Source organism: Eumetopias jubatus, unplaced genomic scaffold (assembly GCF_037043125.1).
Source record: "Eumetopias jubatus isolate StellerSeaLion01/CBP00866 unplaced genomic scaffold, mEumJub1_p1.0 scaffold_14, whole genome shotgun sequence".
NCBI lineage: Eukaryota > Metazoa > Chordata > Mammalia > Carnivora > Otariidae > Eumetopias > Eumetopias jubatus.
Window position 1 is genome coordinate 20154393 of NW_028274820.1, and position 72089 is coordinate 20226481.

The window sequence follows — 72089 nt, forward strand, 5'->3', positions numbered from 1 at the left end:
TGAATTCTATAAATAGTATGGGTTTAATATTCCCGGTGGGGAGGGTGGAACGTTCTCAGGCCCAGCACAGGCCAATGCAACTGAGCAGGGAAGGACAGCGAAGAGAACAAAATTCAGCCGAGGTGAAGATGGGAGGTGACACTGTCTCTTACTTAGAGCAGAGCAAGAAGAGGAAGAACGATGGGCACCTGCTCCCCTCCCAGGGTGTAAGACAGGGCCCAAGGTTTGGTCTATTTTGTACGCAATTTATTATTTTTAAATAAAGAATAGTCGACAAGCAATATCATATTAGTTTCAGGTGTACAACATAGTAATTTGAGAATTACATACTTACAGAATGCTCACCACAATAAGTGTGGTTACCATCTGGCACCAGACAATATTACAGTATTATTGACTATACTCTGCTGTATTTTTCACCTCTGTATTTGTATTTTTTACTGAAGTATGGCTGACACACAATGTTACATTAGTTACAGTTGTACAACATAGTGTGTCTAAACTATGCTCTGCTCACTGCAAGTGTAACCACCATCTGTGCCAATATAACACCACTAAAATAGCACTCACTATATTGCCTATGCCGTGCCTTTATCCCCATGACTTATTCATTCCAGAACTGAAAGCCTGTATTTCCCACTTCAGCCATTTTGCCCACCTCACCAACCCCTTCCCTCAGTTTATTCTCTGTATTTATGGGTCTTTTTCTGTTTTTTTGTTTCTTTGTTTTGTTTTTTAAATTCCACATATAAGTAAAATCATGAAATTTTCGTCTTTCTCTGACTTATTTCACTTAGCATAATACCCAATAGGTATTATTACATGATGTCGCAAATGGAAAGATCTCATTCTTTTTTACTGCTGAGTAATATCCTACTCTGTGTGTGTGTGTGTGTGTGTGTGTGTGTGTGTGTGTGTGTGTACACCACTTCTTTATCCATTCATCTAGCAAAGGACACGTGTTGCTTTCATATTTTGGCTATTGTAAATAATGCTGCAATAAAAATAGGGATGCATATATCTTTTTGCATTAGTGTTTTTCCATAATTTTGGCAAATATCCAATAGTGGAATTACTGGATCATATGGTATTTCTATTTTTAATTTTTGTGAAGAACTCCATACCATCTTCCACAGTGGCTGCACAATTTTATATTTCTACCAACAGTGCACAAGAGTGGTTTTTCTCCACATGCTGGCCAACACTAATTTCCTGTCTTTTTGATACTAGCCGTTCTGACAGGTTAAGGCAATATTTCATTGTGGTTTTGATTTGCATTTCCCTCAAGATGAGTGATGTTGAGCATCTTTTTATGTATCTGTTGACCATCTAAATGTCTTCTTTGGGAAAATGTCTTTTCAGGTCCTCTCCTCACTTTTTAATCAGATTGTTTGTTTTATGGTGTTGAGTTGTATGACTCCTTTATATATTTTGGATACTAACCCCTTATCAGATATATCACTTGCAAATATCTTATCCCATTCAGTGGGCTGCCCTTTTTATTTTGTTTATAGTTTCCATCACTGTGCAAAAGCTTTTTATTTTGGTATATACCCAGTAGTTTATTTTTGGTTTTGTTTTCCTTGCCTAAGGAGGCAAATCTGGAAAAATATTGCTACGGCTGATGTCCAAGACATGACTGCCTATGTTTTCTTCTAGGAGTTTAATGGTTTCAGGTCTCACACGTAGGTCTTTAATCCATTTTGAGTTTCTTTTTGTGCATGGTGTAAGAATGTGGTCCAGTTTCATTCTTTTACATGTAGCTGCCCAGTTTCCCCAACACCATTTATTGAAGAGATTGTCTTTTTCCCATTGCATATTCTTGCCTCCATTGTCATAGATTAATTGGCCATATAAGTACTGGTTTAGTTTTGGGCTCTCTGTTTTGTTTTTATGTCTGTGTCCATGTGCCAATGTGTCTGCTTTTGTGCCAATACTGTACTGTTTTGATTATAATAGCTTGATAGTATAGCTTGAAATCTGGGATTGTGATGCCTTAGGCTTTGTTCTTTCTCAAGATTACTTTGGTTACTCATGTCTTTTGTGACTCCATACAAATTTTAGGCTGATTTGTTTTAGTTCTGTGAAAAATTCTGTTGGTATTTTACATTTTTTTAAAGATTTTATTTATTTATTTGACAGCACAAGCAGGGCGAGCTGCAGACAGAGGCAGAGGGAGAAGCAGGCTTCCCTTGAGCAAGGAGCCAGATGTCAGCTGGATCCCAGGACCCTGGGATCATGACCTGGGCCAAAGGCAACCACTTAACCGACTGAGCCACCCAGGCGCCCCCTCTGGGTATTTTGATAGGGATTACATTGAATATGTATTTATTTTGGGTAGTATGGACATTTTAACAATATTAACTCTTCTAATTCATGACTATGGAATATTTTTTCATTCATGTATGTCCTTTTCAGTTTCTTTATAATCAATGTGTTATTGTTTCCAGAGTACAGGTCTTTCGCCTCTTTGGTAAGTTTATTCCTAGGCATTTTATTCTTTTTGGTACCATTGTAAATGGGATTGTTTTCTTGACTTTTCTTTCTGCTAGTTTGTTATCAGTATCTAGAAATGCAATGGATCTGTATATTGATTTTGTATCCTACAACTTTACTGAATTCTTTTATTACTTCTAATAGTTTTTGTTGTTGTTGGACTTCTTAGGATGATCTGTATATAATATCACATCATCTGCAAATAGTGACAGTTTTGCTTCTTCCTTAGCAGTTTGGGTGTCTTTTATTTCTTTTTCTTGTCTGATTTCCTGACTAGGACTTCTAGTACTATGTTGAATAAAAGTGGTGAGAATGGACATCCTTGTCTTGTTCCTGATCTTAGGGGAAAAAATTTCAGCTTTTCACAATTGAATTTGATGTTGGGGCGCCTGGGTGGCTCAGATGGTTGAGCGTCTGCCTTCAGCTCAGGTCATGATCCCAGGGTCCTAGGATCGAGCCCCACATCGGGCTCCTGGCTCAGCAGGGAGCCTGCTTCTCCCTCTCTCCCTGCTCATGCTCTCTCTCTCTCTCTGTATCTCTGTGTCTCAAATGAATAAATAAAATCTTTAAAAAAATTGAATTTGATGTTGTCTGTGAGTTTGTCATATATGGCCTTATAAGGTGAGGTATGTTCCCTCTATACCAAGTTTACTGAAGTTTTTATCATGAATGATTGTTGAATTTTGTCACATGCTTTTTCTGCATCAATGAGATGATGATATGATTTTCATCATTCATGTTGTTCTTTTGGTATATCACATTGATTGATTTGGAGATATTGATGCATCCTTGTATCCCTGGAATAAATCCCCCTTGATGTTAGTGCATGATTCTTCCAATATATTGTTGAATTTGGTTTTCCAATATCTTAAATATTGAGTAGTTTTGCATTTATGTTTATCAAGGATATTGGCCTCTCCTTTTGGACTGTCTGGGCAACAGGGTTGATGTTGGCCTCATAGAATACATTTGAAAGCATCCTTTCCTCTTCAGATTTTTGGAATAGTTTGAGAAGGATAAGTACTAACTCTTCTTTAAATGTTTGGTAGAGTTTACCTATGAAGCCATGTGGTATTGGACTTTTGTTTGTTGCTAGTATTTTGATTACCAATTCAATTTCTTGTTAGTTATCCATCTGCTCAGATTTTCTATTTTCCTGATTCAATCTTGGAAGATTGTTATCTTTCTAGGACTTTATCCATTCTTCTAGGTTGTCCAATTTGTTGGCATATAATTTTTAATAGTAGCCTCTTAATCCTTTGTATTTTTATGGTGTGAATTGTACCTTCTTTTTCTGATTTTATTTAAGTTCTTTCTCTTTTTTTTTTTTTTGATGAATCTGACTAAAGGTCTATCAATTTTGTTTACCTTTCCAAAGAATCATCTCTTAGTTTCATTGACTTTTTTTTTCTGAGTCTCTATTTCATTTATTTCCACTCTGATCTTTAGTATTTCTTTCCTTCTACTAACTTTGGGCTTGTTTATTCTTTTTTTTTCTGTTTTCTTTCAGTATAAAGTAGACTGTTTATTTGAGATTTTTCTTGTTTCTTGAGGAAGGCCTGTGTCACTATAAACTTTCCTCTTAAAAATTGCTTCTGCTGTATCCCAAAGATTTTGGAACATTTGTGTTTTCGTTTTCATTTGTCTTCAGGTATTATTTTATTTCATTTTTGATTTCTTCATTGATCCACTTGTCATTTAGCCTTCTGTGTTTGTGAGCTTTTTTAGTTTTTTTCTTGTAATTGATTTCCAGTTTTGTATCCTTGTGATCAGAAAAGATGCTTGATCAGATTTTAGTCTTTTTAAATTTATTGAGACTTGTTTTGTGGTTTAATATGTCACCTATAATGGAGAATGTCCCATGTGTACTTGTAAGGAATATATTCTGCTGTTTTTGGATGAAACGTTCTATATATATGTTAAGTCCATCTGGTCTAATGTGTTGTTCAAAGCCACTGTTGCCCTACTGATTTTCTGTAATAGTTGTTTAATTAAAAAAATTAACAAATAATGCATAGATGATCAATAAGTTATATTGATCAAATTTATTCCATAATTTTCCAGTTCACTACTCATATCTTTGTCAGCCCAGCATTTGTCATGTGATCAAAAATAATACAAACTTCTAAATGTGTAAAAATAATTGGAATGAGTAAATATAATCTGTATAAATGTACTTCCTCTTTGATTTTTAACACATATCCGTATACCAATTAGAATTTGGGACCCATGGAGTATTTTTGCCTATTTATGCCCTCCCAAATTATGTAAGTCCTCGCATTTCAGCAGATTCATACACATCAATAATTAGTTTGTATAATTTCATTGTGAAGAATCCTGTGAATTTTTAGTAAATGTAATCTGGCACAGAGCTTTAAAGTCATTCTTAAAACTTGAATATTGTTGGCACATGAAGGACTACACAAGAATATCCAGAATATGAGGATAGGGTAAGGAAAAAAAATCATCTGAAAGTGAAAATAGAAAGCAATGTAATCATAACACCAAAAGCTGAAGAAATGGTTTGCAAATGTGTTGCCTGATTTGGAAAATGGTTGATTCCTGTGTCAAGAAGACATGGTTCATATGTCACTGATGTAAAATGAAACTGATCCCCCTCTCCAATTGCATTGTAGCTTGCTGGCACACTGAAATGGTACCTGTGGGATTTGCACTGTTTTCTGATACTATCCAGAAGGCGCTTTGATCCTAGAAGACCAAGAGCCCTAACCTTGACCAGATTATTGCCAGAATAAAGAAAGATTATTTTCCAGACTTAAATGGCCTAATGAAGATATCTTTTGAGAGCATCTAACACTCTGTTAGATCTGCCAACCAAATTACTAATATGTAAACTCGTTTTCAGAGGGAAACTGCTATACAGATAACAGAATCCCATTGTCAAGTCAGGTTTGTTTCACATTGCAATTTATTAAATTTTCCCATAAAGTGACCAAACTTGAAGCTGCTTGTGAGCTTAGCTGGTGTTTCACAGTCTCTCTAGTTTTATTTTTTTAAAGATTTTATTTATTTATTTGACAGAGAGAGACACAGAGAGAGGGAACACAAGCAGGGGGAGTGGGAGAGGGAGAAGCAGGCTCCCACGGAGCAGGGAGCCCGATGCGGGGCTCGATACGGAGCTCGATCCCAGGAGTGGGATCGTGACCTGAGCTGAAGGCAGATGCCTAACGACTGAGCCACCCAGGCGCCCCTCACAGTCTCTATAGTTTAGTCAGCCTTGAGCAAGCAATTGATAGAACTATTTCTAGGCCAGCTCTAGGACCAAGTAGATACCCTTAAGATATTTTTTATATGAAGAACATAATGGCTTCTCTGGTGCTTCTCTCTTCATTTGCAATAGATATTTACTCTCTAAAATAAGAAAATATCAATAATAAATATCCAACTTATATTTATTTAGTATTTGGCCATTTTTAAAAAATATATTTATTTGTTTGTTTACGCCCACGTAATGGACAAAAGGAGACAATTACACAAGACAAAAATTTCCAAGATCTTGTGTCATTCAAAAAAATGATTTTTCTATTCTCAGCAGCTTCATCTGTGTAGACGTGATTTGCGTAGTCCCAAGGTATTTTGTGACTACAGAAACACAGGGTCAGCCCTTACTCTGGGGACAGAAAACCAGTACCAGGCAGAATGGAGCTTGGAAAAGTGAGAACAACAAAGACTAGTCTGAAAACAAATAGCCAGAAACGTCCAGGAAAAAAAACTAAGGAATGGATAGGGGCACAAATTTATTCCTCTTTATGGAAGCCTTTGGGACCAGGTATCCATTTAGCCATCAGGACATAGGAAGGAGAAATCCAAGTAGTCAAAAACTCAGTAAGCAAGCAGGTAATCCTATAATTACCTAATAGAAATCTCAAGCTTAAAGCCCAAATTGAGCTTTTAATTTGATCCCCTAAATCTCTCTCTGAAGTTGTCCACAACTCATTTAATAAACCACGCTGCAGTTAAAGCCAAAACCTAAGAAAAATCATTGTTGATTCCATTCTTCTCCATATAGTTCTCATGAATCTCCTCCTACTCTCCCACACACATCTTATGTCTCAGCAAGTCCTGTTAGCTCTATTTCCAAATATCTCAGATCTGCCCTTTTTTCTCTCTCTCTTTCCCCTGCTGCCATCTTAGGCCAAGCCACTATTATCTCTCATGTGGACTGCAGTGGTCACTTAGCTGGTTTCCACACTTACTCCCTTATCCCTTATAGTCTCTTCTGCATACAGCAGCTGTGTTGATGCCATGTTGATGATCAGAGTTGGAACAGTTGTAGACCACAGGATCGAAGCCCTGCATTGAAGATAGCAAAGCAGGAGGGCAGAGAAAGAGCATGAATGCCCAAAGCATTATACCATTTCCGCATTGCTTATTCTCAGAGAAAGAAGTAAAATTAAATCTTATTTAGGGCCCTGTTTTGGGGGGTTTGTTTTGGTTTGGTTTGGTTTTGGTTTCTGGTACAACCAACTAAGTGTAACTGCATCCAAATACAGACTCTGGATGGAATAATATGCTCTAACAAGGGACATGCTTTAAAAGAAGTAAAGCCTATCCCCTGTTTCTCTGCCTTCCATGGTGGCCCTTTCAGACAGGGCCCCACCTCATGGAAGAAGGCTGCAGTGTGTGCATCCTGAGCTCTAGGAGCGGCAAGTGAACAGTGGTTTAAGGTGGGATGTCAGCAGAGCTAAAGTACACCATTTCTGAGGGGACATGAAGGAGGGAAAACTTGATTCTTGGGTTTCCCCATAAGATTGTTTGCCCCTAGGAGGCAGAGTTTCTATCATATAAATCCCTGTAGGTCCAACAAGATCTTGAGCATAGTAGCTGCTCATGAAACAATGGAATTCAATAAAGGCCTTTCCAAGAGGCAACCATCTCTTTGAGCCCAGCCTGAGCTTGGCCTCTTTCTTTGTCAGTGAAAATTATGAATTTTTAACTCAATCAATTACTTTCCTATATTTAGTATTAAAGTTCTGTGTAGGGGCACCTGGTGGCTCAGTCAGTTAAGTGTCTGCCTTCAGTTCAGGTCATGATCCCAGGGTCCTGGGATTGAACCCTGTGTCAGGGTCCCTGCTCAGCCGGGAGCCTACTTCTCCCTCACCTTCTGCTGTCCCCCCTGCTTGTGCTCTCTAGCTCTCTTTCCCTGTCAAATAAATCAATAAAATCTTTTTAAAAAACCTCTGTGTAAAATGTGTTGCATTGTTTTGTTTATATACCAGCTAGAATAGTACTACATGGAATTCAGTGCTTATTAACTGCTTTGGGATGGTAGTGATAACAACTTATTGAACAGAAGCTCACATTAATTTTTAAAGGTCTAAGCATTAATACATGAAAAAGTATCTAGATGGTACTTAAAAACTACTGTTGACAATATGAGAGCCAATACTGAGTTAGATTTAGTGTAATGATACATGGGCACATGATGTAAGTTGAATAAATGTCTATGAGAGTAAGTTATTATTTTGTGCTTACTCCTCAGAGATTTTAATGATCACACTAGAAAAAAGTGTAAACATTTTTGCTAGCCCACACACATTTTTCTGAGCCTGCCCAAGGAGTAAACATGGCCTTCTGTTGCTTTACTGTAGTAAAACCACAGGCAGGGGGCAGGGCAGGATGGGAAGTTAAGGGGCAGAGGTAGGATTCATCTAGAAAAAAGTGTAAACATTTTTGCTAGCCCACACACATTTTTCTGAGCCTGCCCAAGGAGTAAACATGGCCTTCTGTTGCTTTACTGTAGTAAAACCACAGGCAGGGGGCAGGGCAGGATGGGAAGTTAAGGGGCAGAGGTAGGATTCTTTCTACACATTCTACTCAGGTTGATTTTGGAGTCCCAAAATGCCACTAGGAGTTATATTCGCACTAAGACTGCCTTGGGAATGGTCAGATTATTACCTCATAACAAGGAGACAGAAGAGGCCAAGTGTAGGAGCAGATTCTTTCATGTAGGCAGAGAATTAATTCACCCTGAGACAGAAGACCTCTGAGGCATCTGGGCTCCTAGCTGGTAGTGATATGGTGATTACTGTTGTTACCCATGCAACAGACAATACTTTTTAAAAAATATTTTACTTATTCATTTGAGAGAGAGAGTACATAAGCAGGAGGGAGAAGTAGAGGGAGAGGGAGAAGCAGACTCCCCATTGAACAGGGAGCCTGACGTTGGGCTCGATCCCAGGACCCTGAGATCATAACCTGAGTGGAAGGCAGACGCTCAACCATCTGAGCCACCCAGGTGCCTCATAACAGATATTCGTAACCTCCTTCTTTCTTGCAGGTGGAGCTTTCCTCCCATTCTACCAACTGAATATGCCTACATTCTTCCTTTTTCATCCTCCCTTACAGCTAGGACATGGACATACATCCAGCTCTGGCCATTAGGGCCCAAGGGAAGTCTGTGGGGGCCTCTTGGGAAAGGTTTTCACATCTAATAAGGAGAAACATGTGTTCCAAACAAAACTCCACTTTCTTTTCTTGCTTCTGTGTGTTCTTGTGTGAGGTCGTGATAGTTAGAGCCGTGGCAGATATCTTGTGACTTGTGTGACAAAGACACATCTTCAGTACATTGAGGGTAACAGAGTAGAGAAAATGGAGAAGAGCCAGGAATCTTGATGTTCTTGAATTACTGAGCCCACCCTAGAAAAACCTACCTTAAGACTTCCTGCTGTGGATGAAATTAAACCCCTATTCCTTAAGCCACTTTTCATAGTAGTTGTGTTAGCTGGAACCAAAAGCATCCTCTCTGAGAAAAGTGAGGGAGACTTTCTTAAGACAGAATGGTACCATGCAAATATCCTCTAGGTAAGTAAGCCCTTGAAAAGTTGTCCTACATATCTGAGATCAGAAAACTACAGAAGCCAGAATTCTTTTTAAGGGTGTATTCTGAGCTACAATCACTGGTAGTCCAAGAGCCTTACCCAGCACCACAATTCACAGAAGTCCAAAGCCACCAAATGGGCACGAGTTCAGGACATGAGCTGCAGAAGGATGACAGATAGAACAGAAGAGCCCACCAGAGCATCAGCCAGAGCAAAGAGCAGAGACAGTGACCCCCAAGTCCAAGAGTGATCAGTGCCCTGAAGTGAGTGTCTTTGAAACATTTTCAGGGAGAATCTGGGACCATTTGGAAGAGAAGAGAAGACATAAGTCCTAAACCATGTGGTTTGTTTCATAAGTTCTTGATTATCCCACAAGGTTGGTGGGACGTCCAGAAACAAAAGAAAATTTAGAACAGTTTATTGTGTGAGCGTCTATGGTATCATAGGTGTGGTTCAGCAGAAGAGAACACTTAAAAAGCCTTGGCAAGCACCATGAGCCTTCATTTAATTGGATTATTTTAATTGAATAATATATACAGACACATTGCTCAGTTTTCAGGGTGGTGCCCATGTTCATTCTTACTGAGTCTAGATGAATTTGAAGAGAGGATTAATAACCTTATATGCAGCTTATAGCATGAAGTATCTGTGGGAATTCCAGTCCATGTGCCCAACTCAGAATTCTGAATTTCAGAGAAGGCCACAGGGATTCTATTATGCACGAGGAGCTCCTTGGCCTCCTCTGAAAAATAGGGAAAGGCTCTTTGGGACTGAAGTTGGCCCCAGGTTGGTATGACTAACACCCCTGGCTAAAGATGGGATCCAAAATATTCCTTAGCTTCTAATTAACAGAAGCTATAGGTGAACAGAAAATTCACCACTGGGAAAGAAAGAGGCACCTGGTCCAGGTCCAGGTAAATTTTTGGGTAGATAAGAGATGGTTTCCTCTGGGAAATACAGTCAAGTTCCACGCCAAAAGGAACTGTGGAATGATAGGTTCAGACTTCCTTTGCAGAAAATGCTGTCACCCTGGTGTCAGAGGGAAATACAAGAAGGATAATTGTTAAAGGAAAGAAAGAAAGGTTTTTTTTTTTTCCTTTTACTGAGGTTACTAGCCAATATCTGTGAAATATAACCATTGGGTCTGCCAGCCTGTCTGGCCAAAGGGTCAGTGCCACACAGACTGAGGTAGGTGAGATGAGGAAAGAAAGCAGAGACAGGAGGCAGAGAGCTCTTTTTCTGGAAAAAGAGATGATATTGTGATAACTGGAAAAGGAAGTTTGGCTCTTTCGGTTTTTTTCTTTAAGAGGAGAGAAATCCAAATATGTCTGTGTGCCAAGAAGAAGTCAACAGGAAGGGGGTGTTTAAAGGTTCAGAACAGAGAGGGGTGATGTCTAATTGAGCAGGACAGGGGGAGACGGAGTAGGGGTGGGCAGGGCGGGATGCGCCCAGAGCACCGATGAAAGAGATTCACCTGAGGCAGGAGGGACTGCTCTTTCCCTGAGCCTGGAGAAAAACGAAAACATAGTGCATGGAGGCCTGTATCTGTCAGGATAAACCCGGTTATGCTTGTGGTAGCAACCTCTAAAATCTCCACGGCTCACAACAAGAAAGGTTTATTTCTTACACTACATGGCTGGCACCAGTTGGCCCTGATTTGGTTCTGGGTTGTCTGCATTTCAGGATTTAGGCACATGGACCAGCCCCTATGTGGAACACTGTAGTCTCTGGGGCAGAAGGAAAAGAGAGAATGACAAACCACACCTGAGCTCCTAGAGCTTCTGCTCGCAGTGATGCTCATCCCCACGGTGCACATTTCATGGCTAAAGCAACTCCCATTATCATGCCTGAGCTCAACACAACAGGGACAGAGAAAAAAAGACGGTGATTTTAGGCGAACAAGACAAGCTGATAGAAGTTGCTCCTTCGTTCATTCAGTAACTATTTGCTAAGCCCCTACTACATGCCTGGTGCTACACTTGGCTCTCTGAATAAGAGACATGCTATCGTAGCTAGGACCATTTAGGGAGGTCCCGCTGGTGGCCTTGCTTTGCCTGACTGACACAGGGGACTCCCCCATCTGCTGAGAGGGAGGGAGTTGTTTCAAGGTAATAGGTTTGAGGAGAGAGGTAAACATTTCAAATAACCTCTGAGGAAAATGGGAAAGACAGCCGAATGGAGGGAATGGAATGGAAGAGCAGCCCTACACGTCCTGCTGTGGATGCAAACTCAGGGCTGTGTGATGTTTCCTATGAATGCTCAGTAGCCTGGATACTCTCGGAGCAGAAAAGGTAAGGATTTGCAACCAGCTGGGAGATGATGGAGCCAGGGATGGTGTGGGTAATACGAAGGAATGGGGTCTAGACTAGGTCTCGATAAGGAGAAAAGGAAATTCATCCAGGCAGGTGCTGGGTCTTGAGAGCTAAGTTTAGGAGGACAGTGAGTGAACTAGAAAGGCAGGTGTACTGATCCAGAATGCAAGCCTGCAATTGAAGGTCTCACAGGTAGAGCCTTTCTTGGTACAGAAACACTCCAGGGCCTGGGCATGCGCGGCGCTGGTAGATTTTTATTCAGGCCTTCCTCTGCACTAGTCCCTGCAGTTCAGGGTGATGTTCACAGGCAACTTGCTATTGATCCCACAATCCCATGCTGAGTTTGCTGGGGATAACGAAGTAACTACCAATATTTTTTTGTCTCCCTTCACACCAGATCCCAGTGATTTCATAGCTGCTTTGGAAAAGACTGAGGATAAATATGGCATTTCTTCTTGAAGTCCTCCAGTGCTGCTTTGGACGTGTGTATACATTCCTATTAAATCGAATCACACTGGGATTAATTTTTTTCCTGCTTCCCACTCAATAGCAGGAAACTCCTTTTGATATCAGCGTTCTATACATGTTCACCAGCTTCAACACTATCCTCTCTCTGAGGAGGGTAAAATGGTGCTCATCTTCAAATCATGTAAAGTAAGATGGAAACAATAAAATGTGTAGATGGAAACATAAGAAAACAGAACAGGAAAATATTTAAAATGGTTTCAAGAAAACCGGTCTTTTTTAAAATTCAGTTTTATGGAGATTCAATTTAGATTTGATGAAATTCACCAACTTTAAGTATAGAACTTAATGAATTTTGACAAATGTATACAATTGTATAATCACTACCCCATTTATCATTTCCATCACCCCAAAAAGTTTCCTCACATTTGCCCCTTTACAGTCAATCTGCCTCCCTTAACAATCACGTTTCTGCTTTCACTATAGTTTTGCCTTTCTAGAATTTCATATAAATGAAATCATAGAGCACGTAGCCTTTCATGCTTAGTTTTCTTCGAGAAAACCAGTCTTATAACGAGGATATGAAAATCCTCGGTTATAAGCTAGGAAAGGCAAGGAAAATAGTAAGTTTCACCAGCTGTGTCCACCTAATTTGGCTTCATCCTCAGCATTAATTCCCAAGAAAAATCGAGTCTTACATGCTAGTTATATTTTTCTCAATTCCATTAGAAATAAATACATCATTATTGAAATGAGAAATGTTTATCTGAGTACCACTGACACACATCTCATGTACCATGAGTGATCAGCAAACCACACTCCAGAAAACACTTCAATAAAAAATCTTGACAGTTTTTATAGTTCTAGCAGTCTCATTCTCTCAGTCATTGATTTTGGCTGTCGAGTCTTAAGGTGACCGTCAGAAAAATGCATAAGTAATATGACATCCAAATCCTAACACATAGCATCTAAACTTGTGCACATCTGTCCTACTTTTAAAAATGAACTCAAACCTTTTGTTCTTTTTGCTCTCTACCATGACTTCCCACTTTATATGGTTGAAATTAGAAAAATTTATGTTTGGATACAAAGGGAAACAAACAACTAATAAAGAGGAGGAAACTGATGCAGCATACATAGACTAGGGAGACTTCCTGCAGGATATGAGATTTGAAGAGTGTTTAACATCAGATGGATGATGAACCCGGCACTGTCCAGGTATATAATGGGTGTAGCAGTCAGACCACAAGGACATTTGCCGGGCAATGACGGTGAACAATCCAAGTCGATGTGCTAATCCTTCCTGTTTATGGGTTACACTTAACGCTATCACTTCACTTTCAGAAGACTCAAGAGTTTTCTGTGTGTTTCTGTGCGACTGCAGAGGACCCAGCAGACTGAGTCATTAAAGAGTGCGTCAAGGGTGGGCAGCGCTGACAATCAGATCCATGAAGACCCACATCTTTCCGTAGATGAGTCCTTTTCCTTGGGAAATTACAACTCTAAGAGGTCCCCAAAGCGCCATGGAAGTTTGCATTTAAAAAGGCATAAGTTTAACTAAAAAATTCTTTTACATTTGTCTTTCTGACAGTTGTTGCTGCTTGGTAAAACTAAAAGGAGTTATAAAGGGCAACGGACAGGACCATTGTCAGGAGTTGCAGATGGGTGAATCCCATGCCTATTTCTCTAGGGGTTTTTTCCCGTTTTTATTTTTTATTATTTTTTTTTTTAACCTGTGTTTCTTACTGAAGTGAAGCCAGGTCAGATTGGAATATCTGAGGCCACTTTGAAATACAAACGTGCACCAAGCTCTATCTGGAAGAGTGTGTGGAAAACAGGAGTGGTGCAGTAACACCCACTTTGCCTGATCAAATGTATGAGTGGCAAGCTTTCATAGCACTCTGCAGGATATAAATCAGGAGCTGGATGCCCTGTTTGGCCATTTGGTAGGAATGGTAGTTTAACCCACGGTTTTGAATAAAGTGAGGGATCCAATTGAGTCTTTGTATTGACATTGTCATGTGTGGGTACCCATGAGAAACAGTTTCTCAGAAACTTTACATGCTACTAAACATACTAAATGCTAGCTGTTAAGCTGTCTCTCAAGGGAGGCCATCTTAAAAATGAGATTTAATTTTGTATAGTACTGAAGCCCAATTAATTCAAAAGTGGTCCGGTGTTTAACATGTAGGTAGTTACATACAGTGTGTGCCTGATTCTTAGGCAAACGGTGGTTTTCTAATGTATCTCTTCTGGAGACGGCTATGAGGGTTTAAGTCACTAATATGTGTGCAGGCCTTGTGACTTTCCTACATTTAACAAACAATGTCAATGCAATATTAACATTTTTGCTTGTATTGGTATTAAACTTTTTCACCTCAAAGACAGCAAAATCAAATTTTATTTTGCTTTAAAGAAAATGCTACCATAAACAAAGCCCATTTCATAATCAGAACGCAATTTTTTTTTTCCTGGATAAGGTAGCATAGAACAATGGTCAGTTATACATACATGGATTCCAGGAAGCCAAGCCAAAAGAATTTGTCATTTAAGTAAGGTAGGTTATGGAAATTTTAAATCAAGAAAAAAGCACCAAGAGAGGCATAAAGGATCATCTTCCTTCTTTGAATCACACTGCACGACTTGATAAAATTTGCCAAAATAAAAAAAATTTAAATGATTTACCTGTTTTAAAAAAATAATTTTCCCCAGTAAACACAGGGTCAACGAAAAAAAAAGCCTCTTTGTTTTCAACTTTTTTGCTGAAAATTATTCTTATTCTATTATTCTAAATGTATTATTATTTACTACCTCGGTGAGTGTACTATTACTACCTTAGTATCTCACCACTTCCGTGATCTTTGCCTGTATGGACTTTATAGATGGAGGCGACTCTCCAGAATCTGTACTTATTCCTAGACCACACTCTGGACCCAAGTTGCTTTTAATTGAAGAGGTCTCCGTTTTGTTGTGATGACTCTCTCAATTCACCCCACCCCCCAGATAAAATGAGATTTTCACTAACTTTAAAAATAGTCTATAAATTCCTGTGCCAGTTGTCGTTGAACCGCTTTCTTTCCGGCTACTTGTATCTTGTAAAACCTAAATCTTGGAATTAAAAAAAAAAAAAAGCAGCAGCAGCTACGCTGACCATGTGGACGAAGGAAATCTTAGTTTTACGCAAAAATGCAATCACGTATGAGAATTGCGTAAGTGGATGGTCGGCACTTAGGTGAAGTCATTCGACGTCGTTTCCATTACTTCTTTTCTGGAGGTTACCAAACCATTTCCCAAGATGTAACGATTAGAACAATGATGAAATCAGTTTTGCACCGTGTCAAAACTTGGCCCGTTGCCATTTACTCCTCGGCACTACTAGATTCAATTAGGCCTCGTACTTTCATTATCTGTGAGGACTGAATTCAACCCCTGCCTTCACGTGCAATTTTCTCCGGGAAAGTCAAATCATCATTCTAAGGATCGAAAGAGCTCAGCCACACAGCGGAGGAAAGCAGTCGATGCGGCAGAGCAAAGGGGACCCTCAGACCTTCTTCCTCACCGCAGCTCTTCGGATTTTAAATAGAGCCTTAGGAGGACCAGGAGGGACAAGAGGGATGCAGGCAAAAGGTTCGATCCTCAATCCCAGCCGGAGACAAAGGTAACTGCGCGAGGGGGATGGGGAGACCGGCAGAGGAAGGCTCCTCGGCCCCCAGCCGGGCGGCATGACTTGAGGGGACTCAGAAAACGAGCCAGGACAGGGTAGGACAGGAAGGTATCAGCCGGGAGGGCGAACCGGCTAATCGCAGGAGGGCCGAGGCTGGGAATTCCCCCCCGCCCACCTCCGCTCCGCCGTGCTGGGAAATGAAATCGAGGCAGGGACACGGGTCCCGGGCCGCGACTAACGGGAAGGCTCCGGTTTCCCCCCCCACCCCCCCCTCCGCTCCGCCGTGCCGGGAAATGAAATCGAGGCAGGGACACGGGTCCCGGGCCGAGACTAACGGGAAGGCTCCAGTTTCCCCCCCCACGCCCCCCCCTCCGCTCCGCCGTGCCGGGAAATGAAATCGAGGCAGGGACGCAGGTCCCTGGCCGAGACTGCCCGGAAGCCTCGGGTTTCCCGGAGCGGGCGTTCGGGAGAAAGAGCGCGTGCCTCACGTCCTCTCCGCCCAGCCCCGCCCCCCCGCGCGCTGCGCACGCGCGGCCGCGCCCCGCCCCTCGCGTCCCCTCCGGGGTGATGGGGCGGGGGCGGGGAGCCGAGGTGAGGAGTCGGTCGGAGTCCCTCGGCTGAGAGCTCGAGAGCTACCGGCGCCACCACCCCCCGCCGCGTCACGGCTCCCGGGCCCGCCCTCCAGTGGCCCCTCCTCCCCACTCCGCTTCCCCCTCCTCTCCCCCGCCCCTCCGACCGAGCGGTGACTTAAGCAACGGAGCGCGGTGAAGCCCATTTTTCTCCTTCCTCGCCGCCGCGCCGGGCAGCTCGCGGCGCGTGGCCCGCACACTCCCGCCCGAGATGAATGCTGCGGCAGATGCCGAGTTCAACATCCTCCTAGCCACCGACTCCTACAAGGTAGAGGTTCGGGGCGGGGGCAGGTGAAGAAGGAGGAGAGGGCGCGTCCGGGATGAGCGCGGAGCTGTGGGGCGGGGGGCGCCGCTCTGGGGTCGTGGCGCTGCACGATCCCGCGGGAAGGAGCGGGCGGGCGGCGGCGGCGGCGGCGGCGGCGGCGGCGGCGGGCTGAGGCAGGTGAAGCCGGCGCCGCAGTGGGGAGGAGGTGGATGGAGGAGGGATGGAGGGATGGACGGCAGGAGGCGGGGCTTTAGGGTGCGTGGTGGGGGGGGCGGCGAGGGGCTGAGGCGGGCCTGAGCCAGCGCCGCCCGCCCGCCCGTCCGCCGCGGGGCGCGGGGCTCCGGGCTCGTGAGGCCGTGGCGGGGTCGGGACCAGGGAGGCTTGGGCGTCCCCGGCCGAGCACACGCCTTCCCCAGGAGCGCGGCCCTTGGCCTTGGGCCGGGTCGGGCTGGGCCGGCCTGGGCGAAAGGTCGCCGGAGGAGTGGGTCGGTTAGGTAACGGCCCCTGGGGCTCGGCTGCGGAGAAAGGGAATGGGGTTTGAGAAGTGGGTTTTCCCCCGCCAAGCTGAATCGAGTGCGCTCCCCCCTCGCTGGGCAGGTACGTCCCTTCCCGAGGAAGAGGTGGGCGAGGACGTAGTAGGGCTGCCGCAGCAGCCAGCCACGTTCTTCTGCCTGTGGCCGGGGTGTGGAGGACACTTAGCCGCCCTCGGTAGACGTGCTGGATTCCCTCGACCCACTCCACTGGGCTCCGTTTCAAACTCCTTGGCTCCTGGTGATCACTCATACTCCTCATCCCTTGTTGTAAAGGCCGATAGGCTGCCCTTATTCCATTAGAGCCACTACAGGATTTCTGTGAAAAGGAAAGTGAAAACACGAGTTTTAACCCTGGAGAACTCCCAGAGACAAATGACACATTTGTGTTAATATGCCTATTGGACATTTGAATGTATTGCTGCCCCATCAGTTTTGTTTGAAACTCATACAAATAAGTAAAGGAAAGAATGATTAGAGGAAAATCTGGCAAATGTTCTTGCCCCAGGTTCCAAACTACATGAAGTAAACTGAACTATACTTTGCTAAGCTTTGTTGGCCAACGCACTTAAAAGATGAAATGTCAGCCCAGACACCCCACTTGAACAAAGTAAATTTTAGTATTTACTTGACAACATGGTGGTTTGAAATATGAAGGAAAGCATAATGCTCTCATATTGTTGGTTTTTGTTGTGATTTTTTTGCCTTTTGTTTCTTTCCTTCAATATTTGGAGAATCCCGTTTTACTTACGTTCTGTTTTGTTCATTTCTTCCCAGTCACCTTAACACTCTACTTAAGATAATTTAGGCCGCTACTTAAAGTAGAGCCAAGTTTTGGATGGTGTCATTGGGCTCCACCTCCAGGGTGATGGTCTTGCCGGTCAGGGTCTTCACGAAGATCTGCATGCCACCCCTGAGACGGAGAACCAGGTGGAGAGTTGACTCTTTCTGGATGTTGTAATCAGAAAGAGTGCGGCCATCTTCCAGCTGCTTGCCAGCAAAGATAAGCCTCTGCTGGTCAGGGGGGAATGCCCTCTTTATCTTGGATCTTCGCCTTCACGTTTTAAAGATCCAAGATAAAGAGGGCATCCCCCCTGACCATCCCCCCTGACCAGCTTATCTTTGCTGGCAAGCAGCTGGAAGATGGCCGCACTCTTTCTGATTACAACATCCAGAAAGAGTCAACTCTCCACCTGGTTCTCCGTCTCAGGGGTGGCTGTTAATTCTTCAGTCTTGAATTCATAGTGCCCAGTGATGGCATTGCTCTGCACTATAGCCATTTGCCCCAATTTAAGTTTAGAAATTACCAGTTTCAGTAATAGCTGAATCACTGGTTTTCTCAATAGCTGTTCAAAATGTTAATAAAAGTTTTGTTGCATCGTAAAAAAAAAAAAGTAGAGCCAAGTTTCATTAACAAGTGGTCCCTTAAATGGAATTTTACAGTGGAAATCTACACCATTGCAAGGAGATCAAAGTATTATCAAGTATGGTTTACTTGGCCTTAAAACTTTCTCTTGTCTTGGTTCTAGTGTTTTGAGTATCTACGGTAGTGATTTTAGAATGGTCTCATTCATAGTTTTTTCTTAACTAGATTTCTTTTGCTAATTTTTTTTCCTAACTAAATCTTTAAAATGATTTCCAAAAGTTTTCTTAATGTAGCAATTAATGATTTGGTTGGAAATGGGATATGTAAACAGGTTGATGGGTCTAACTTATAAAAACAAAAGGAGTACAAATTCCTTTAGTTTGTAGTTCCTCTGGCAGTTATACATAAGGAATGTAAAATTGCCTTAACATCAGTTTTCTGGGCTGCTCTTAATTAGAAGAGTGAATTACCTTAAAGTTTTCTAATCTCCTAGCAGGACATACTTCATGCACTGTTAAAGTTTGCGTCTATTTAATAAAGTTTATTCCTGCCCATTTTCAAATCAGACCAATATATTTTATTTTTCTCATATGAAACCTTTTTATTTTCTTACAAGGTTTTAAGTTTTTGTTTCAATTCTCGTTAGGTAACATACAGTGTAGTATTTGTTTCAGGTGTACGATAATAGTGACTCAGCACTTGCATTATCATCACCCAGTGCTCATCAGGACAAGTGCACTCCATAATCCCCACTGCCTATTTAACCCATCCCCTCACCCACCTCCCCTCTGGTAACTATCTTTATTCTCCATAATTAAAAGTCTGTTTCTTGGTTTGTCTCTCTCATTTTTTCCCTTCGCTTGTTTGTTTTGTTATTTAAATTCCACCTATGAGTGAAATCATACAGTATTTGTCTTTCTCTAACTGATGTATTTCGCTTAGCATGATACTCTCTAGCTCCATCCATGTCCTTGCAAATGGCAAGATTTCATTCTTTTTTATGGTTCAGTAATGCATTGTGTATATATATATGTATACACACACACACACACACACACACACACACACACACACACACACACATATACCACCCCTCTTTATTCATTGATCACGGACACTTGGGCTGCTTCCATTTCTTGGCTATTATAAATAATGCTGCTATAAACATAGGGGTGCATGTATCCCTTTGAATTAGAGTTCTTGTATTTTGAGGGTAAGTATCCAGTAGTAAAAATTACTGGATTGTAGGATAGTTGTATGTTTAACTGTTTGAGGAATCTCCATATTGTTTTCCAGATTGGCTGCACCAGTTTGCATTCCCACCAACAGTGCAAGAGGGTTCCTTTTTCTCCACATCCTCGCCAACACCTGTTGTTTCTTGTGTTGTTGATTTTAGCCAATTTGAGAGGTGTGAGGTAATATCTCATTATAGTTTTGATTTGCATTGCCCTGAGGGTAAGTGATGTTGAGGATCTTTTCATGTGTCTTTTGGCCATCTGTATGTCTTCATTGGAGAACTGTCTGTTCATGTCTTCTACCCATTTTTCAAATTGGATGATTTGTATTGTGGGTGTTGAGTTGTGTAAGTTCTTAATATAATTTGGATACTAACCCTTTATAGGACATGTCATTTGCAAATGACATTCTCCCATTCAGTAGGCTGCCTTCTAGTTTTGTTGATTGTTTGCTGTGCAGAAGCTTTTTATCTAGATGTAGTCCCAATAGTTTATTTTTGCTTTTGTTTCCATTGCCTCAGGAAACATACCTAGAAAAAAAGTTGCATCGGCTGATGTCAAGAAGTTACTGCCCATGTTCTTTTCTAGGATTTTTATGCTTTTAGGTCTCACATTTAGGTCTTTAATCCATTTTGAATTTATTTTTTTGTATGGTATAACAAAGTGGTCCAGTTTCATTTTTCGCATGTAGCTGTCCAGTTTTCCCAACACCATTTGTTGAAGAGACTGTCTTTTTCCCATTGGATATTTTTTCCTGCTTTGTCGAAGATTAATTGACCATGTAGTTATGGGTTTATTTCTGGGCTTTCTATTCTATTCCATTGATCTGTGTATCTGGTTTTGTGCTAGTACAATACTGTTTTGATTACTACAGTTTTGTAATACATCTTGAACTCCAGAATTGTGGTATCCCCAGCTTTGCTTTTCTGTTTTGAGATTGCTTTGGCTACTCAGGGTCTTTTATGGTTCCATACAAATTTTGAGATTGATTGTTCTGCTTCTATGAAAAATGCTGTTGGGATTTTGATGGAGATTGCATTAAATGTGTGAATTGCATTGGGTAGTATAGACATTTTAACAATATTTGTTCTAGTCTATGAGCATGGAATGTCTTTCCCTTTCTTTGTGTCATCTTCAGTTTCTTTCATCAGTGTTTCATAGTTTTCAGAGTATAGGTCTTTCACCTCTTTGGTTAGATTTATTCCTAGGTTCTTACTATTTTTGGTGCAAATGTAAATGGGATTGTTTTCTTAATTTCTCCTGCTGTTGCTTCAGTATTGGTGTATAGAAATGCAAGATTTCCATACATTGATTTTGTATTCTGCAACTTCACTGAATTCATTTATCAGTTATAGTAGTTTTTTGGTGGAGTCTTTTGGGTTTTCTATTTATGGTGTTATGTATCTGGAAATAGTGTTTGACTTCTTTACCAATTTGGATGCCTTTTATTCCTTTTTCTTTTCTCACTGCTGTGGTGTGGATTTCCAGTAATATGCTGAATAAAAGTAGTGAGAGTGGATATCCTTGTCTTGTTCTAGACCTTAGGGGAAAAGCTCTCAGTTTTTCCCCACTGAGGATGATGTTCGCTGTGGGTTTTTCAGATATGGCCTTTACTATGTTGAGGTATGTTCCCTCTAAACCTACTTTGTTGAGGGGTTTTGTATCATGAGTTGTACTTTGTCAAAATGCTTTTTCTGCATCTATTGAAATGATCATATGGTTATCCTTTTATTGATAAGATGAATCACGCTGATTGATTTGCAGATATTCAGCCACCCTTGCAACCCAGGAATAAATACCCACTTGATCGTGGTGAATAATTTTTTTAATGTATTGTTGGATTCGGTTTGCTAGTATTTTGTTGAGGATTTTTGTATCTATGTTCAACAGAGATACTGGCCTGTAGTCCTTTTTTTTAGTTGTGCGTTTATCTGGTTTTGGTATCAAGGTGATGCTGGCCTCATAGAATGAATTTGGAAGTTTTCCTTCCTTTATCTATTTTTTTTGGAATAGCTTGAGAAGAATAATATTAACTCTTCTTTAACTATTTGGTAGAATTTGCCTGTAAACCCATCTGGTCCTGGACTTTGTTTTTTAGGAGTTTTTTGATTACTGACTCAATTTCTTTGCTAATAATCACTCTTTTCTAATTTTCTGTTTCTTCCTGTTTTGGTTTTGTAGTTTATATATTTCTAGGAATTTAGCCATTTCTTCTAGGTTATCCAGTTTGCTGACATACAGTTTTTCATGATATTCTTATAATTGTTTGTATTTCTGTGGTATCAGTTGTTATTTCTTCTCTCTCATTTGTGGTTTTATTTATTTGAGTCCTTTCTCTTTTTTTTCTTGATGAGTCTTGATAGAGGTTCATCAGTTTTGTTGTTTTTCAAAGAATCAGCTCCTGGTTTCATTGCTCTATTCCATTGTTTTTTTAGTTTCTGTATCATTTATTTCTGCTGTAATCTTTATTATTTCCTTCCTGCTACTCTTTCCAGGGTTTGTTTGTTGTTTTTCTTTTTCCTAGCTCCCTTAGGTGTAAGATTAGGATGTTTATTTGAGATTTTTCTTGCTTTTTGAGATAGTCTTGTATTGCTACAAACTTGCCTCTTAGAATTGTTTTTGTTGCATCCCAAAGGTTTTGGGCCACTGTGTTTTCATTTTGTTTCCATGTACTTTTTATTTTTTGATTTCCTGGTTGACCTATCATTGTTGAGTAGCATGTTATTTAACTTCCATGTATTTGTCATCTTGCCAGACTTTTTCTTGTGGTTGACTTCTAGTTTCATAGTGTTGCTGTCAGAAAAGATGGCATGGTGTGACTTCGATCTTCTTGAATTTGTTGAGGCTTGTTTTATGGCCTAATATGTAATCTATTCTGGAGAATGTTCTGTGTGCACTTAAAAGAATGTGTATTCTGCTGTCTTAAGATGGAATGTTATGGATTTATCTGTTAAATCCATCTGTTCATTCAAAGCATTGTTTCCTTATTGCTTTTCTGTTTAGGTGATCAGTACATTGATGTACACGGGCTGTTAAGTTCCCCATTATTATTGTATTATTTTCCATTAGTTCCTTGTTGTTATTAACTTTTATGTATTTGGTGTTTCTGTGTTGGGTGCATAAATATTTATGGGTGTTATATCTTCTTGTTGGATGGTCCCCTTTATTATTATATAGTGTCTTTCTTTGTCTCGTTACAATCTTTGTTTTAAAGTCTAATTTGTTCAATAAAAGTATTGCTACTCTGGCTTTCTTTTGACCTCCATTTGCATGATAGACGTTTCTCCATCCCCTCACTTTCAATCTGCAGGTGTCTTTAGGTCTAAAAGGAGTCTCTTATAGGCAGGATGTAATCTAGTTTTTTTTATTCCTTTTGTCACCTCATGCCTTTTGATTGGAGTGTTTAGTTCATTTATATTCAAAATAATTATTGATAGATATGTATTGTCATTTTATTCATTTTTGGGGGGCATGGTTGTTTCTTTCTCCCATCTGTTCTTGTCTTTCTTTTATGGTTGGCTGGTTTTCTTTGGTGATATATTTGGATTTCTTTGTCTTTAGTCTTTGCATATTTATTAGTGGTTTTATGTTTGTGCTTACCATTAGGTTTGTATGTAATGTCTTTGGCATTTAGCAGTCTATATTAAGTTGATGGTCATTTAAGTTTGAACCCATTCTTTACTCCTCTCCTCCCCACATTTTAAGTATATGTTGTCATATTTCCCATCCTTTTATTTTGTGAGTTTCTTGACTGATTTTTTTACAGAACTGTTTTTACTGCTTTTGTATTTCCTACCTTTATACTGTCAGTTTTGGTCTCTATGTTCCACTCAGAGATTCCCCTTTAGTATTTCTTGCAGGGCTGGTTTAGTGATCATGAGCTCCTTTAATCTTTGTCTGGGAAACTCTTTATCTTTCCGTCTATTCTGAATGATAGCCTTGCTGGATAGAGTTTTCTTGGCTGCAGATTTTTCCCATTCAGGCACTTTGAATATATCATGCTCTTCTGGCTTAGTAAGTTGCTGCTGCATGATCTGCGGATAGCCTTATGAAGGCTTCCCTTGTATGTGACCATATTCTTTCGTCTTGCTGCTTTTAAAATGTTTTATCACTATATTTTGCCAATTTAATTCCTGTATGTCTTCCTGTGGATCTGCTTTTACTGATTTTGGGGGGTGGGTATGGTGTCTCTGTCTCCTGGATCTGAATGTCTCTTTCCTTCCCCAGTTTGAGGGAAGTTTTCAGCTATTATTTCTTCAAATAAATTTTCTTCCCCCTTTTCTCCCTCTGCTTCTGGGACTCCTAGAATGTGCAAGTTAATATGTTTGATGGAGTTACTGAGTTCCTTATGTCTGTTCTCGTTTTCCATAATTATTTTTTCTCTCTTTTGTTCTTGATTACTTTCCATTATTCTGTCTTCTAGGTTAATAATTTGTTCCTCTGCTTCTTCCAGCCTGCTGTTCATTGCATTAAGCATGTTTCTTATTTTATTGAGCCCTTTATCTCTGCTATGTTATTCCTTATCTCTCTGTTAATGGTCTCACTGATACCTTCCACTCTTTTCTCAAGTCCAGTGAGTATTTTTATGATCATTACTTTAAATTGTCTATCTGGCATGTTACATAATCTGTTTCACTTAGATCTCTGCCCATGGCCTTGTCTTGTTCTTTCATTTGGGACAAGTTTGTCTTTCTTCTCATTTTGTCTTAGTCTCTGTGCCTGCTTCTGTGTATTAGGAAAATCAGCTACATCTCTTGTTCTTGAGGCTAATGAAGAGGAGGTCCTGTAGTGCTGTGCCATGTAATGTCCCTTGTTCCCCAGGGCCTGGCACTTCTGGGAGCATCTCCAATGTGTGCTGCATGTGCTCAGCTGTTATGTCCTGGCTGTTTTAACCTTCAGGCCAGTCATCCGCAGAGGCTCTCTTTGCTTGTTTTGGGCAATGTTTGGTCCCGGCCTGAATGTAGCACGTTTTAACTAGGTGTGCTCTGTTCTGTTTGTGACATGAGGCCTGTCGCCACTGCCACTGGAACCAAAGCCCTGCAAATCTCCCATCTCTGGAGGCACTGTGTGAGCATGGGTTTGGGCTGGTCTGGGTGACGGGGCCCACAGTGCTAGGACTGAGGCAAACGTGACTGGGAGGGGCAGTTCCACCCAAGCACAGTGGAACTGTGGGGCTTGGTGTAAGCAAGTTAGGTAGGGAGTGTGGATGCTATGCTGGTTCTCATAGGCAGTCCTATTCTTATGCTGAGGGGCAGGGAGAGGGAAATGGCTCCTGCCTGTTCCTTTGTTCCTAGAGGGGTCTCTCCATTGATGCTGCCCCTCTGGGACATGCTGCAAGATGAGCAGATAACCTCCCCACAGTGTGCCCCAGGCTCTCTTCAGGTCACTGTTTCCACGCTCTGTTCATGGGCTGTGTGACCTGCCTTCCCTCTAAGAGCAGTGCAATGCCCTCTGGGCTCTAACCCAGCCAAGCCTGCTCACCTTTAAAACTCGGGGCTTTAAGCCCTGCTAGTTGCAAGAACTCACGAAATTTGGCTCCTCTTGCTTTCCAGGCTCCTTTTTGTGTTAGTCTGTCTCTAGCCCTTCTCTCTTCCACTGCAGCAGCAATGATCCGTTTCTCCCAAACCTCATCTCCGTACTTCCTACCTTCTTCGATGTGTGTGTTCTCTACTTTTAATTGTAGAGTTTGTTCTGCCAGTCTTCAGGTCAATTTCTAGGGTATTTAGGGTGATTAGATAGTTATCTAGTTGTTGGATGAGGCAAGCCTTGTATCCTCCTACTCTGCCACCATCTTCCAAGTTTGTCTAATATGAAACCTTTTAAGAAGATTTTCATCTTGGTGCGTCTGAGTGGCTCAGTCAGTTAAGCATCTGCCTTCGGCTCAGGTCATGATCTGTGTCCTGGAATCAAGCCTCATGTTGGGCTCCCTGCTCAGCGGGGAGCCCGCTTCTCCCTCTCCTTCTGCCCCTCCCCACTCCCTAAAATAAATAAAATCGTTAAACAAATTTTTTTTAAAAAAATATTTTTATCTTAGTAAGATTTCTCATTTTTCCTCCCCAAAAGTCCCTCAGGAGGATTCAGTCAGGTTCATATGTTTTATACCAATGGTCTACAACAGTACACTAAAATAGATGGTGTATTCCACACTGACATTTTTCAGTTTCATTTATCTTACATATTTTGTGCTCTTTATAATCTGTATTCCATTTTTACCTTTTTATCTTCTTAGATGAAGAAGAGACAGAAATGATAATCCTGAGTTTCAAAGTAATGAAATTTTTATTTGGTAATTACATGAGACTATTACATATTCTATTTACTACTGGCCAGTTAAAGTAGGTAGGGAACGTAGTGATTTTAGACGCGTTGATGGAAGAGAGGAGACTGGTCAGATTTTTGTTTTGGGTTTTTTTTTTCTCCGCCTATCCCTAGGGTAGCCATTGAATTAGTTTACAAATAACTGACTCATTAAAAGGTGCACTTCTGTTCCTTGTTTCTTTCCTTTGCTTCTATGTAGATAATATTAGTAACAAATTATAGCAGAGAATAGTTTCATTATTTCTGAAAATTTTACCTATTAGCAGATTAAAATGGAAGGTGGTGTCAGTTGAGTTGAAAAATATATATATTGTACAATAGTAATCTCTAAACAATTTACACATCATCCATTGTTATGAATTGTGCTATCCAGTGTGGGTTGCTGCTCAAAAGGTCATTTGTATAAACTGGTTAATTGGAACTCAGCCCATTTTCATTAATTCATTTAATAAATATTGGAGATCTCCTAGGTATTGTAAAAGACAAAAGATGTCTCTTAAAATCCAGGATGGGTGAAAGTTGGTTTTAGAGAAGTTACAGGAGATTGTATAATTTATGTATGGTGATTAGGCACCCAAGGTAGCTTTTTTTTTAAAGATTTTGCTGCCTCACTAATGGCAGATTAACAGACTTTAAAGGTTTGGGCTTTTTGGAAAAAGAGTTGGGGACAGATCTTACTGGCAAGTTAGTCCTGGCTGGAACTTTAGTTACCCAGTGTCTGAGCTGTTCCTATTTTTCATAGTTGCTTCTTTCTCATTACTTCTGAACACTTAAGTTATGTCACAGTGACTCTCTCATGGCAGCCTGAGCCTTGTGAGGAGTGCAGTACTGTTGCAGTTTGTATGTCAGAGATTACCTGTACATTTGTATGATGCAATTTTCCAGTGAGTTTTATATTATAAATTATAGGAAAAGTTCAGACAACAAACAAAATACTATATGTAAATCATGAATACACTTCATAGGAAGATTAATTTAGGTCAGTAGTAATTATATAATATTTTGCAAAACAAAGATACCAGAAGCTGGTGTCCTCTTTGTCAGTTGACTGCATTTTTCTCAAAGGTGTGGCCAAAAAAAGTACAAATTATCAGGAACTCTGTGCTAGGAGGTTTAGGGGAAGGGCAGTATGATTATAGCTGATTTGACAATTTTCTCTCTTTCCCAAAGTATAATCCAAAAATCTTTTAGCCATACTTTTGAAGTTATTATTGCTTCAAAAGCCAAATAGCAAAAAATTATTTTCTATGGCAATAGAAGTATTTCTAAGGCTTGAGAAATCTTAAATAATGTTGAAAAGAAGAAAGAATCAGTTAATTTTTTTTTCTATTTCTAGCACATTAGCATTGACGAGGCAGAAGGTCTTAGCCATTGTAAGGCTGAGTGGATCCTCTTCTGAGTGCCCTTATAAATTATATAGATAATATAACTGATTTGTGACATTATATATATTTTCCCATGTGTTCTTATATACACATGGTATTGTTAAAATGTTGGCTTATGATCATTTCTTAGCTGTTAAAAATATAACTGATAAAGTAGGTTAGTAGTGGTTGCCTTTGTCTTGTGATCCCATTGTGAAAGGAAAGCTCTTGAAAAAACATCAACTTTATGGGAAATCTGGAGAGGCTCAGGAAAGACTTAGAGTTTGCTCTCACAGAAAGATTCTTTGCAACTTAAGTACTTCTTATATTTCTCTTCATTTTTTAATTATTTGTAGGGGGGAGGAGGAGCAGAGGGAAAGGGAAAGAGAGAGAGACTCTTAAGCAGGCCTGATGCCCAGCACCGAGCCTGACGCAGGGCCCAGTCTCACGACCCTGAGATTACGACCTGAGCTGAAATCAAGAGTTGGATGCTTAACCGACTGAGCCACCCAGGCATCCCTGATATTTCTCTTTAAATGTCATACTTGGGACAAGGATATTTAGTAGCCTAGGGATTGATTATAATTTTTAGCTTTTCATGAAGTAAATCAATCACATGACTGTGAAAATGACTTCTATTAAAAGCTAATTTTTCTGGTGTGCCAGTGTTCTTTACCATACACGTATATGTGTACTGCTAGTGCTCTATTAGCTGTAGGAAAAATCATGCTAGTTGAGGAAACATTTTTAGAGGTAAGGTTTGCTGAGGATATTATGAGAAGTTAGTTATTTTCATTTTATAAATAATGTTAAATTTATTATAGAACCATTTTCTGTATTGATAGAAGTCAAAAGTAGTGCTAAAAAAACCCAACATGATTTAATAGCTCCCTTTTTGTAGTTCAGTTTAATTTTGAATACTGTGAAACTTTGTATTAGTTGACATACTTAAAACTGAGCTCTTGAGGAGGAAGGAATCCATTCCTTCCACATCCTTCCCCATCTCAGTAAATGGCACCATTATTCACCCAGTTGCTCAAGCCAGTAATGTAGGCAACACTTTTGTTTCCTCCCCTTTTTTATCCCCCAAATATAACCTATTAGCCTAATTCTCCTTTACCTCCAAATGAGCCACTTCTATCACCTAAGCTAGTCTTCAGCGTCTTACCTGATGGTCCTGCTTCCTCTTTGGTCACCCTGTAATCCATCCTTGACCTCACTGTCAAGCTGATCCTTGTAAAATATGAATCAGATCATATTCATTCCAGCTTAAAACATACTAATGGCTTCCTCTTGCACTTGATGTAATATTCAAGCTCCATGTGGTAACATACAAGCCTTTACACGATCTTATCCCTGCATCTCTCTGTGACCTTAGCATGTACTCCTTCCTCCTCCCCACTCTCCAAGCACCAACCACACTGGCACTGTGTTCTGTCCCTTAAGTCAATGTATTTCCTACCTCCTTGTAGTTTAGGTCCTGTCACATATCACCATCTCAGAGAAGCCTTCCTGGCCCCCTCTTTACAGCAGTCTATCAGGCCCCCCCAGCCCTTCATTTTCTTTTAAATTTTCAAACCTACATCTAGATCTGAAATTATTTTGTTGATTTATATGTTATTCTCTGACCTTCCAACCCTCATTAGCCCTTTTAGAATAAAAACCACCGTAGTATTTCCCCATCCTCAGTACCTGAAACAGTGCCTGATACATAGTGGACACACAGTATATATTTGTGAATAAACTATTTTCAAAATAACAATTTATTAATTTGATTTTTGCTGTATCATCTCATTTTCTAGTGAAGGTTCCAAGTGGTTCAGCAGAAAGCAAAATGAAGAGGGTAGTAAACCTAGCAAAACTGGAACCATTACAAATCTTCTATTGGCTGTATTCTTAGAATAGTACTTACTAAAAAGCTCTGTTTTTTTTTTAAAGATTTTATTTATTTATTCGAGAGAGAGAGAGAATGAGAGATAGCACGAGAGGGAAGAGGGTCAGAGGGAGAAGCAGACTCCCTGCTGAGCAGGGAGCCTGATGTGGGACTCGATCCCTGGACTCCAGGATCATGACCTGAGCCGAAGGCAGTCACTTAACCAACTGAGCCACCCAGGCGCCCTAAAAAGCTCTGTTTAAAAAAATTTTTTTCCCATTAAAACAGTGGTATAAGCCAATATAAAATAGATCCAAACATACTATTTGATTCTTTAAATATATTGGGTGTTTATTGGTAGGTGGTTAATTGCCTGAGAATAAGCTTCTTCAGCTAAATTCTAGAACAGTTCTTGAAAGTTCTCCAAAGAAGATTTTAGAAGTCACACTTCATTTCTAACTAAGCAGCCTAGACAATTTTGTGTTTTTAATAACATTTATTTTCAGAGGAGGCATTCTGAATATTTATGCAAAGGTTTTACGTATATAATTAAAGAATACAGCAGAAGTAAAGCTTTAAAATTATAAATATATTCAGTCATTGTCCAGAACTGGAACCGTATTTGTATGATCGAGAAGTTTTAGTATACTTTTAGACCAAAGTGGAGTTAAATAGTTTAGGAACATTTCCATTCAGCATTTGACTGCTTGGTCTACTCAGAAGATGAAAATAATTGATTTGTCTTCTCATACTTTTAAATTTGACATAGAAAAAGTAAATTTATAAAGATGCACCCTTAAGTATCTGAACTGCAAAAAGGTCAAACTACTGAGAGTCACAGCTATGAATCTGACTTCTGTAAACTTGCATAATGTGATCCCGACCTTTGATTTTACTTCATCATAGTTGACTTTTCTTCTCCCTCACTACTTATTCCCACTAACGGAGTTGGAGTTATTTAGATTGTAAACTGGACATTTTCATTTTTATATACATCTTGGATATGTTTTTAGGCAGTGTTACCTTTTTCTAATCATTTCTTAAGTAGCTGAAATAGTGATTTATTACTGGGGTATCATTCATATACATATTTATGTTGTCTTTGCATTTTGGTGAATTGGTTCATAGATTTAACTGCTCTGGGTTTTAACTGTTTTACTGAGCTACTACTTCAGCTTACAGCAGCATCAGTCCCTAGGTTCTAACCTAAAAAACAAAAAATCCAAACCAACCCCTGGTGTCTACCTCCAGGTTTCAGATTCTTCTCGCAGGTTGCCTTCAAGCAGCATAAGGGTGCTGTTTTCATAGAGTTGCAAGTTGCTTCTTGTGGAGAAGAAAGATTTATTAAACATTTGTGATTTTTTTTTTTTTGCTCTCTATATATATTTATCTTAGAATTTTTGTGCTAAGCTACAAAGATTTTTTTAGGTTAAAGCCAAATTTTACTTTGATTAAGATTGTGCATCCAAACAAGAAAAAGCATTGGTTTCTCTAAACTTAGGATCCGAGCTAAATAGGAAGAATGGTTCATGTTCACAGGGGTCATCCATGGAACTTGTTCTGCAGCGATCATTCCACCATCACCTGCTTGACTGCCCTCTACCTTAAGCTTTAAGGCATTTTCATTCCTACTGTTTCAACAGAGCGCATACATATTATACTTCCACTTACTTTCTATTGGTAAAATGTTTTAACCACATTAAAATATAAGAAAATTCAAATTAAAATGAACTCACTTTTTTCTTAAAACAAAGACGTATTAACTTTCAACAGTAACTCTAATCCAAATTCATGGAAGAGAAATAATACTTCTTCATGTTTTTAAACTCCTAAGGATTTGATGTTGCATTGGACAGGCATTTATTTCCAATTCAGAGGAAATTTGAGAAAAAGTAATATAAAACAGGATTTTTTTTTTATTTTTATTTTTTTTTTTTTTACTGCTCCTGCTGCATTCATCCAGGTTTTCATAGTGTTAACTATGAAGACTGGAAGGAGTCATTCTCACTACCTCACTATATAGATGCAGTAGAGTCATGGGAAGTCGTTGACTATTGACTATTGACAAACATAGCACATTTGGGTAGTAACAGTACCAAATTCTGCTTCCAGTTCATTTTTTATATCATGGGGTATGCCCCCCCGCCCCCAGGCAGCTACATCTCTCTTTCCCTGAAGGAAGACCATTCCCCAAGACCAAATGAAATACCTTTCTTCGAACTTTGATTTCAAGTGTCTGTCCATCCCCTTAGAGGCTTCATACTTCCTTAAGTTCAGTTTATTTGTTTATAAAATTTAATACTCTCATGTGGTTTTGAAATTAAAAGACTGAACTATTAAAAAAGTATCCTAAGTATGATGCTTATTTTTGTATTCTTTACAGCTAGGAAAAGAAGCTGATCAGTAGCAAATAAGTGTAGTTTCTCTGGTTTTAGATAATTTCAAGCCTTTTCTGTCATGATTTATATTCTATTCTAATGTTCTCTAACTCAAGTATTTCTCTTTCCTTTAGGTTACTCACTATAAACAGTACCCACCCAATACAAGCAAAGTTTATTCCTACTTTGAATGCCGTGAAAAGAAGACAGAAAACTCCAAGATAAAGAAGGTGAAATACGAGGAAACAGTATTTTATGGGTTGCAGTACATTCTTAATAAGTACTTAAAAGGTATTATTTTTCCTAGTACGTTTAAAACGCTGCTTTTATGTAACACTTCATAATTTTTCTCCTATATTGTTATATTCTATGATTTGAAATAACTCCTTCAATAGTTTAATTTTGATATTTACTTAACTACTTTGACTATTTTAGGGGTTATTTTGGAATTGTAAAAAATCTGTTAATTTGAATGCATTAAATCTTATAATTTGGTGTATGTGCTTATTGTTCTAAATATGAGAAAGATTTTCTGAAACTAGTAAGTTTGGGAATAAGTTTAGAAAAGTCAATTTTCTGAGGCTAATCTGGTATCTTAATAGATTTAAGTCATTAATTCACATGAAGGATTCATTATTCATCTGGGAATTCATTTTGAATTATGGTAGCAATTAGAATATTTTTGTCAGTCTGTTTTATCTTAAAACCCTATTTTTCAGAACTGCCTGACACTGTGGCCTTAGTCTCAAATGCATTTTAAAATGGAAAAAAAAAAAAAACAAAATAATTTCTGTGCTTTTGTATTTGAAAGTCCATGTCTAGTTTGTTTTATAATAGTATTTCTAGGGCGAAAACAGTTCACAAAGGTTTTATACATTTTGGAAAATTTCATCTCTGAAACCTTTTCAAATAAAAATCTCAAATGAAGACAGATTAAGTTGAATTTTACACAGATAATAACCTTTTTCCATAATCTTGGCAGTTTTAAGATCAGACAGTTCAGATATGTTATACCATTGAAAACCTACTTGAGTATCCAAAGTACTTTGCAGTAAGACTTCCCAAGATATTTTAAATGAGTTTACTAGTGACATTATATAGAGAAATCACTAAGGATTGATGTCATACTTCAGTTCTACAGCTTAAAGACTTTATAAAATATTATTTATAATTAATTATAGCTAAAATTTATGAATTGCCTATTATAGGCCAGCATTATGCTAAGTATATGTCTTAACTCACTTAGTCCTCACAGTCATCCTGTAAGTAGGTGCTCTACTATTATCCTCATTTTACAGCTAAAGATAACTAAAAGTATATTTGAGGAACAAAAACTTAGTCCTTGTGAAAATTATTGGATTATGCGCCCTAAAGACACCCTTTATGAATAAAGTAAAAAGGTTCACCTGGAAAATTATCTATAATTTGAAGAGTATATATATTAATAGTGATAGAAAAAATATCATCTTAGAAGTTGACTTATTACTGTGATTTAAAAAACAATTTCTGCCTATCTGCTTTTCAAATATGAACTTATCACACATCCTTAGGGTGAGTGAGCAGAGGGGCAAATTCCTTTTTGGCTGTGCTGTTGACGCTGGGTGATCATTTAACTTCTCAGTTCTTGGTTTTTTATCCATAGAATGGTGAAATACCTAGAAAGATTAGTCCTACAGCAACTCAGCAATTTATAGAATGACTTTAGAAATGTTAACAGGAGAAATTTGTGTTTTCAGGCAAAGTAGTGACCAAAGAGAAGATCCAGGAAGCCAAAGAGGTGTATAGAGAGCATTTCCAGGATGATGTCTTTAATGAAAAGGGATGGAACTACATTCTTGAGGTAAAAAATGGTTTTCACGTTTGGCTCTACTTTGGTTTTGCTTTTAGTTCAAAATTTCTTAAAAGGAATTTGAATAGAAGACTATAATTACGACTTTTTTTTCTGTCTGTGACCCAAATATAATGGCTATTTTAGATATTCTTGTGAAAAGTTAAGGGTAATAACATTTAAATTTTTTCTATAGCAGGTCTCAATGATTGATTATAATATAAATTATAATTTAAATCACTAGCATTTTTCAGAAAGGAGATTTAATCTTTTCTTTGAAAATGTACCATAATTAAGAAAGGGCATGGGTATTTGGCAGTTTTAAAATTTAGGTCTTTTTTCTTGGCTATAGATTATTTAAGGGAATAGATGCAGTGAGTCTATCACTATACAATAATTCTAGGAAATTTCCCTGACTGAATCATTGGAATGGTTCTGTGTTGATCCATAAAGTCGATTTTTATTCTTTGTTGTCCTGATTGATTACTTAAGTCCCATAATATTCATACCTAGCATGTTTGGATCGATTACTTAAACTTTTGAGCATCCAGAGACCTGGGAATTGAGTTATAAGAGTTGAATGTCCTCTGATGGTGGTCTTTACTACAAAGATAGATTGGCAATGGGATCTTTTGGTATCTTGCCATGTAAAGTGTTCATTTATGTCTTAAAAACAAATGTCTTTTCCACTGTATACTATCAAACACAAAATAATTAGAAATACTTTAACTTTCAGGCCTATATTGTAAGACTGAGTTTTACTATTTTTTACTTAAGGGTCTTTGAAGAAGTCCAGTAAGCACTCTGTGCTATACTTTCCCTGTATCTTAAGAAAGATCAGTAAAATCTATCGGCTAACTCCTGCACTTACCCCATTTGGTTTGTTGGGGAGAGAACAGTAATAGGTGTTAAGCTTATTAATATAATTCCCAGTAGCCAGGGTGATAAATCTTTTGATTTTATGTTCAGAGAATTTTAGGGATCTAATCTAGTCTTATCTAACCCTGTTGTAAGAATAGTCTGAGACCTAGAGATGTTAAATGACTTGCCCAGAGTCCAAGTCAGCATTTTTGAGTCCACGCTAGGATTTCTAAGGCAGTGTTCTTTCTGCTCTATCATGAGGCCTTCCAGTGCTTCTCATTAAACAGATTTTTCTTTTATTTAGTTACCTATCCCAAATCACAAAAATCCTACTAGGATTTCTGAAATAATTTGCCTTCCTAGCCAACATTTAGCCACAGCTTTTACCTTTAAAAGAAGAGAGGCATAATTAAATGTCGGAAAACATACTCTGTAGCAAATATGTTTCAGGCTAATTTTGGAGAGAACTGTTGCACTTGGATATTGATTGCCAAAGCTTTAGAAAGTACACTTAATGATTGGCCTTTCTATTCCTAAAGTGGTTTCGGTCTACTGCCAGAATAAAGAGAAAACCTATTTAAGATTATCCTACTGGAAGGGATCTCTCTCTCTTTTCTTTTTTTTTTCTTTTTCAAGATTTATTTATTTGAGAGTAAGAGACAGATAGAGAGAGCACAAGCAGGGAAGAGAGGGAGAAGTAGGCTCCCCGCTGAGCAGGGAGTCGGATGTGGGGCTCGATCCCAGGACCTGAGCCAAAGGCAAGACACTTAAGCCAAATGAGCCACCCAGGCACCCTCTCTTTTCTTGTTTGTTGTTATTTTTTGTTGCTCATAGCAGTCCCTTGTCTTTTAGCCTTTAGCTTTTCTTTTATGAAAATGACTACTGAGAAGAAAGATAGTGTTCTTGGAATATGTTGGAATAAACTTTTTTTAAAAGAAGGGGAAAAAACATTTCTTTAGATGAGTTTGCGATTATCTTCTTGTGAGAAATGTTCTTAGGCGAAGTACTCTGATAACATAAAATTTAAAAAATAGTATCAGTGCCTAAACTGTTACTCATTTTAGCTAATTTTATTTCAAGAGAATAAGGATATTCTAGCAATATAGTAACATGTACAATTGCAGTTTCTGTGACAGTAAGATTAGCTTCTGTAAAATATAAAGAACTTTATTAAAACAAGTAACTGCATATCATCTGTTGAATGAATAAATTCATTATTGTCTGTTACCAGAAATATGATGGGCATCTTCCAATAGAAATAAAAGCTGTTCCTGAGGGCTATGTCATTCCCCGAGGAAATGTTCTCTTCACAGTGGAAAACACAGATCCAGAGTGTTACTGGCTTACAAATTGGATTGAGGTGAATTGTTGTATTTTAATTACTATTTAACATCAACTGAAGGTATAAAAACCATTCAACTGGGATTCTAGTTTTAAAATTGCTACTAATAAAGCTGTATAATCTCCTACAATTTGCTAAACCTTTCCAGGTTTCAGTTTCCTCATTTATAAAGTGACAGTTGGATTAAATAATCTTTGTTTCCCTCCAGTGAAATCTAATGTTCTGAGACTTTATCTAAGTGAAATTATTAAGAACTGTTACTGTTAAAGCTCTGTTGGCTTCCATCTTGTTTGTTGCAATCCTAAGTGTATATTATCATAGAGAAAACTGAGAAAAGTAGCACAGGTTTATTTTTAGTAACTTAAGATCTTTTGTGGATATTCTGTTCTAATTATACTAAAGGAATTTTGTTCAGATTTTTAATAACAGCTTTCTTCATTATCTAATCAGTTTAGAGCCTACACTTTACCACCTGATATTTTTCATCTAAACAACACTCAAGACTTGCTGATCTTTTTAATTTCTAAGCCCAAAAAGGAGGATACACTAGAGATTCTGAGTTTATACCACAAGGTTCTTTGTTTTCTGTTCATCTGTCTAAGCAGTCCTGTTTTCATATGCTCATAGTTTTGACATTAATAATCTACTTAGCTTCTCAACGGCTTAATTTAGATTTTCTCTACTAGAGGAAATACCCTAGAAAGTGACTATAGAAATACCACCTTACTATATGAGAAGTGTTTACCCAGTGCTTAGAACTAATTCATTATCTTAGTAGTTTATTGATTAAACTAATTTGTTATATTATAAAATCATACATTTGAGGTTATTTATAAGGACTGGAAAATTTAGAAGAATTAAGAGGTCTAAGAATATGTTTGAAATACATTGTCTAAGTTGACAGAAAATTTAAAACTGTCTTAATTAGACTCTTTGTGGGACATCAACTTACAGGAGGCTAATAGGCCCAGAAAAAATGTCCAATTACCCAAAATAAAAACTTAAAATAGTTCACTGCTTTGTACTGGGAAATACTAGATTTTAAGAGGATGGTATTATAAAAACACAAGAGGAAGAGTTATCCATCTATCCTTTTACCTTCAATGCCAAAAGATCCCAAACAGGTAAATCATATTTTGAAAATCATCATCTATAGGTAACCTTTTTCACTTTTTTTTTTTTAATTTTCTGATTGAGGGTTTAGTCAGTAAGTACCTGTCCCTTGTGTCTAATTGAACTTCCATAAAGCAGATATTTATGGACATAGAGATCTAATTCCCAGCTCACCTTGTTTCATGTATGTTTTTATCTTCTTCAGAAAGTGGAAAAAAAAAAAAAAACCAAAAACAACAACAACAAAAAACCCCTGTTGTAATAATCATTATTATTTTGGTGTATTTCACTAAACAACCATAAAGTTAAAAATATTATATATAGAAATCTTAGAGCAGTGGTTTGTTAGCAGATAAATACCATTTTTAATTTAAAAATGACCAAATGTAAAATCCAACATGAGACTGTTCGCTTTTGAAGGGAAAAAACATTACATAGTTCCTTGTTTTTATTTGCTTAGAACGTGAAACAGAACTTCCATCAAATTTGCTTTCTATTTTATAATAATTTCAGTCCTTGCTAGCTATTTTTATCTAAGCCACAACAGTTTATGGTCTGACACAATCCCTGTTCTGGTTTCTATTATAGATCCTATGTTTTATAAAAAACTGTGTTTACTTTAAATACCAAATCTCCAGAAGAGGCTTCTTCACAGTAACTTTGCATCCTTTGTGGGTTTCTGTTGCAAGGGTAGGAGGAGGTTTACCCTAATCTTACCAGCCCCCCAGCCCAGGTTTACCACCTGGTAAATGAAATCTGATACCAATCCAACAAACTTGTTACTTACAAAGATGTTGTTCAGGCAGTCCTTGATTTAAAACATTTTAAAAAGCACTAAACAGTATTCCTTCCAAAGACCTTTCCCAGTGTATGTTCAAAGTTACTGCTAATATTCTTTGCTATTCACCATACACTGAATTTTAAAACCCACTAAAAATATTGAATTGCTTTACCAATATCAATATTGGTGCTAGAAGAAACCTTAGTTCTCAAATCAGATTTCAGAACATGTTTAGAAGAGCCCAAGCGTTCTGCAGAGATGTCTCAGACTTACAAAGGGGCTGAGGAATGAACACATTGGGCTAAACATAACCATCTATTCCAACCAAAAAGCAAACCAAACCTTTTTGCTGTTAAAAAGAATTATAAAATAGACAGTGACCTCACGGTTTACAGCATATGCAGAAATGTTTCATGTAGCTTCCTTAAAATGACTTGATAAAAGCCAAGGACGTAAAGCATAACTCAGTGAATAGAATTCTGTAGTGCTAAGTGAAAGCATCTCCAAACTAAAGAACCTACTGGTAATCACAATAGATCTAAGGAAAAATTAGATCCAAGACTATGTAGAGAAGTAAATGATACCCATACTATTCAAAGTGTATTCCCATGCTGGTCCATAAACTATTTGATGCAAGCCCATGTTAAATACAGAAATTGAGGATAACCAAACTTATTTAGAAACTTTCATGGTAATTGCCTCAACACCTAAGTGTGAGTGTATTTTATAAAACTATTTGTCCATGACAGATTGAAAATGTAAAAAAAATCAGTCCTTTATCACAGTCTTTCTAAATATTATTTGCTTCGTTGGCACTTTGGATAGAAACTAGGTAATTTGATGTTCTCTACTATTAAGGTTCTGCTGTGCTTATCCTTTGTGTTGCTGATTTGAGAGCTAAGCTATTCACTATATCTAGAATGCACAAGATGGGCATCTTGCTATACAGTTCAAATGTCTAACTGGTATTTCTAGTAGTATGGAGGTCTAGGACATCCCTCCAGAGAAAGCAGGGATGTTCCACAGAAAGAACTCAATAGTTTATATTCTAATAATTGTGACTAATTTTATCACTACAGACTATTCTTGTTCAGTCCTGGTATCCAATCACAGTGGCCACAAATTCTAGAGAGCAGAAGAAAATATTGGCCAAATATTTGCTGGAGACATCTGGTAACTTAGATGGTCTGGAATACAAGTTACATGATTTTGGCTACAGAGGAGTTTCTTCCCAAGAGGTAAGAAACTGAAATGAACTTCATTTAATAGAATGTGGTTTGGTTTGTTGGTTAGATTACCATTATAAATTTGGGGGAAGTTACTGATACTGATCTTGGTTCTGAGTAGGCTACATTTTAAAAATTCCAGACATTCGGTCAATATATATATTAAGTACCTACTATGTGTTAGCCTCTGTTCAGAGTACGTGGCAAATGTCCCTATCGTTTATATACTGGATGGATGGACAGACATATAATGTTATATATTATAATAAATTTAGCAGGTGTCAGATAATGTTCTATAAAAAGGCACAAGACAGAGTAAGGGAAAAGAGGCTGGTGGGAAATGGGGGTGGGTCACTATTCAGTAGGTCTCTTGCAGGAGGTAACAGTTGACTCCTTAAAGATTTAGGAAAACTGGATCTTTGTCATAGGAAGTGTTATCTCTGATAATAGTTAAATGTCCAAGAACAGCTGAAGACAGGGCACCTGGGTGGCTCAGTCGTTAAGCGTCTGCCTTCGGCTCAGCCTGGGATCGAGCCCCGCATCGGGCTCCCTGCTCCGCGGGAAGCCTGCTTCTCCCTCTCCCACTCCCCCTGCTTGTGTTCCCTCTCTCGCTGTCTCTGACAAATAAAATCTTTAAAAAAAAATTAAAAAAAAGAATAGTTGAAGACAATTCCTTTGAGAGATACACTTTATACCTCAAAGCATGGGTCTTTTTCTTTTGTTGGATTTTGGTTTGTGGTTTATTTTCCAGACTGCTGGCATAGGAGCGTCTGCTCATTTGGTTAACTTCAAAGGAACAGATACAGTAGCAGGAATTGCTTTTGTTAAAAAATACTATGGAACGAAAGATCCTGTTCCAGGCTATTCTGTTCCAGCAGCAGAACACAGGTACGATTCTGTTTTCATCCTCCTATTTATCTAAACATTTGTTTTCTAAAATGACTTTTTTCACTCTTGTATTGGTGATTCAGTGATGTTTTGCTTAATTACAAACCAGGAACTACAGTAAATCTTCACAAATGTAAGCAATACAAATTCAGTATTTATAGTAGGTATTGAAAGATTAGTATCAGAGAGAACTTGGAACCATCCTAATAAAAACTGTTGAAGAGCCTTCTTTTGACTCTTTCATTGCCATGTAAGTTTTAAGAACTTTTAAGAACTACTGTTACCACATGCAGATATGTTTTATTTGTTAAATCTAGGATCACTCCCTGTAAAACTTGGTCACTTTTTCTTATTTCCTGCTTTCTGCATGCCCTGCAAGTTGTCACCTGGACCCAGTACCCTCTATTGTAGAAGAGCAAGGCCCTTTGCTTCCTTATCGGCTCTGGCTAAGCCAGCTTAAGTTAAATGAGAAGGCAGTTACAGTCTCGAGTGCAACTGCTCTGCTTCGACAATTAACTTTATTCAAAGTCAGTGGAGCTTTTACAATATATGCCAGACCTAGTTTCTGGTTCTTAATAACCAAAATTATTTACTGTAATCGGTTTGGGGAGGTTTATTAAGTTCTATTCATACTTGGATATCTCAGGGTGCTAAAACCAGCAGTGAGTTTTAGAATAAAGCTGAGGTTTTATCCAAGGCAATCTACTGGGTGCTATAAGGGATAGAAAGATACACGAAATGGACCCTATCTTCAGTACAAAAATAATATACTAGCAACATTCTGCTCTGTTGATGAAGTACTTTTAAAGAAGTTAAAGTGCTCTAGTGGTACAAGGGAAGGAAAGGAAAGATGTTACCCCACTGGCAGGATCAGGAAGGCTTTTTGTAGAGATGGTTATGTGAAATCATCACTTCTTGAATAAATAGCAAAATTTAATGGCAGACATGAGAGATCGATCATTCTCGGAGTAAATCTTTATTGCATGCCTACCACAGGTCAAGCATTGTCCTCAGCAAGAGTGAAAGAGGAGAGTGAATGTGTTTAGGGGATACGGGCTGAAACATAAGAGAGATTTTGTTGGGAACATAGGGGTAGACCCAAGACAGGTTAGTAAAGGTCCTCAAATTCATTTGACATTGAATGTTAACTGCACATCATGCTAGGTTAATCTAATTACTTTTTCAAATGAGAGTGAGCATTGACGTTTTGAGCATAAGCAGCTTTGTCATCAGAGAAATATTTTAGGAAGATTGTTTTGATAGCAGGCTATCCTATAACTTGACAGAAACAAGAAGTTAGGAGGCTGAGTAGGAAGCTGTTGCAACAGTTTGGAGATGACAAGATGCAGAACCCAGTGGTTCAGTGAATGGCAAGAAGTGGCTAAACAGCAGTGGCTTGGGAGATGAAATTGCTAAAACTTGATGATTAGGCTGGGGCTGGTAGAGGGTAGATTCCGCATTCATGGGCACTGCTGTATCAGTAGGGCCTTGTTGAATACTCTCACAGTCAAGACTCATGAAAGTGGGAACACAGGAATGTCATCAACAGATGAAGGTTCTAGGATTACAGTATTTTTATTTTGGACTTAGATGTATGTCCATCTTCTAAAAACTTAAGTAGTATCTGCGGGCGCCTGGATGGCTCAGTGTGTTGAGCAGCGGGCTCTTCACTTTGGCTCAGGTTATGATCTCAGGGTCCTGCGTCAGGTTCCACGCTCAGCAGGAAGTCTGCTTGTCCCTCTCCCTCTGCTCCTCCCCCCATTCATGTTCTCTAAGAAGTAAATAAATCTTAAAAAAAAAAATAGTATCCTTATATTAGACTCTTCACTGATGGTTTTGTTTTCACAGTAGTAACATCACGAGTATGATACTGTAAATCTGAGAATAAAGACATATTTTCTTAGGGTTTTCATGTTAAAACAGAGTGAAATCCATTTTAAAGTCTCATAATATTTGCTACACTTGTCAATTTGACTCTAATATATAAGAATATTTCAGATGTTCTTAAATAGAACAATCTTTTAAACAATAGCATGGTATAGTGAAAGCTTTGGACTGAAAGCTGGGAAATCCGAGTGACCCAATGAACCCTACAGCTGACAGTCTAGGTGGCCTTGAGCAGTTTGTCCATCCAGCCAAACAAAAGGAGGAGCTAAAATTCCAGGTCTCCAACATCAGAAGGTCATTAAGGATAAATGAGCTAACATCTAAATAACTTCAGGATAGAACTCGAAAAGAGCATTGCCATTATTGTTACAAATATTTTAAGGAATATACGAATCTGGACTTAAAAACATATGCTGTTATTGTTTATTTTAACAGGACTTTTCTGTTTTCTTCCCAATGTACTACCAGTTCACAAACTTAGATTCTTATTTTGCCCTGTTCATATAATGGTTATTCTGAGATTGTGCAAAAGCAAAGCCATGCTTTCTTATAGCCAGTAATAACACATTTAAAAAAAAACCCACTGAACCCAAAGATGTGGGGAGAGTTTGGTTGACCAAAAAATTTAAGAGAGATGTATTAGTCTATTTAATGTGGAACCCAATTTAAAATTGTACATCATGTGGTTAATAAAATGCTACTTTTTTGAGCTTATGTAAAACTGCCTTGTTAAACTATATAAGTAAAACAAAAATAAATAGAACATGGAAGAGGAAAAAAAATATGCTATTATATAATCTTTCCCTCAAACTTTGGAAAGATAATTTGATTTGATGCTGGAAATTGGAATATGGCATTAGTAGAGTTCATTGAACAAATATTTATGAGCTCCATATACCTAATACTATTATCGGAAGAATAGGTGTTACAATTGGATTATGTAGAGGGCGCTGTAGGAAATGTCTCCACAGTGATCCATATAATAATCATCTTCCTACCTAACAAGTAGATCTGGAGTCCAGAAGAAAAACCTGGACTCTTAAGGTACAGATTTTGGAAACCCTTACCACAAGGGAATTTTGAGTGTTTTTCACAAAGGGATGTGGATGAAGGAAAGCATGCACTGGGTCAGAGCCTATGGTTAGATTGAAGAAGAACACAGCCTCTGAGGGAGACTAAAGAGGAACCACAGAAACAGGAAAAAAACAAATAAAAATGGGGGCAAGGTCACTGAAGTCATGAGAAAGAAAGCTTCAGGGAAGTTCAAGTACCAAAGAGAAAGCAAGTAAAAGACTAAAATGAACAATGAAGTGCGGTCGGTGATACAAAGAGCAGAGTTAGGTGGCTGTACTGATACAGCGCTGGGAAAACATCCCTGCGTAGGCGACGAGCTTTCCCTGCATGAGTTCATGCTTACATTGCAAAGCTTTCTAGTGTTGGCATTCTTTGAACTCAATTCTCTCCATCCTTACAAAGAGGACAGTAGTAGTTCTTGATGGGAAGAAGGGGCTTCTCTTCATCCATGTCTTAATTTTCCCTTTAGCCTGCAGATGCTGGCGTGAAGTAGGGAGCTCGCTTCGGAGCTACTGGCAGCCTCTGTACTTGTCAGGAAAAGTGTTCACTCCAAAATGAGTTTCATGTGACTAGACATGCCGTCTCTCCATTTCAGATAAAAGGAGTCTCTGGATAGCTAAGTCTTTATAACCCTGAAGTGTCCATGCTCTGTTAGCACCAGCATATCATTGACAGCATGGGAAAATAGTTTACTCCAGTCCTTTAGGGGGAAGAAACAAAACCCATAATTAAATGACAGTTTCAGTCATAGATTAGTATGACTCTTTAAACAGTTTTGAGGGGCGCCTGGGTGGCTCAGTCATTAAGCATCTGCCTTCAGCTCAGGTCATGATCCCAGGGTCCTGGGATCGAGCCCCGTGTCGGGCTCCCTGCTCGGCAGGAAGCCTGCTTCTCCCTCTCCCACTCCCCCTGCTTGTGTTCCCTCTCTTGCTGTCTCTCTCTGTCAAATAAATAAATAAAATCTTTAAATAGTTTTGAGATAAACTTGTACGTACATGGGGTTCCTACAATAAATGAATGGGTTGTCTTCCCATTATTTTACTTAGAAAAATGGAAGTGGTAGAGGTGAAGACTGGAAAATTAGGGAGAAGGAAAAATTGCTTGGCATGAGGAACTGGTAACAGTTTTCAAATTCATTATTAAATTGCTTGACTTATATTTATTAGCCAAGAAGTACTTGTTACATATTATTAATCCATTCAATAAGAAGAATCGTTTTTGAGGACATTTTAAAAATCACTATTGCAGTTTTTGCCTAATACATACTCTCACATTTTATTTCCCATCTTAATCATGTTTTGCCCAAACTAAGTATTAAAATTCTTATAGTCCCTGGGCATGTATTAATTAGTAGTGGATACTCTATAGATGAAATAAATGGCTGCCTCTTATTGGCCATTTGAAAATGTAACCAGTAAAGGGTTAGTTGACTATATGTATATATAGTACAGTATAAATAATTGCCTTAGTAATTGCCTTTAAGTATAAGATTTTTAAAGTTCAAAAAGACAAATATATATCCCTGCTATTATTGGTATATGGTTTTGAAAATTCACAGAAGGGAGCCAAGTGCTTGCATTGCCTAGCAAAGTAATAGGAATATGTGTTCATTCTTTCTGACATCTTGGCATAATGTACAGAGTGCATTCAGCAGGTGCTTTTTTTTAGCTAACTGATTTGATTTTTTTTTTAAGTAAACTCTACACCCAACATGGGGCTCAAACTCACAAGCCTGGGATCGAGAGTCACATGCTCTACTGCCTGAGCTAGCCAGGTGCCCCTAGTGAACTGATTTTAAATGAGTATTTTATATAACTCTTTAAAATCAAAAAATTTTGGGTGTATTATGAATACAAAAAAATTTGGGTGACTATGACTTTAAGCGTTAAAATAACTATAGTTATTTTCAGCCAAGGGGTGTCATGGCCCAAATAGTCAATGAACCTTATGATGTGTATTCATTAAGCTAAATCCCTCACCTTCTTTGCGCTGTTGCTGGTGTAAGTATAGTACATGAGATATGATTCAGCAATAGATGTGTCTGCCTAAGTAAATCTCTGTTTGCATTTTGTTTTCTAGTACCATAACAGCTTGGGGGAAAGACCGTGAAAAAGATGCTTTTGAACACATAGTAACACAATTTTCATCAGTGCCTGTATCTGTGGTCAGCGACAGCTATGACATTTACAACGCGTGTGAAAAAATATGGGGTGAAGACCTAAGACATCTAATACTGTCAAGAAGTACAGAGGCACCACTGATAATCAGACCTGATTCTGGAAATCCTCTGGACACTGTATTAAAGGTAAATTTTAACACATAACTTGATTATTAAAATGCCTGCAGACGAGCTATATCAGTACTATTTTAATTTCATTTGTGCACATGCCTTTTCAGAACTATCTATTTTAGAATTGCAGCCCAGGGGGCGTAATAAATTGGTCCAAGGATACAAAGTTCTGGGTTATTTATATGTTGTCAAATAGATAATAACATTGAACAGATATTTTCTACTTACCTTGAAAATTCATTAGTAACATTAATCCTGTGATTTGGTTACCAAGTTTGTGGTTTGTTTTCTTTACCCCAAGTCATTGCTATACCTTTGAAGTTTTTAGTGCAAAAGAAATACATGCAAGGTGACATGGAATTAAAAAGAATTCGAAAATACTTTTTAGGTAGTCATTCTTTGGAGATACTGTTGATCCTCAACGTAGCATTTCTGTTTTGGTGTTTTTGTTTTTGTTTTTTAGCGTTCAGGACTTGGTTTTCCTTCTTTGAAAATCAGTAGTAAGAGCAGGTTATTTGATGCCTACCACTAGAAAAATATTGTGTTAGGTGCTTTACTTAAGCTGTGTCATTTAATCTCTATGAAGACCCTATGATAAATATTACCATCTGTTTTATAGACAAAGCAACAGGCTTAGGTTAAAATAACTTGCTAAAGGTCATACAACATGTAAAATATGCCAAGTACCCAACATAGATCTTTCTGGCTCCTGCCTTTCCACTTTACCACACTTTCCCAGCTAATTGAGTAGATGGTAATACTACTTACCCTTGAGAAAGGAGGCTATAGAACCAAGGAAGTCCTTTCCTGTTCCACTCAGTAATAGGCCATTTTGAAGGTCTCAGTCTGAAATACTAATAAATTTGGTTTTAGCAAACTTAACAGGTTTCATGTTTTCCCTGTTACCTAATAAAAATGTACTGACCTAGTTAAGAATAAACCAAGTCATCAATATGTAATTTTCTCATTGGTAAAAATCTTCATTTAGGAAAAGGGAGTGATTGGGGGTAAATATATGTCTTTTATATCGCTGACCAAGCTTTCTGAGAAATTTTAGATCAGTGTTCAGGAATCTCATCTGTTCTAAAACTTAGTAGGCAATGAATGAGCAGGATGATTTGCATAATATGCAATTTGTCTTTAAAAAAATGGGTGTCACCTTTAAATGAGAACTCCAGAGAAACTTGGGTTATATATACTTCATTTCCAGCTTTGCATAGCATAATTTCTTTGAGGTTTGTAATTCATATTTGGGTTCTATCAGACAAAATAAGCCAAAAAGGGGCACCTGGGTGGCACAGTTGGTTAAGTGTCCAGCTCTTGATTTCTGCTCAGGTCATGATCTCAGGGATGTGGGATGGAGCCCCGCATCAGGCTTCGCACTTTTAAGATTTTCTCTCTCTCTCTCTCTCCCTCTGCCCCTCCTGCTTGCTCTCTCTCTCAAGTAAATAAATCTAAAAAAATAAGCCAAACAAACTGTTGGGCATAGGCAGAATAAATCCAAATCATAATTATAGGTTTGTCAAATGATGTTTTATATACCTACTAAAAATATGATATTTACTGTTTTTGATTCATTGACCTCCGGGTTACGGGCCCGCATGCTTTCACTGGGCCACTCTGCTCACTTATATTTACTGTTTTAATTTCCTAATGTTAAAGATTTTTTTCTTGAATCTGTATAATTTGAAAGATGGGAAGGAGAAAACTTGTATTTTGAGCAACTTTACAGTATAAATTGATAGGAGAGAAAAATAGCATGCCTGTTTCTAATATAATCAAAGGAGTTAAGACCAGATTTTAGAAGGCTTGTACATAGTGTTGTAAAACGTTTTAAGAAACTTGATCAATTTTTATATTCTCAAGATTGTTTAGCAAATTGTCATTTTTTTAACTGTGGAAAACTTTTACACATTTTTTTTTCAGTTGTAGTTATTTTGTGTCGGGTATGTATTTTCCCCTACAGGTTTTGGATATTTTGGGTAAGAAGTTCCCTGTTAGTGAGAACTCAAAGGGCTACAAGTTGCTGCCACCTTATCTTAGAATTATTCAAGGGGACGGAGTAGATATCAATACCTTACAAGAGGTATGTATTTTATATTAAAGTTCCAATAAAGCAATCCTTAGAATTAAGTTTCCTTATCAGTTTGATAAATAGCACGTTAAGATAAGTACAGCTGTGATTCTTTTCATAAATGTTTACGATCGTATGTCTTTTCTGTTAATTGCTTAAAATTTATAAACACAGTTGATTCTTGAATAATGCAGGAGTTGCATTATTATACCCCCTCCACCCAGCACAGTCAGAAATCCATATATAACTCTTGACTCCCCCAAAACTTAACTCCAGATAGCCTGCTATTAACCAGAAACCTTACCAATAACAGTTGATTAACACATATTTTGTCTATCCTATGTGTTATACACTATATTCCTTTGGTAGACACAAAACCTTAAATGTTTTATCACCAGATGTTTCTCATTCCCTCATTTCTTTCATTCCCCCAACCCTAACCACAGTCAGAATGGCAACACCACACATGCAGGAGCTTGGAATGAAATCCCCTCCTTTCACAATTATACCTTTTTGAGGTGGGGAGGTCTTTTAAAAGAGAAAACATGGAATATAACTCTGTAGGCCTTATTCTTACCTCACCACGTATGGTGTTATAAAATGGCTCTAGGATGTTTTTATTCATCAGTATGACTCAGCAAAAATAACCTTCCTCTATCATTTAATCCTCTAGATTGTAGAAGGCATGAAGCAAAAAAAATGGAGTATTGAAAACATTGCCTTCGGTTCTGGTGGAGCTTTGCTACAGAAGTTAACAAGAGATCTCTTGAATTGTTCCTTCAAGTGTAGTTATGTTGTAACCAATGGCCTTGGGGTATGTCCTTCAACTTTTACTCCGGAGTTACTAACTTCTTTCTGTGTCTGACTGTTGCATTGAATAACTGCATTCTACCGAAGGATGTGGTCCTAAACTCATAATATGTTGCCATGTACCACTGACCTTGACTCAAAACAAAGAAAAGAGACATTAGGTAAAAAATAACATGACTTGGAGAGAGGAGGAAGAATAAGATTTAAGAGATGATACAGGCCAGTCATTTCCCACTGCTTCAGTATTCTACCTTTGAGTCAAAAAGCTGACCATTTCGGGTGGGAATGCCAGCTAACCCAGCCATCACATATTAAAGATAAGTACGTCAGCACTGTCAGCGTTTTAGGAAGGTGGAGCATGAGGTTGGAGTTGTGATACCAGAATCCCGTTCTAATAGCCTTAAAACAGGGGAACCCAAGCTGTCTGTTTCAGGCAGCTGAACAGCAGTTGCCCTGACCCTTCATAGACTTTCGAGAATCTGTGGATCCAAAGGTGGGAGTCGGGGATACTAAGAACTCCTCAGAACACCTGGGTTGGTTCCCTGCTTTATTTACTTCATTTCTGTCTGTCTTTGGAAAGTTCTGGGGTTGATTCACTACTTCTTTTTTGTTGGCCTCCTACCTTCTGATCTTTAAACAAACCTGTTCTCTTCAGGTTCTCTAGGTCTTCTTTGCTTTTCACAATAACAAGGAATAGAGTAAAAAGTAACAAAAGGAGAGGTTATCAAGTAATGGAATGAATGGAAGCCTTTACCTTAGTAAAAATTCTAGTTCCCTTGCCACAGATTCTGTAATACATTTGACAGATTTTTTTTTCAGTAGCGTGCATGTGCTATAACTTGAATCAGTTAAAGGCAATTCAAAATATAAAAGATCCCTTAAGGGTTACGTGTTAACTTCAGTGACATCCTACAACTAGAGTAGTAGGTATCTACAGCGGTAAGAAAGGATATTCAGTACTTGGATTTTGTTCATACTTTACATAACGGAGGACTCTGTCCTCCAACACAGGCTAGAGTTATGCTTCTAAAAGCCAGATGTGGATTCGTTTAGTTAGACCTATTAAGTACCTAAAGTTTATGTATAAATTATGTATAAACTTTTTTCTTTAATGGGAATTGAGTGAACGTTCCTGATTAGTCTTATTTCTCTTTCTTCCAGATTAATGTCTTCAAGGACCCAGTTGCTGATCCCAACAAAAGATCCAAAAAGGGTCGGTTATCTTTACATAGGACACCAGCAGGGAATTTTGTTACACTTGAGGAAGGAAAAGGAGACCTTGAGGAATATGGTCATGTATGTTATCTATGCTGATCTTTTTTTTTTAACAGTAGGTTAGCTTTCCAAATTAAGAAAGGGGGCTCTTATGTTGTATTTTTTAATTATTTTCAAAACAAATTTTTTCTTGAAGGACAAAGTACTTTTGTTGTAAAAAGTATACAAATGCTGACCTAGCCTACCAAAATAAGATGAAAAACAAGATGGGGCTAGATCCTAAGTGAGATTGTACATACAGTGGAGTGAAAAACTTCATGACATTAAAAAAACAAAGTAAAAGTTCTTTCACATAGTGACCCGCAGGGTAGTGATTGATGAGCTTCAACAAGCTTTTGTGTATTTGTCTTACTCTTACTGCCAGTTTAGCAGCAAATAATTTCTGAAGAGGAATAGCCAAGAATACTTAAAGGAAGCTATTGATGTTAGAGTAAAATTTTGGTAATTTTAATAAAGGAAGGGCTATCCAAATTCTGAGATATTCTTAAAGATAATTGTATTTTTTTTAACTTAACAGAATCCAGTCAAGATAGTTTTCTTTAGTCTCATATGATTCTCACAGCAATTCTGGGCTAAAAAAAAAAAAGCAAATTATGTTACATTAGTGTAAGATATGAAAAGGCCAAGACTGGATTCTGATGACATAATAATAATTGGTGAAACCTAAGACTTAACCAAGCTTTCGGATTCAAATCAACCAAATTGGAAAAATTTCTAGTGTGCTGAAGTGGTCCATATGATCTAACAGTCTTTAACATGCAAAAGTACACTTATATTCGTGAACTCGGAAGTTACAAAATTTATTTAAGCCACTGGATTGAAAAAACTCACTTTTAGAGGGAAACTACTCACGAACATTCATATTATCAGAAAGAAGTTAATACCAAAAAAAAAGTTTATACCAAACATTAATTTATCACTATGGATTCTTAATACCATATCAGATATTCTGCTTAAAGTATATTACTTTAATATTCTTTAAAGATTTTGAGCCAAAATACTTTTCTGTCTTTACTGAAAAGTATTTAATCCCTAAACTAACTTTTAGGTCTAGCCTGTTGTTTAGGGCTTTGGTAGCCTTCACTTAACTCTTTTAGCTACCAAGTGTTTCCAGATGGACTAGAGTCATTTTAGACACAGACCTAACTATGATTTTAAAAAGGCACTGATTTTGAGTATGTAAATGGTACTCTGGAACGTTTGAGGCAGTAATCGATTATAATCCTAAATGACATTTTAAGAGTAGGAACCACCATTCTCTGATAGTACTTAACTTTATAAAGAAAAGGTCACATACCTCAATCTTGATGGAAAACTTAGGCATGACAGATTATGTCTGTGGGTGTTTTAAAGAGAAACTAAAGGCAGGCAGACAGTTCCTTAGGGAGACCAAGTGGCTTTTCCAGACCCAAAAGGGGATTTAGTTTTAATTCTTGATTGTTGTTACCCTTGCGTAGATCAAATGGATTACATGTATCAGTAACTTCTGGAATATACACAGTTTTTAAATCAGTCACCGTGCATTCACCAAGAAATCAGTACTTTTGTTTCTGGTTTGGTTTCTTGTTTTTTTAGGGGTTTTTTTTTGTTGTTCTTTAAGTCCAAAACTCGGTGACTAGGAAATTTATTAAGTTCCAGGGTTGGTAAGTTTATCAGTGTTGAGTCTGTTGTCTAGGAACAAGGGAAGGTCTGGCAGGCTCTCTTTGCTCACTGTCAGTCATGATGATCAGCGACAGCATGACTCTTCTGGGCAGCAAGCATCTTCCACCTGAAAACAGAGATGGATCAGGTAGTGGGGTTTTTTTGTGTTTGTTTTTCCTTCAAGGAAAACTTTTAAGAATATTTAGATCATTGCTTCTTTTAAAGCTAAATATTTTTACATAGCCCTTTTAGATATTGCCACGCTCTCTGCCTGCTCCACCAGCATTGTATATAAAGTTATTTCATAATTTGAACACCATCAAACATCTCTGTATTTGACTAGTCAGTCTGATTCATCAAAGCATTACTGAAGTATATTTTGCTCGATAGTCTAATGTAACCATTACATTTTAATGTTATTATGTTTGTACAGGATCTTCTCCATACTGTCTTCAAGAATGGGAAGGTGACAAAAAGCTACTCATTTGATGAAATAAGAAAAAATGCAGAGCTGAATATGGAACTGGAAGTAGCACCTCATTAGGCTTTATGAGTGGGTGTGTGTGCTCGCCTGCGTGTGTGTGTGTGTACGTGCATGCACACACGTGGACACCTGCGTGTGAGTATATAATAATGTTTATTGTACAGATGTGTGGGGGTTTGTGTTTTATGATACATTACAGCCAAATTATTTGTTGGTTTATGGACATACTGCCCTTTCATTTTTTTTTTTCCAGTGTTTAGGTGATCTCAAATTAGGAAATGCACTTAACCATGTAAAAGATTAATGCTAAAGTAAGCTTTTTAGGGCCCTTTGCCAGTAGATAGTAATTCAATCTGGTATTGATCTTTTCACAAATAACAGAACCCAGAAACTTTTATATATAACTGAAGATCACATAAAACAGATTTGCATAAAATTATCATTGATTGCTTTATGTTTATATTTAACTTGTATTTTTGTACAAACAAGATTGTGTAAGATATATTTAAAGTTTCAGTGATTTAACAGTCTTTCCAACTTTTCATGATTTTTATGAGCACAGACTTTCAAGAAAATACTTGAAAATAAATTACATTGCCTTTTGTCCATTAATCAGCAAATAAAACATGGCCTTAACAGAGTTGTTTGTGTTATTGTACAATTTGAAAATTATGTCAGGACATACCCTATAGAATTACTAACCTCACTGCCCCTTGTAGAATATGTATTAATCATTCTACATTAAAGAAAATAATGGTTCTTACTGGAATGTCTAGGCACTGTACAGTGATTATGTATGTTGGTCATTGTATTGTACCAGTGAAATGCCAAATTTGAAGGCCTGTACTGCAATTTTATATGTCAGATACTGCCTGTGGCTCTAACATGCACCTCAAGATTTTAAGGAGATGTTTTTAGAGAGAATTTCTGCTTCCACTATAGAATATATACATAAATGTAAAATATTAACAAAAGTGGAAGTAGTGTATTTTAAAGTAATTACACTTCTGAATTTATTTTTCCTATTCTATAGTTGATATGACTTAAATGAATTACCGGAATGGGTAGTGAGTGTACTTATTTTAAATGTTTTGATTCTGTTATATTTTCATTAAGTTTTTTAAAAATTAAATTGGATATTAAATTGTATGGACATCATTTATTAATTTTAAACTGAATCCCTCAAATAATGCTCAACCAAGTTCTTAAATGAGGATAAATTAAAGCATGATGACATGAGTTTGAATAGAAGAATCTTAACCAAGAGCAGTAAGTTGGCTACATTCAAAGTGTTCAACATCAAAATGTGATTAACTGCTAGATTCTGAGTCAGTCATCACATCTGACTAGAGACCAGTTTCAATGATTCTTTTCTATTTACATCTGTTCTAAGGCAGGAGTTGGCCAGCTATGGCCCACAGGCCAAGTTCAGACTGCTCTCCTTTTTGTAAATATTGTCTATGACTGCTTTCTCAGGACAGTGCAGAAATCGAGTAGTTACATAGTGACCGTATGACCCACAAAGCGTGAGAAGTTTAATTATCTGGCCCTTTGCAGAAAAAGTTTGTTGACTCCTGGGGTCTAAGAAAAGGAGTGTGTGCCTTGAAGTTTAAGAGAAATGTTGATTTCCAGGGAAGGGAGGAAGCTATATGTTGATAAGGAGTTTGTCTCTTCTTTTGTCCTTTCTCTTCTTATTCAAGAATCTGATCTTGGAAGACTGATTTTGAAAGCTTTAACTACATGACATTAAATGTGAAACTTTAAAAATTAAAAAGCCATAAATCATCTGTCCTAAACAGTTACATGAGAAAGGTATTTATCAGTAGAATAATGTCTCTTAAAAACATCATTAAAAAGAACATGGTTTTTGCAGATGATTCTAAACACTTGTTTATTGAGAATAATAAGCATTATTCACTTTTATTAAGAGTTTTCATCCTGTAATTCCTAGTGGAAGATAATTTTAAGCTGATTCTTTTAAATGTATCAAGTAAAAATTAGTATTAAAAACACAGCTTTCTTCACAAAATGTGCTAAGGGGCTTATAGAGAATTAAAAAACCATATTTATTACCAAATAACAACTTTGATAACCACCCGTAATTTTGATTTTGTTTAAACATCGGAATTACACTAGAGACAATATTCTTTGTGTACTGTGAATCCCAGCAGTTTCAGAGTAGCTAGAGGAGTTTTATTTTAAAACTTTCAGTGAATGCTAAACTCTGTACGTTTGTACATGGCCATAGATTGCAGAGGGGTGGAATGATTGATTAGCCACTTGGAACTGATTCATCTGAATTTCTGTGACTAAGCACTTAATATTTGGCCATCCCCATTCTCAGTAGCAAATGGTTGACATAGTTATCAAATAGAATTCTGCTGTGTGTCACCTTTAAATCAGCCTGACTCTTCCAGACAAAAGCAAATGGCATGTATGGGTTTGCTTCAGTCATTAGATTTGCAGTTGACGTCAGTTAATCCCTCTCAATTCATAATATCATGAAGTATTTGTATTTTAAATAGAAGATAGGAGTTCTGCATTAAGACTCTTTATTTGTATTCTATACTTCAAGTCAAATGGTTTTAATGATTATCCCTTATTTCCTTTCTTTAAATAAATTGTTATGAAAATATTTTATAATGAAATTCATCTTGGAGAACTAGAAAGAGAAAAATGGCAAGGTAATTATTGTTCTGTTTGCCATAATTTAGAATTCAACACTTCAAGGCTTTTGTAGTTTTACATTCCTTTTTAACCCATTCAGTGGAGAACGTCCAGCTTTTCTCCCAAGTTGTATGTCAATTCTAATATGTATACAACATCAAAGGTGAACATGTAATAAACATGGAAATAAAGTTTAGCTCTGTTAGTGAAATGATAAAGTTGACTGTGTGCTTCAAATACTGGCCATTTCGAGATTTACCCCCTTTTAGGTATTCCTCCAATTCAAAGAACGAGAAAAGGAGAGAGGCATCAAGGACGACTGCTCTATTTCCTGCCTTGTGCAGCTATCTGAATGGCAGTGCCTCTTACTAAGGACACTGAAGGGAGACCAGATTTGGGGGGAAAGGGCACGAGTCCTAGGTTAAGATCTGAGATGCCGTAGAGACATCTAAATGTGGCTATCAGGGACACGGGGGTCTCCAGGTACGAATGTGATGTACAGCTGGTCATGAGAGACACAGGAAAGGGTACTTCTCTAGGGAGACAGACGACGGCCTGGCAAACCATATGCCACACCCAGCCCGTCTGTTTTTGTAAATGCAGTTTGATTGGAACAGGCCACCCGCATCGGTCCTATTATTGCCTGTGGCTGCTTTCACGCTACAGTGGCACAACTGAGAAGTTGTGACAAAGACCTTAAGGCCTGCAGAGCCTAAAATCATTTGCTTTATGGCCCTTTAAAGAAAAAATGTGCCAATCTCTGCTGGAGGAAGGGTATAAAGAAAAGAGGACCCAGGGCAAACTCCGGGGAACTCTAAAAAGTTAAGTGGCAGAAGCTAAGCAAAGAAGCCGGACAGGTGGAAGCTAAAGAGATGAAGGGAAAACCAGGAGGAGTAAAGGAAGGATGAAAGAAGGGAGTGCTTCTGCACGGTGTCGATGCCGCCGAGAGACCGAGTAGAGGGAGGGATTACAGGCGCCCGCTGGACTGAACCTGGAAAGAACTAGCGGCTTACAGACAGACATTCCCTCCACAGCAGTAGAGACGGCACACGGCAGAAAGCGGCCGCCTTACAAAACTGAATTCTGGATGTAAAAGAGAGGCAAGAAATGAGGCAACAGAGTGTCTTCCCTTCCCTTTTTAGCTATTGCTATAAAGGATTCGGGAAAGAGGGAGAAGTTGAAGGTAACAGAGCCAGGAGGACTCCATGATGGTGCTGGGGTCCAAAGAGGGTGGAAGACGATGGGGTCCAAAGCACTGGTCGAGGGACTGGCACGCTTGCAGATGGGCGTGGGATAGGTGCGCGTGCAGGCTGTGGTTTTCTCTATGAAGCCAGAGACCAAAGGGGATTGGGCTTTTGGAAAAGGAGGTTTTAAAATAGTTTTTGTGGGGAGTATAATAGGACTACAGAACAGTGTGGAGGACCCAACTGTTTGGTGACTGAGAACTTGAAAGTGAAAGTTGTGATTCTTTCGTTCCGTTCCATAGTAGCACCCTGATGCCTGGGTGCGGACACGGAGAACATGGAGATACGGGGTGTTTTGCCAGATGAGTCTGATAAAACAACGGGATGCTAATTGAGTAATTGCTGAAATAATGGTCCTACATAGCTAAACTGGACAGGTAAGGACGTGAGGGCTACGCAGAGCACCGGGAAGGTGGTAGGGAGCCCGAGGGACAGTCTGATAGCAGCTCTGATCTACTGGGAGTTGCTGGAACAGGCAGGTTTGAGAGGACAGGAGACACTAGTCTCAGACCAGGATGCTTGGATTAACCATCGGAGAGTAGCAAGTTCATGGTGTACGACTTTCCAGGGTAGGACCTTGCAGTGGCTAAATGCAGACGATCATGAGACACAAAACAAGATCAGGAAACCCGAGAGGGCAGTTGGGTTGGACAGTGGACGTTAGAATCATCCAGAAGGATGGCAGAAGTTGAAGTAGTGGAAGAAAGCTGTATGAGGCACCAGCATGTTCAGTGAGTGGAGGAAAGGGGCCGGGAGGTCAACAGGAGGCAGCAACAGTGAGCTGTGTGAGCCTCGAAGGGACCGGGCAGTGGGGACCGCTGACCCAGGCCAGCCTGCAAGAGGAGGAGCCCAGCCTCTCCAAAGCGTCCAAGCACGCGTGGACAAGTACAAACTGATAAAAAGCACTTTGCGTATTGCCAGAGGTTTGATGTCCCTTACCAGGCACTCAGTCAGTATTTGTTGACATCATGAATGGAGGAAAGGAATAATCTCAATAAAAAATGTATTGATTTTATTAGCGTGCTACAAACACCCCTTCCATTGACATAGGCCCAAGTGTTCAAGCCTATAAGTGCATTTTTGAAATGGCATTTTTTTATTTTGGATGGTTTGAATGTTTCAGGATTTACATTTTGTTTATAGTTATTTTTAAAAAAGCAGCCAAATAAAACCAGTCACCGCTCATGTATTCAGGTTCTTCCCACCTCGTTTTAAATTCCTATTTTATTTGAAGGATAAATTGTGACCTGTTCCCCAGAGACAACTCCATCTTTATTTGGTTCACAGTTATTTGTTCTACTAAAACTTAGGAAAATATTTGTTTAGGTTATTCCAGCAAAGAGAAATATGTTCTTGAAAGGAATTTTAGAATCAAATTACCAACTTCACCCAAATTTCTTCAACTAACATAGAAGTGGGCCTTGATAATCAGGAATTTGCCCGTAGACTACCACAGGGCAACTGAGCCTTCACCTTCCTGGTATAAAGACTCTTGGTGACTTAGTAGTAGGAGTAGGAGTAGGAGTAGGAGTAGGAGTAGTAGTAGGAGGAGGAGGAGGAGGAGGAGGAGGAGGAGTAGGAGGAGGAGTAGTAGTAGGAGTAGGAGGAGGAGGAGGAGTAGTAGTAGCAGTAGGAGTAGGAGTAGTAGTAGGAGTAGGAGGAGGAGGAGGAGTAGTAGGAGGAGGAGGAGGAGGAGGAGTAGTAGTAGTAGGAGTAGGAGTAGTAGGAGGAGGAGGAGTAGTAGGAGGAGGAGTAGTAGGAGGAGGAGGAGTAGTAGTAGGAGTAGGAGTAGTAGGAGGAGGAGGAGGAGTAGGAGGAGGAGGAGGAGGAGTAGGAGGAGGAGTAGTAGTAGTAGGAGTAGGAGTAGTAGTAGGAGTAGGAGGAGGAGGAGTAGTAGTAGGAGGAGGAGGAGTAGGAGGAGGAGGAGGAGGAGTAGTAGTAGGAGTAGGAGTAGTAGGAGTAGGAGTAGTAGTAGTAGTAGTAGTAGTATTCACAGGAGACATGGGGCTTTTACCACATTTCAGGGCTTGTGCTGCTCTCTTGGTGAGCAGAAGTTGACAGTTGACTTTTCTACCGGTTTATGGCATCGTCTCTGCAAAAAAAAAATACAATTTTGGTTTACACTGATTTGTATTCATCCCACAGAAATGAAGCATCATTCTTTGTTGACAACAAAATTCAATTTAAAAAGTTATCCTGACCAACTTTTTTTGTTTTATTCTATCATTGGTTACTGAGCTGTTGACTTCTTTGACTTAAACTTCAGGAAGACAGTTTTTAACTTAAGTCTTGTGCTTATGAGCAACCCTGATGAATTAATTGACTACAAGTTTAATTCTGATGAGGTCCTCCTGAGTAGCTTGAAGATTTCTACCGGATTTCTGAGCTCGGGGGGAAAAATAACTCTATCTTCAACTTCTCACTTTCTAGTCCTTCCTCCTCGGAAACCAACATGTTCCTATTTCTCTCATCCTTTTAAAAACACTAACTCCCGTGGTAACACCGGCTGTACTCCCTTTTCCCATTCACATCCAGAGTTGTCGAGCTGTGCACACTTGCCGCCTCACTTCGTGTTCATTCCCGTCTGGTCCTCGTCCCTCACACGGTCACCTCCTGCTTGCCAACTAAGCGTGTTTAGTTCTTCTCTGACCAGAGGCCCTCTCCTCCATTTGCCACTGCTAATAACTGGAACTCCTCCTCTGTGCGTGCGCTGCGGCGTGACGGGCCCCTCCTCTCCCCGGGCTCGTCCCACCTCGTCGGCGTCCTCTCCCACCGGCCTCCACGTTCGTCTTGGCTCGTCTGCGCCATTCGCAGTCTCAGCTATCACCCTTATGCTGAAGCTTCTCCGCATGGATAGCTCTAGCCCCGACCTCTGAATTTTTCTATCGGTGATGCCTTGTCACCCAGATACCTACCTACTCAAATACAACAGGTCCAAACGTAGCATATTCCTGAAGATCTACCTCATTTGGGGACTCAGCCAACCATCCAAGTGAGATTTCCCAACCCCACACATGTGATCCAACTCACAGTCCTGTTAATTTACCTACTAAATGTTATGATCTATCTTCCCTCAAACTCCCATTTCAGACTTGCAGATCTCTTCCTGAAACAGCAACACAAAAAATATCTAACTAGTTTTCCTATGCCAGCCCCCTCTCCCTCCCATTGTACTACCAGAGTATTATTAACATAATCCAATAGTTTCAGTCCCCTGCTTAAAACACTGAAGCTCCCTCTAGCTTCCAGGATAATGCTCAGAATCTAGCCTAAACTACAAAACCCTCCTTGATCTGGCCCGTGCTGTGTAGCTCGCCTCTTGTTTTGCTTTTCATTTTCTGTGCCAGGATTAACTGACTTGCTCTACCTTACACACACTCCACATATTCACAATACGCTCTCTTCTGTTTTCTCTGCCTTTGCTCATGCTGACTCCTCACCCAGGAATGCCTTCCTTTGGCCAACTCATTCTAGGTGATTAGGTGATTAGGTGATTAGGTGATAACGCCTCCAAAAAGCATTCAACTCACTCATCTGCCATCCACACTCCATGGGCCCTTCCTCTGGGCTCCACAGGCATTGAGTGTATTTCTAAAATGCACTTGCAACCCATGGGTCTATGTCCTATGCTGTAGGACGTGTACAATGGCTTTTTATTCATCCCTATTTCCTGCACTCAGCTCATAGACATACAAATGTTTGTTGAATAAATGTCATTAAGATAAAGGCTTTTCTGTAATGTTTTGGTACCCTATGTAATGCTAATACCCTGGACGTTTTACTGAGTATTAAAAAAAAGAGTATTTTACCTTTTTTTAAAAAGATGGGTAGCTTTCAAAGCATGTTCACATATTACTGTCTTTTTGAAAAATTATTACAGTACATTCATGAAATAAGGTGTTTAATCAAAATATAGATTAGAGCCTGGAGGTTAGACAATGGCATGGAGTACGACAACCCTAGGCTCACCTCGTCCCACGAATACAGTGAGGTAATTATCAAATCATCCCAAATACCCCAGAAATTGACCTGAAGACTGGCAGAACAAACTCTATAACTAAAGAATAAAAGAGGCCACGTTGAAGAAGGTAGGAGGGGAGGGAGATGCAGTTTGGGACAGAAATGGATTGTGGCCAATGCGGTGGGAAGGGAGCTGTGGTTGAGGAGAAGGGCCAGAGACAGACTAACACACAGGGGAGCACACAGGAAAATGAATCCCCATAGCAGCTGGCTTCAAAAGTGAGAGGGGCCGAATTTTAAGAGTTCTTGAAACCAGCAGGACTTAAAGCCTGGAGTTTTAAAGGTCAGCAGGCTTGGCTGACATAGAGCCCTGAGGGCACTGTGCAGCTCTGGGAGAGAATATAGTCAAACAACCGACGGACGTAAGCTTGAAAACAGTGATCTGAAGAGCACCCGGGGCACACCGTGGGGAGGTTATTTGCTCATCTTGGAGCACGTCCCAACGAGACAAAATTTGTGGAGAAACCCTTCTGGTAACAAAGGAACTGCCATTTCCCTCTGCCACCACTCAGCATAACCACAGGGCCTCCTGTGGGAGCCAATGCAGCACCCACTCTCCCTACTTAAATTGCTTACACCAAGCCCTACCACCAAGTGCTCTGGGGGAACCACTCTTCCCAGTCATGCTTACTTCAGTCCCAGCATAGCTGGCCCCCTCCACCAGAAGACTTGCCCGAACTCCTGCTCACACTGTATCTACCAGCATGGGAGTTTTGTGGCGCCTCGATTCCAGCATTGGTGGTGACTGGTCTCAGTTCAAAAACAGACCAGAGCACACCTAGTTAAAACACACCACATTCAGGCCAGGAACCAAACAGTGCCCACAACAGGCAAAGAGAGATGCTGCAGATGACTGCCCTGAAGGATAAAGCAGCCAGGCCACAACAGCTGAGCACATGCAGCACACATTGGAGACGCTCTCAGAAGTGCCAGGCCCTGGGGAACAGGACACCACATGGCATGGCACTACTGGACCTCTTCTTCATGAGGCCATTAACCTCAAGATCAGGAGGCTTTCCTGACACACAGAAATAGGCACAGAAACTTAGAAAAAGTGAGAAGACAGAGTTACTTGTCCCAAATAAAACAGGACAAGGCAATGGGCAGAAATCCAAATGAAAGATATAAGTAATATGCCTGATAGAGAATTTAAAGTAATGTTCATAAAGATACTGGACTCAAGAAAAGAGTGGAAGACATCGGTTAGACTGTTAACACAGATAAGGAATAATACAGCAGGGATAAAGGGCTTAAACAAAATCGCTTGATAGAATGAGCAGCAGGCTGGAAGAAGACGAACAAATAAGCTAAAAGACAGACTAATGGAAATTAATCAAGCTGAGAAAAAAGAATTAGGCGGAACGACAAGAGACTTAGGGAACTCAGTGACTCTATCAAATGTAATAGCATTCATATAAAAGGAGTCCCAGAAGAAGAAGAGAGAGAAAACGAGAAAAAAATTATTTGAAGAAATAATAGCTGAAAACTTCCCTGATCTGGGGAAGGAAACACATATCCAGATCTAGGAGACACAGAGGACCCTCCAGAAAAATCAACAAACGCAGATCCTCACAAAGACATATTGTAATTAAATTAGCAAAATATAGTGATAAAGATAAAACTTTAAAAGTAGCAACACAAAGTAAGACAGTAACTTACAAGGAAAACCCCGTAAGTCTATCAAGGGCTTTTTCAGCAGAAACTTATCAAGCAAAAAGAGAGTGGCATGATATATTCAAAGTGCTGAATGGGAAAAATCTGCAGCCAAAAATATTCAATCAAGCAAGGCTATCATTCAGAATAGGAGAGAGAGTTTCCCAGACAACAAAAACTAAAGGAGTTCATGATGACTAAACCAGCCCTGCAAGAAATATTAAAGGGGACTCTTTTGAGTGGAAAGGAGAGACCAAAAATAGACAGTATAACTGTAGGATACCAAAAGCAGTTAAAATGAGTATTTCTCTAAAGCATCAGTAAAGGAACTCACAAAAGGATGTAAAACACGACAACATATACCTAAAATGTGGGAGGAGTAAAGAATGGGTTCACTTAAACAACCATCAACTTAATATAGACTGCTATCTGCAAAAGAGGTTATACACAAACCTAATGGTAACCATATATCAAAAACCCACTAATAAATATGCAACAAACAGAAAGAAATCCAAATATATCATTAAAGAAAATCACCAAACCATGAAAGACAGAAGATCAGAGAAAATCATAAGAAACAACCACAAAAAAAAATACAGTGACAATAAATACATATCTATCAGTAATTACTTTGAATGTAAATGGACTAAACACCCAATCAAAAGGCAGGGTGACAGAATGGATTAAAAAAAAAAAAGACCAATCTACATCTTGCCTACAAGAAACTCCTTTTAGATCTAAAGACAACTCACTGAAAGTGAGGGGACAGAGAAACATTTATTCTACAAACGGATGGCAAAATAAAGCTGGAGTAGCAATACTTATATCAGACAAAAATAGCCTTTACATCAAAAACTATAACAAGAGAAATGAAAGGACACTATATAATAATAAAAGGGACAATCCAACAAGAGGATATAACAACTTTAAGTATTTATGCACCCAACATAGGTGCACCCAAATACATAAAACAGGTAATAACAAACATAAAGGAACTAACCAATAATAATACAATAGCAGTGGGCGGCTTTAACACATCAATGGACAGATCATCTAAACAAAACCAACAAGGAAAATGCTTTGAATGACACATTGGAACAGATGGATTTAACAGATATATGCAGAACATTTCATCCTAAAACAGCAGAATACACATTCAAGTGCACACAGAACGTTATCCAGAATAGATCATGTATTAGGCCACAAAACAAGCCTCAACAAATTCAAGAAGATCAAAGTCACACCATGCATCTCTTCTGACCACAATGCTATGAAACTAGAAGTCAACCACAAAAAAAAATCTAGAAAGATGACAAATACATGGAGGCTAAATAACATGCTACTAAACAATTTATGGGTCAGCCAGGAAATCAAAGAATAAATTAAAAAGTACATGAAAACAAATGAAAATGAAAACACAGTGGTCCAAAACCCCTGGGATGCAGCAAAAGCAGTTCTAAGAGGTAAGGTTATAGGAATACCGGCCTCACTTGAGAAGCAAGAAGAGTCTCAAACAACCTAACTTTACACCTTAAAAGAGCTAGAAAAAGAACAAAACCCCAAAACAGCAAAAGGAAGGAAATAATAAAGGTTTGAGCAGAATTAAATGATACAGAAACTAAAAAAAAAAACAATGAAACCAGGAGCTGGTTCTTTGAAAAGATCAATAAAATTAGTAAACCGCTAGCCAGACTCATCAAGAAAAAAAAATGATTTAAATAAGTAAAACCACAAATGAGAGAGTAGAAATAGCAACCAACAGCACAGATACACAAATAATTATGAAAGTATTATGAAAATTATATGCCAAAAAAATGGACAACCTGGAAGATATGAATAACTTCCTAGAAACATAGAAACTACAAAACTGAAACAGGAAGATATAGACAATTGGAATAGACCGATAACCAGCAAAGAAATTGAGTGAGTAATCAAAAAACTCCTAACAAACAAAAGTCCAAGACCAGATGGGTTTACAGGCAAATTCTACCAAATATTTACAAAAGAGTTAATATTTATTCTTCTTAAACTATTCCAAAAGGTGGAAAAGGAAAACCCAAATTCATTCTATGAGGCCAACATCACCCTGATCCCAAAACCAGATACACACCACTAAAAAAGAGAACTACAGGTCAGTATCCCTGATAAACATAGATGCAAAAATCCTCAATAAAATACTAGCAAACCGAATCCAACAATACATTAAAAAAAATCATTCACCACGATCAAGTGGGATTTATTCCTGGATTGCAAGGGTGGTTGAATATTCGCAAATCAATCAACATGTTACATCACATCAAGGAGAGAAAGGATAGGAACCATATGATCATTTCAATAGATGTGGAAAAAGCATTTGACAAAGAACAACACTCATTCATGATAAAAACCTTCAATAAAGTAGGTTTAGAGGGAACATGCCTCAACATAATAAAGGCCTAATATGAAAACACATAGTGAACATCATCCTCCATGGGGTAAAACTGAGAGCTTTTCCCCGAAGGTCAGGAACAAGACAAGAATGTCCACTCTCAACACTCTTATTCAACATAGTACTAGCAATCAGACAAGCAGCAATCAACCAAGAAAAAGGAATAAAAGGCATCCAAATTGGTAAGGAAGGAGTCATACATTCACTATTTGCAGATGACATGACACCCTATATAGAAAATCCAAAAGACAACAAAAAACTGCCAGAACTGATAAATTCAGTAAAGTTGCAGCATACAAAATCAATGTACAGAAATCTGTCACATCTCTATACACCAATAATGAAGCAGCAGAAAGAGAAATTAAGAAAATAATCCCATTGACAATTGCACCAAAAATAGTAAGATACCGAGGATTAAAACTAAGTGAAAGACCTATACTCTGAAAACTATGAAGTACTAGTGAAAGAAATTGAAGACAATACAAAGAAGTGGAAAGACATTCCATGCTCATAGACTAGAAGAAAAAATATTGTTAAAATATCTATACTATGCAAAGCAATCTACACGTGTAATGCAATCCCTATCAAAATACCAATAGCATTTTCCACAGAATTAGAACAATCCTAAAATTTCTATGGAACCACAAAAGACCCCAAATAGCCAAAGCAAATCTTGAAAAAGCAAAGCTGGAGGCATCACAATTCTGGACTTCAAGATATATTACAAAGCCATAGTAATCAAAACAGTATGGTACTAGCACAAAAATAGATGCATAGATCAAGAGAAGAGATTAGAAAACCCAGAACAGATCCACAACTATATAGTTACTATATAGTTAATGGTCAATTAATCTTTAACAAAGCAGGAAAGAATATCCAATGGGAAAAACAGTCTCTTCAACAAATAATGTTGGCAAAACCGGACCACTTTTTTACACCATATACAAAAATAAATTCAAAATGGGTTAAAGATCTAAACGAGGCCTGAAACCATAAAAATCCTAGAAGAGAACACAGGCTTTAACTCCTTTGACTATCACTGATGGGACTTTTTCCTAGATATGTCTCCTGAGGCAAGGGAAACAAAAGCAAAAATAAACTTTTGGGACTACACCTAAATAAAAAACTTCTGCACAGCAAAGCAATCAGAGGGTAACAAACAACAAAATTAAAAAGCAACCTATTGAATGGGAGATATTTGCAAAGGACATATCCTATAAAGGGATAGTATACAACACAACACCTGCAAAAAAACATCCAATTTGATAAATGGGCAGAAGACATAAACAGTTCTCCAACAAAAACATACAGATGGCCAAAAGACACATGAAAAGATCGTCAACATCACTTACCATCAGGGAAATATGAATCAAAACTATGAGATATCACCTCATACCTGTCAAAATGGCTAAAATCAACAACACAAGAAACAACAGGTGTTGGCGAGGATGTGGAGAAAAAGGAACCCTCTTGCACTGTTGGTGGGAATGCAAACTGGTGCAGCCAATCTGGAAAACAGTATGGAGATTCCTCAAAAAGTTAAAAATACAACTACCCGGGGTGCCTGGGTGGCTCAGTCGTTAAGCATCTGCCTTCAGCTCAGGTCATGATCCCAGGGTCCTGAGATCAAGCCCCGCATCGGGCTCCCTGCTTCGTGGGAAGCCTGCTTCTCAGGAAGCCCACTTCTCCCTCTCCCACTGCCCCCTGCTTGTGTTCCCTCTCTCGCTGTGTCTCTCTCTCTGTCAAATAAATAAATAAAATCTTAAAAAAAAAAAAAATACAGCTACCCTACGATCCAGTAATCATGCCACGGGGTATTTACCCAAAGAATACAAGAACACTAATTCAAAGGGATACATACACCCCTCTGTTTTTTGCAGCATTATTTACAATAGCCTAGATATGAAAGCAACCCAAGTGTCCATTGATTGATAAATGGATAAAGAAGATGCGATATATATATAAACACACACACACACAATGGAATATTATTCAGCAAGGAGAAAAATGAATTATTGCCATTTGCAATGACATGAATGGAGCTAGATAGTATAATGCTAAGCAAAGTCAGTCAGTCAGAGAAAGACAAATACCATATGATTTTACTCATAGATGGAATTTAAGAAACAAAACAAAGGGAAAAAAAAGACAAATTAAGAAACAGACTGTTATCTAAAGAGAACAAACATGGTTACCAGAGGGAGGTAGGGGAGATGGATTAAATAGATGATGGGGTAAAAGGAGTGTACCTGTCATGATAAGCACTGAGTGATGTATGGAATTGTTGAATCACTATATTATACACCTGAAACTAACATAACACTGTATGTTAACTAACTAGAATTAAAATAAAACTTTAAAAAAGCCCAAAATAAATTATAGATTAAAAAAAACTAAGGTATAAAAAGGACAAATTTGTATGCAGTTCACTAGCTATTAATTTTCCTTGGGCCTTAGACCTCTGAGAATTTGCTTAAAGCTATGTACCCTCTTGGCAGAAAAATTCTTATTTGCAAATAAACTTAGCAGAGTACAGAACTTAGCAGGTTGTTCCACAGACTCCATAGGTTGTTCCACAGGCTCTACATTGAGAACTCTGGTTAGTTGCAGAACAGAGATTAGCATTCAAGACTCTACCAAATGCCCTTATCTCTCTTTGAACTTCTACTGGTGCTCTTAGGAATTTTGAGATTTCAATCACCTTCAATTGTTTTTGTAACAGGCAAAGTAAATAAAGATAACTTTAACTCAATTCTCAAAGGGTTGTTGAATAACTTAAAAATTCAACTGAGTAAATTTAAAGATCAAACAATTCATGGAAAGCAGGCAGCATCCCAATAGAAAGGAGCTCCACTGAGCTTTAGAAAAGTCAACATTTTTTAAAGGCAGAAAGGGGACAGAAAAAAAAATATTAGCAAAGAATACACTGTGTCAAGGCAAGGTCATTCTCCCAAGGGGAAGAGAAGGGCCTATGAGGTGGAATACCTCACTAGTGCTGGCCAGGTGATTTCAAAATGACTGCTTAAAGGTTTCATTCCTGGGCGGTTGAAACTGCAGGTAGGATAGGCATTAAGGATTAATGAGTTAAGATGGTGGAGGAGTAGGGAGACCCTAGGCTTGCCTCATCCCTTGAACACAGCTAGATGATAAATATCAAATCACTTATCATTTTGAACACCCAAGAAATTGATCCAAGGACAGAGAAAATCAAAATGAACAACAACTGAAAAAGTAACCCCACCACATTGTGGAAGACAGAGGAATTCTCCCAAAAAGAAACATCAGGAAGAAACCATAGCCAGGGATTTGCTCAGAACAGACAGAAGTAATATATTTGAACAAGAATTCAGAATAAAAGTCATTAGAATAGTAGCTGGGCTTGGGAAAAAAAACAAAAACAAAACAAAACCAGAAGACTCCAGAGAAACCCTTGCTGCACAGATAGGAAAACTAAAATCTAGTCAAGCCAAAATTAAAAATGATATAACCAACATGCAATCCCAATTGGATGTAATCACAACAAGGGGACAAGCTGCAGAGGAACAAATAAGTGATCTAGAAGACAAAATTATGGAAAATAATGAAGCTGAAAAGAAGAGGGAAAGAAAGCTATTACACCATGAATATAGACTAAGGGAACTCACTGATTCTATAAAGAGAAATAATATCGATATCATAGGAGTTCCAGAAGAAGAAGAGCAGACAAAAGTGACAGAAGGTATATTTGAACAAATTATAGCTGAGAACTTCCCTAATCGGGAGAAGGAAACAGGCATTCAAGTCCAAGAGGCACAGAGAACTCCCCTCACAGTCAACAAAAACAGGTAAACACCAAGACATATCATAATGAAACTTGCAAAACACAAAGATAAAGAGAGAGTTCTGAAAGCAGCTAAGGACAAAAGGTCCTTAACCTACTAGGGTAGACACACAAGGTTAGCAGTTGACCTGTCCACAGAAACCTGGCAGGCCAGAAGAAAGTGGCATGATATATTCAACGTGCTAAATGGGGAAAATATGCAACCAAGAATACTTTATCCAGCAAGACTGTCATTCAGACTAGAAGGAGAGATGGTTTCCAAGACAAGCAAAAACTAAAAGAGTTTGTGACCACTAAACCAGCCCTGCAAGAAATATTAAAGAGAACTCTTTGAGTGGGGAAGAAAGAACACTAAAAGCAAAAAAGACTAGAAAGGACAGAGAATATCACCAGAGACATCAAATTATAGGTAACAATGGCAGTAAATTCATATATTTCAATAATCACTCTGAATGTAAATGGACTAAATGTGCCAATCAAAAGACATAGGGTAGCAGAATGGATAAAAAAAAAACAAAAAAAAAAAAAACAAAAACCAAGACCCATCTATCTATTACCTACAAGAGACTCATTTTAGACCTAAAGAGACTTGTAGATTGAAAGTGAGGGGATGGAGAACCATCTAGCATGCTAATAGATGTCAAAAGAAAGCCAGAGTAGCCATACTTATATCAGACAAACTAGATTTTAAACCAAAGTCTGTAACAGCAGATGAAGAAGGGCATTATATCATAACTAAGGGGTCTATCCATCCAGAAGATCTAACAATTATAAATATTCATGCCCCCAACTTGGGAGCACCCTAATATATAATTCATTTAATAACAAACATAAAGAAACTCACTGATAATAATACAATAATAGTAAGCAACATTAACACCCTACTTACAGCAATGGACAGATCATCTAAGCAGAAAATAAGGAAACAATGGCTTTGAGTGACACACTGGACTGGATGGACTTAGATATATTCAGAACATTTCATCCTAAAGCAGCAGAATACACATTCATCTCCAGTGCACATGGAACATTCTCCAGAATAGATCACATACTGGGTCACAAATCAGTCTTCAACAAGTACAAAAAGATCAAGATCATAACGTGCATATTTTCAGATGATGCCATGAAACTTGAAGTCAACCACAAGAAAAAATTTGGAAAGACCACAAATACATGGAAGTTAAAGAACATCCTACTAAAGAATGAATGGGGGGCGCCTGGGTGGCTCAGAGGGTTAAGCATCTGCCTTCGGCTCAGGTCATGATCCCAGGGTCCTGGGATCAAGTCCCACATTGGGCTCCCTGCTCCTTGGGAGCCTGCTTCTCCCTCTGCCTCTCTCTCTCTCTCTCTCTCTCTCTCTGTCTCTCATGAGTAAATAAATAAAATCTTAAAAAAAAAAAAAAGAATGAATGGGTTAACCAGGAAATTTAAAAAGTAAATGTAAAAGTACATGGAAACAAGTGAAAGCATGACAGTCCAAAACCTTTGGGAGGCAGCAAAGGCAATCCTGAGGGGGAAGTATATTGCAATACAGGCCTACCTCAAGAAAAAGTCTCAAATACATAACCTAATCTTACACCTAAAGGAGCTAGAAAAAGAACAGCAAATAAAGCCTAAAGCCAGCAGAATGGAAATAATAAAAATTAGAGATCAAATAAATGATACTGAAATTTCAAAAACTGTAGAACAGATTAATGAAACTAAGAGCTAGTTTGTCAAAAAAATTAATAAAATTGATAAACCCCTAGCCAGACTCATCAAAAAGAAAAGACAAAGAATCCAAATAAATAAAATCACAAATGAAAGAGGAGAGATCACAACCAACACCACAGAAATACAATTATAAGAGAATATTATGAAAAATTATATGCTAATAAACTGGGCAATTCCTAGAAACATACAAACTACCAAAGCTGAAACAGGAAGAAATAGAGAATGTGAACAGTCCTGTAACTAACAAAGAAATTGAATCAGTAATCAAAAATCTCTCAACAAACAAAAGTCCTGGGCAGATCGCTTACCAGGGGAATTCTATCAGACATTTAAAAAAGAGTTAATACCTATTCTTCTCAAACTGTTCCAAAAATAGAAATGGAAGGAAAACTCCCAAACTCCTCCTCTGAGGCCAGCATTAGCTTGATTCCAAAACCAGACAAAACCTCACTAAAAAGAATTACAGGCCTATATGCCCAATGAACATGGATTCAACAATTCTCAACAAAATACCAACAAACCGAATTCAACAGTATATGAAAAGAATTATTCACCATGATCAAGTGGTACTTATTCCTGGGCTGCAGGGGTGGTTCAATATTCACAAATCGATCAACATGATACATCATAGTAATAAAAGGAAGGATAAGAACCATATGATCCTGTAAATAGATGCAGAAAAAGCATTTGACAAAATACAGCATTCTTTCCTGATAAAACCCTCAACAAAGTAGGTATAGATGGAATATACCTCAACATCATAAAAGCTATATATGAAAGACCCACAGCTAATATCATCCTCAATGGGGGAAAACTAAGAGCTTTTCCTCTATGGTCAGGAAAGACAGGGGTGTCTATTCTCACCATTACTATTTAACATAGTACTGGAAGTTTTGGCCTCAGCAGACAATATAAAGCAATAAAAGGCATCCAAATTGGCAAGGAAGAAATCAGACTTTCGCTCTTTGCAGACAACATGATGCTCTATGCAGAAAACCTGAAAGAATCCACCAAAAAATTACTAGAACTGATACGTGAATTCAGCAAAGTCACATTGTATAAAATCAATGAACTGAAATCTGTTGCATTTCTATGTATCAATAATGAAGCAGCAGAAAGAGAAATCAAGGAATCAATCCCATTTGCAATTGCAACAAAACCATAAGATACCTAGGAATAAACCTAACCAAAGAGGTAAAAGATCTATACTCTGAAAACTATAGAACACTTATGAAAGAAACAGAAGAGGGCAGAAAGAAAGGGAAACACATCCCATGTTCATGGATTGGAAGAACAAACATTGTTAAAATGTCTATAGTACCCAAAGCAATCTTCACATTTAATGCAATCCCCATCAAAACACCACCAGCATTTTTCACAGAGTTAGAACAAACAGTCCTAAAATTTGAACCACAAAAGACCCCGGACAGCCAAAGAAATTCTGAAAAAGAAAAAGCTGGAGGGATCACAATTCCAGATTTCAAGCTACATTACAAAGCTATAGTCATCAAGACAGTTAACAATGGACAGAAGACATGCATAAACATTTTTCCAAAGAAGACATCCAGATAGCTAACAGACACATGAAAAGATTCTCTGTATCACTCATCATCAGGGAAATACAAAACCATGATGAGATGCCACTTCACACCTGTCAGAAGGGCTAAAACTAATAACAGGAGACAACAGGTGTTGGCAAGGATGCAGAGAAAGGGAACCCTCTTGCACTGTTGGTGAGAATGCAGCCACTCTGGAGAACAGTATGGCAGTTCCTCAAAAAGCTAAAAATAGAACTACCCTATGATCCAGCAATTGCACTACTAGGTATTTACCAAAAGGATACAAAAATACACATCTGAAGGAGTACATGCACCCGATGTTTACAACAGCAATGTCCACAACAGACAAACTATGGAAAGAGCCCAAATGCCCATCAAATGATGAATGGATAGAGAAGATGTGGCGTATATACAATGGAATACTACTCAGCCATCAAAAAGAATGAAATCTTGCCATTTGCAACGACGTGGATGGAGGTGGAGTGTATTATGCTAAGTAAAATAAGTCAATCAGAGAAAGATACTATATGATTTCACTCATGTGGAATTTAAGAAACAAAATGGATGAACTTACGGGAGGAGGAGAAAATAGAGGGAAACAAATCATGAGAGATTCTTAACTACAGAGAACAAACAGGGTTGATGGAGGGAGGTGGGTGGAGGAAGGGATAGATGGGTGATGTTGAGCACTGAGTGTTATGTGTAAACGATGAACCACTGAACTCTACTCCTGAAACTAATATTGAATTGTATGTCAACTGATTAGAATTTAATTAAAAAAAAAAAAAAGATAGGCATTTAGTCTTGGTTTGCTGATGTGGGTTTTAACACAAGTGACTTCATTTTGGGCCTGCTGTCTCCTTTTTAACAAGATTCTGCAGACTTCACTGATGCAGATGCCAAAATTGGTGGCTATTTTTATTTTTTTTAAAGATTTTATTTACTTGTCGGAGAGAGAGAGAGAGCACAAGCAAGGGAAGCAGCAGGCAGAGGGAGAAGCAGGCTCCCCACTGAGCAGGGAGCCCAATGCGGGACTTTATCCCAGGGCTAGTTTTCAACAATAACTACAGCTTTCAACAATAATAACCCTGGGGGATCATGACCTGAGTTGAAGGTAGATGCTTAACCGACTGAGCCACCCAGGGGTCCTTCAGTGGCTATTTTAAATCACTTTTTCTTTTGGATAGAGAAATAGAAGTTTAGGAAGTAAATTTAAGAAATCTGACCATGTGATGTGGGAAGATTTAGAAGAAAATTCCTCAAAAAGTTGAAAATAGAGCTACCCTATGACCCAGCAATTGCACTACTGGGTATTTACCCCAAAGATACAAATGTAGGGATCCGAAGGGGTACATGCACCCTGATGTTTATAGCACCAATGTCCACAATAGCCAAACTGTGGAAAGAGCCAGGATGTCCATCGACAGATGAATGGATAAAGAAGAGGTGGTACATATATACAATGGAATATTATGCAGCCATCAAAAAAACCAAAATCTTGCCATTTGCAATGACGTGGATGGAACTGGAGGGTATTATGCTGAGCTAAATAAGTCAATCAGAGAAAGACATGTATCATATGACCTCACTGATATGAGGAATTCTTAATCTCAGGAAACAAACTGAGGGTGCTGGAGTGGTGGGGGGTAGGAGGGATGGGGTGGTTGGGTGATA

The 72089-nt window shown here is 38.5% G+C and overlaps 1 protein-coding gene across 1 annotated transcript; it reads left to right on the forward strand.

The window, feature by feature from the left end:
• Positions 1-16533: 16533 nt before the first annotated feature.
• On the forward strand, positions 16534-54196 carry NAMPT (nicotinamide phosphoribosyltransferase). Its single transcript, XM_028120338.2, has 11 exons — positions 16534-16676; positions 31872-32028; positions 33474-33577; positions 35658-35786; positions 38742-38900; positions 39640-39776; positions 44817-45042; positions 46994-47113; positions 47775-47915; positions 49073-49207; positions 51261-54196. The coding sequence occupies exons 1-11, from the start codon at positions 16620-16622 to the stop codon at positions 51369-51371; spliced, it is 1476 nt and encodes a 491-aa protein (XP_027976139.1). The 5' UTR covers positions 16534-16619; the 3' UTR covers positions 51372-54196.
• Positions 54197-72089: the final 17893 nt, after the last annotated feature.

Bases quoted from the DNA above. Each gene is read 5' to 3' on its own strand.
- NAMPT (XM_028120338.2), top strand. From the start codon at position 16,620: ATGAATGCTGCGGCAGATGCCGAGTTCAACATCCTCCTAGCCACCGAC. The intron at 38,901-39,639 runs GTAAGAAACTGA...TTTATTTTCCAG, and splicing joins GAGGAGTTTCTTCCCAAGAG to ACTGCTGGCATAGGAGCGTC. The intron at 49,208-51,260 runs GTATGTTATCTA...ATGTTTGTACAG, and splicing joins ACCTTGAGGAATATGGTCAT to GATCTTCTCCATACTGTCTT.